General features: G+C 42.4%; 3 protein-coding genes across 9 annotated transcripts in view; 2 read left to right on the plus strand and 1 right to left on the minus strand.

Moving 5' to 3' along the window:
- Positions 1-16,123: 16,123 nt before the first annotated feature.
- On the minus strand, positions 16,124-29,270 carry LOC110534045 (proteasome subunit beta type-6). 3 transcript variants are annotated; one of them, XM_036990442.1, is made up of 6 exons: positions 29,232-29,270; positions 17,978-18,045; positions 17,665-17,796; positions 17,324-17,453; positions 17,094-17,238; positions 16,124-16,396 (listed from the first exon to the last, which is right to left on the minus strand). In XM_036990442.1, exons 1-6 carry the CDS (start codon positions 29,253-29,255, stop codon positions 16,269-16,271), a joined length of 627 nt encoding a protein of 208 aa, XP_036846337.1. In that variant the 5' UTR covers positions 29,256-29,270; the 3' UTR covers positions 16,124-16,268. The 3 variants fall into 3 exon arrangements, with proteins under 3 accessions (XP_036846337.1, XP_036846336.1, XP_036846338.1); XM_036990441.1 differs by lacking the exon at positions 29,232-29,270 and adding an exon at positions 18,516-18,670; XM_036990443.1 differs by lacking the exon at positions 29,232-29,270 and adding an exon at positions 18,472-18,587.
- LOC110534042 (voltage-gated potassium channel subunit beta-3) lies at positions 22,414-55,161 on the plus strand. Of its 3 annotated transcripts, none has more exons than XM_036990440.1 (14): positions 22,414-23,818; positions 44,207-44,250; positions 44,367-44,404; positions 49,023-49,102; positions 49,276-49,320; positions 49,622-49,666; positions 49,804-49,847; positions 49,953-50,039; positions 50,229-50,314; positions 50,424-50,544; positions 50,729-50,823; positions 50,991-51,111; positions 51,322-51,410; positions 51,666-55,161. In XM_036990440.1, exons 1-14 carry the CDS (start codon positions 23,538-23,540, stop codon positions 51,753-51,755), a joined length of 1,266 nt encoding a protein of 421 aa, XP_036846335.1. In that variant the 5' UTR covers positions 22,414-23,537; the 3' UTR covers positions 51,756-55,161. The 3 variants fall into 3 exon arrangements, with proteins under 3 accessions (XP_036846335.1, XP_036846333.1, XP_036846334.1); XM_036990438.1 differs by lacking the exon at positions 22,414-23,818 and adding an exon at positions 29,387-30,030 and having other exon boundaries at positions 50,985-51,111; XM_036990439.1 differs by lacking the exon at positions 22,414-23,818 and adding an exon at positions 29,789-30,030.
- Positions 55,162-66,613: 11,452 nt separating this feature from the next.
- LOC110534038 (chordin-like protein 2) overlaps positions 66,614-71,778 on the plus strand; it is a 7,474-nt gene continuing 2,309 nt past the window's right edge. Inside the window, exons 1-8 of one of the 3 annotated variants that reach the window (XM_021618674.2) lie at positions 66,614-66,808; positions 67,247-67,359; positions 67,623-67,716; positions 67,810-67,955; positions 68,219-68,312; positions 68,418-68,479; positions 68,785-68,953; positions 71,616-71,778. The exon at positions 71,616-71,778 is cut by the window's right edge and continues 26 nt beyond it. In XM_021618674.2, the coding sequence (XP_021474349.2) occupies positions 66,661-66,808; positions 67,247-67,359; positions 67,623-67,716; positions 67,810-67,955; positions 68,219-68,312; positions 68,418-68,479; positions 68,785-68,953; positions 71,616-71,778 (989 nt within the window). In that variant the 5' untranslated portion in view covers positions 66,614-66,660. The other 2 variants (XM_021618677.2, XM_021618676.2) reach the window with 2 other exon arrangements.

A 71,778-nucleotide genomic window follows, 5' to 3' on the forward strand; every position in this document is an offset into this window, starting at 1 on the left:
AAGTGTTGTCTTTAAGCATGAGATTGATTGTACACACAACTGGCCAAAAAAAACAGAGCTCCTTCTGAAACATATGGACTTTCATAAGTCTTTGTTTGTTGAAGGTGTAGAAAAGAACTAAGACTTGTCTTTTCTGCCTGTCGATTCTCCACCAGATTGAACCCAGTGAATTAGCTAAAGCTACAGAGAGCCCTTTTCTCCAGGTCTTTAGCAAACAAAGGTCACATGCACAACTGGACGCACTGCAGCATCTGCCCCGCGGTTAAAAATAGATGTGCGTTTTTGAACCTGGTCACTTGGAAGATGACAAGGAAAAGTACAGGTTCCATAATGATGCATGGCCTTGCTTCTTGCTTCTTGACCATCTGACCACTGGTCCGGAAGAGCCTTCTCAGATAAATGAAGATTGATAAAGACTGTCGGTCTCCACGTTGAAACCAATCTATAACAATCTATACCGCTGTGGTGGATGATGAGCAGCAAGAGCCAAGAAGCATGACGGAGCCAGGAATTAGTATCTGGGGGTGGTGGTAATACAGGGGACTAATTGTGTGGAACCAGAGTGGTGGAACCACCGTACTCATCTCCCCCTGACAGGACATAAGAGTCCTCTTCACACAACCTATCTTCCTAAATGGCCCGAGGGACCAAATACACCCACTGACCGGAGTGTTGCTCATCTGTGGGGCCTCTCACACGCAGGCTGAGGTGGACAGGTACATCACACGACATAGAGAACCTTTTGTTTTATACGGACTCAAATGCTTTGCTTCAACTAATGTGTGCTATGTGACGAGGCCGCGCTGTATTCCAGTAGACAAGGGTAGAGTTGAGCTCATTGTCCTGAGTTGTTCGATCTCAATTTTAGAGCGCTGACCGCACCACAACCTCTCGTTAACGGACATCTGACCACCAGTTTGTCAACCTTGTTTGAGTATTAAATGTTTCAATGTGTTTCCTGCTCTCTGAGTTTTGATGTCAGGTTGGAAAATGTAGTGAGTGATTGTGTCGATCACAGTTTCCAGACCCATTGCCCATGACTGGTTTTTGGCAAAGCAGTCTGTAATCACAAACTCATTCTAATGTCCCAACTCTTAACCATTGGGGAAACCGATTGTTTGGATTACGAAGCCATTGCAATGTACATGAGCAATTCTGAGCTTGAATTTTGCTCAATGTTTGGTCTCTGGGTCTGTATACGAGTGTCTATTTGTGGTAGTGCTTTCATCCTTAGACTTAGCCAGTCCCATTTCTAAGTTTAGCTTTTGTTCCTGTTTCAAATGTAGACTCGGGTAATTGCTGATTTGCTCATTTGCATGTATAATTAGCATCTTCTCAACAAAGGACCAGCTCCCTAATTAGCGCTGATCAATTATGAATGAAATCTCCATCACAACCAATCCCCCACTGGCTATCTGGGATTCTGTGTCTACAGTTTTTCTCCCAGGATGTGATGTGAATCTTTATTGGGGATCTTACCAGCATGCAGTTTACAGAAATAAACACACTCCCTGAAGTACTGGAGCTTAGACTCCCAGCATGTTGAAATCCATCAATTATTGCTGCTTCTGAGTTATTAGGATTTAGGGAGAGACTCAGATTTTGCGATATCAGAAAGGATACGAGTGTGGAGGGGAATATAGAAAAGATAGAGTCCTGGGTGGGAATACTGAAACCAAACAATCAGGCAATAGTTTGTAATGGCGGCGCATTTAATGTGACGAAATAGAAGCACCACAACTCAGATGAAGAGTAGGGAATGAGACGGAGACTGATAGATAGACGCTAAGTCTCTTTGAGTGTAAACAGGGTTGTGGTCTGTGGTCAGAGAGTCTTTGTGTTCCTCTCCTTGAACCGCATCCTGAGTAGAGCGAAAGGGAGGGGGACAAACAACAACACAACTGCTGCGCCTGTGGTTACGGTGATGAATCAACAAATCTGCACTGACCATAACAACACCTTCTCTTACAGCTAAACATTTCCTAATTTCAGCCTAATTTCTTTCACTCTCTCTCTCTCTCTCTCTCTCTCTCTCTCTCTCTCTCTTTCTCTCTCTGACAGAAGATTTCATTTCACAGCCTCCTCCCTGTTCTCTCAGGATTACTCTGTATTCCTGTCCTCCTGCCTTAAAGCAACAATAAGCCCAAGGCAGCGGGGAGCCTGAGAATTGGTTCAATAAAAAAACAAGCAGAAGCAGAGGAAGAGAGCATTATGGGATTGACGTGGCTCGGTCACAAAAATACAGTTGTAGAAGCCATGCTTTCATGCATTCATGCTTTGCAAATACACAGTTAGATACAAATCCAATATAAAGAGCACAACAGATCTCATTGGTTTCCTTTCCCATCATCTCTGTGGACTTCACTTTGCTTCATGAACATAGTGGAAACATTCCTCAGCGGAAATCTGACTTACAGCTGTAGAGACTAGCAAAGAACCTGGGAGGCAAGATATGGTATGACCTTCCTGACCCAAGTTTACAGTGCCCTCTGAAGTTTTCTTCAGACCTACAGATAGCCGGACATGAACCCATATTATGCTATAGCTATTGGTTGCAGTCTCAGAGAGGTTTTTCAGTGTGTGTGTGTGTGTGTGTGTGTGTGTGTGTGTGTGTGTGTGTGTGTGTGTGTTTGCGTGTGTCTTGTGGTTAGGGACTCTTCACCCTGTTTCATTGTATTCATTTCTGCTATGTTGCAGGGTATAAATAATACCTGTGTGTTCATCCTGGCAGTGTAAATGGTAGGAAAGGGTGATAACTAGTCAGTTGTACAACTGAATGCCTTCAACTGAAATGTTCTGCATTTAACCCAACCCCTCTGAATCAGAGCGGTGCAGGGGGCTGCCAATAAAATAACATCCACGTCTTAGGTGCCCAGGGAACAGTGGGTTAACTGCCTTTCTCGGGGGAAGAATGAAAGATTTTTACCTTGTCAGCTCAGGGATTCGATCCAGCAACCTTTCGGTTACTGAAGGAGCGGGGTCAGAGGAATCCATCTACAGATACAGTTGACGTCGGAAGTTTACATACACTTAGGTTGGAGTCATTAAAACTAGTTTTTCAACCACTCCACAAATTTCTTGTTAACAAACTGTAGTTTTGGCAAGTCGGTTAGGACATCTACTTTGTGCATGACACAAAGTCAATTGTTTACAGACAGATTATTTCACTTATAATTCACTGTATCACAATTCCAGTGTGTGAGAAGTTAACCTACACTAAGGTGACTGTGCCTTTAAACAGCTTGGAAAATTCCAGAAAATGATGTTATGGCTTTAGAAGCTTCTGATAGGCTAATTGACATCATTTGAGTCAATTGGAGGTGTACCTGTGGATGTATTTCAAGGCCTACCTTCAAACCTTGTGCCTCTTTGCTTGACATGATGGGAAAATCAAAAGAAATCAGCAAAGACCTAAAAAAAAAAAATGTGTAGACCTCCACAAGTCTGGTTCATCCTTGGGAGCAATTTCCAAACTCTTGAGGGTACCACGTCCATCTGTACAAACAATAGTACGCAAGCATAAACACCATGGGATGACACAGCCGTCATACCGCTCAGGAAGGAGACACGTTCTGTCTCCTAAAGATGAACGTACATTGGTGCTGTTGCGCAGCAACTCACTGCCTTCCTGAAGACAAACAATGTATATGAAATGCTTCAGTCGGGTTTTAGACCCCATCATAGCACTGAGACTGCACTTGTGAAGGTGGTAAATGACCTTTTAATGGCATCAGACCGAGGCTCTGCATCTGTCCTCGTGCTCCTACACCTTAGTGCTGCTTTTGATACCATCGATCACCACAATCTTTTGGAGAGATTGGAAACCCAAATTGGTTTACACAGACAAGTTCTGGCCTGGTTTAGATCTTATCTGTCGGAAAGATATCAGTTTATCGCTGTGAATGGTTTGTCCTCTTACAAATCAACTGTAAATTTTGGTGTTCCTCAAGGTTCCGTTTTAGGACCACTATTGTTTTCACTATATATTTTACCTCTTGGGGATGTCATTCGAAAACATAATGTTAACTTTCACTGCTATGCGGATGACACACAGCTGTACATTTCAATGAAACATGGTGAAGCCCCAAAATTGCCCTCGCTGGAAGCCTGTGTTTCAGACATAAGGAAGTGGATGGCTGCAATGTTTCTACTTTTAAACAGACAAAATAGAGATGTTTGTTCTAGGTCTCAAGAAACAAAGAGATCTTCTGTTGAATCTGACAATTAATCTTGATGGTTGTACAGTCGTCTCAAATAAAACTGTGAAGGACCTGATCTTCTGGAAACTGTTACTCTGGACCCTGATCTCTCTTTTGACGAACATATCAAGATTGTTTCAAGGGCATCTTTTTTCCATCTGTGTAACATTGCAAAGATCAGAAATGTTCTGTCCAAAATTGATGCAGAAAGATTTATCCATGCTTTTGTTACTTCTAGGTAAGATTACTGCAATGTTCTACTTTCTGGCTACCCGGATAAAGCACTAAATAAACTTCAGTTAGTGCTAAATACGGCTGCTAGAATCCTGACTAGAACCATAGAATTTGATCATATCACTCCAGTGCTAGCCTCCCTACACTGGCTTCCTGTTAAGGCAAGGGCTGATTTCAAGGTTTTACTGCTAAACTACAAAGCATTACATGGGCCTGCTCCTACCTATCTTTCCGATTTGGTCCTGCCGTACATACCTACACGTATGCTGCTGTCCCCAGTCCACCTGGCCGTGCTGCTGTTCCAGTTTCAACTGTACTGCCTGCGGCTATGGAATGCTGACCTGTTCACCGGACGTGTTACCTGTCCCAGACCTGCTGTTTTCAACTCTCTAGAGACAGTAGGAGCAGTAGAGATACTCTCAATGATCGGCTATGAAAAGCCAACTGACAATTACTCCTGAGGTGCTGACCTGTTGCACCCTAGACAACTACTGTGATTATTATTATTTGACCATGCGGTTAATTTATGAACATTTGAATATCTTGGCCATGTTCTGTTATAATCTCCACCCGGCACAGCCAGAAGAGGACTGACCACCCCTCATAGCCTGGTTCCTCTCTAGGTTTCTTCGTAGGTTTATGCCTTTCTAGGGAGTTTTTCCTAGCCACCGTGCTTCTACACCTGCATTGCTTGCTGTTTGGGGATTTAGGCTGGGTTTCTGTACAGCCGTTTGAGATGTCAGCTCATGTAAGAAAGGCTATACATTTAATTTGATTTGATTTTGATGAGAAAAGTGCAAATCAATCCCAGAACAACAGCAAAGGACCTTGTGAAGATGCTGGAGGAAACAGGTACAAAAGTATCTATATCCACAGTAAAACAAGTCCTATATTGACATAACCTGAAAGGCCGCTCAGCAAGGAAGAAGCCACTGCTCCAAAACCGCCATAAAAAATCCAGACTACGGTTTGCAACTGCACATGTGGACAAATATCGTACTTTTTGGAGAAATGTCCTCTGGTCTGATGAAACAAAAATAGAACTGTTTGGCCATAATGACCATTGTTATGTTTGGAGGAAAAAGGGGGAGGCTTGCAAGCTGAAGAACACCATCCCAACCGTGAAGCACGGGGGTGACATCATCATGTTGTGGGGGTGCTTTGCTGCAGGAGGGACTGGTCCACTTCACAAAAGAGTGGAAAATTGTTTGACCCAAGTTAAACAATTTAAAAGCAATGCCAATCAAATACTAATTGAGTGTATGTGAACTTCTGACCCACTGGGAATGTGATAGAAATAAAAGCTGAAATAATTCATTCTCTCTACTATCTGACATTTCACATTCTTAAAATAAAGTAGTGATCCTAACTGACCTTAGACAGGGCATTTTACTAGGATTAAATGTCAGGAATTGTGAAAAACTGAGTTTAAATGTATTTGGCTACGGTAAACTTCCAACTTCAACTGTATCTACCTTTGAACACTATCTAGGTCAGGGTGATCGCTCCGCCTGGAAACCATGGAAATACAAGACCAACACATTTTTGTCAGTGGGACCATCTCTCATTCACTCCATTCAATGCTCACCTTTCTAGTCTATATCTCTACCACCTCTGCTACCCATTTCCTCCCCCTACTGTACTTTTCCTGTAAGCAACTGGTTGCCTCTTGTAAACCCTCTCTTGGCAGGGCGTCCTATTGGATACATTTGGAAAGTCATTAGTGTTGCCTTAATTCTTAAGATTCTAAGCCATTGGGGAGTGTGTGTGTGTGTGGGGGGGGGGGGGGGGGGGGTCTAAGCTGACATATGGAATTGTTTTAAGATTATATATTTAAAAAAAAACATTTGATCAAGTTTCACATTTACTACTATAGCCCATAGGAATGCATTGAATAACATATTCATAAATGGCAAAAAGACAGTGAGAAAATCATAAGGAATAATGTTTTGAAGTGTCTGTCATATATCTAGGTTACATATGAAAGCACAAGAAATATAAATGTTGTACACATATTTAACTCCTTTATTTGGGTAGGCACAAAACTACCTCCATACTTCCATTCACGTTTTTACTGGGTACCGGTTACCCTCAGACGGGTCCCGGTTACCCTCAGACAGGTCCCGTGGTTCTTGTGGGGGTTGTAGAGCACAACCGAGAACACCATCTTGTTCTTGAGAATCTCCCCTTTCTACAGTGGGGCCAGCTTAGTTTGTAGCCCGGACGCTACAAACGGAAGCTGACACATCGACCGTACGGTTCAGACACGACAGATGTTTTTCGTGAGAAGACCGATTTTCGCTAGATATCTCTAGCTTAAACTGAATGATTATGACGGGGATTTTTGTATTATGTTAATCAGGTCTGTTTATGGAAACTTGACGGGAGAGGGCGTGGTGCTGCTTCATCCTGGAGTGGATTGTTATTAAGTGTCCAAGCTGACCCTACCACACAATAAAGGTCACAGCGCTCTGATACGGCCAGGGGAGAGGAAGAGGAGACTTTCCATTTTCACTGGCTGATCCTTTTGGCCACACTTCCTCACCTACATGAAGTGACTAAACAGTGTATTAATCAGACACATTACAGACATTATTACAGGCATTGTGACCGTAAACAACAACAGGATGCCCAACAGTAATGACGCTATGCTACTCCGACAGTCGATACCATGCCCTGTGCTAGGGGCTATAAACAGTGTGGTCTGTGGTATACCACTGAAATACAGATTACATGGGCCAGGTTTCTGTCCTTCTGGAACTTTGGTTTTACGAACCATCAAATGTGTTGTACGCTATTTATTAACAGACCTTGATGGACTGACTACATGTACTTCTCATTTCAAAAATTAGATATCCCCTTTTCTGAATATTCCATCATACATGATAGTCTGAGCTGTGTTAATAGCCTACTACAACACAGTTGCCTGCACCAAATGAATTATTTGTGTGTATAATAGCCTAGCTCATTAATTCCTAACCCTAACCCTAAATTATGTGTGTATAATAGCCTAGCTCATTGATTCCTAACCCTAAATTATGTGTGTATAATAGCCTAGCTCATTGATTCCTAACCCTAAATTATGTGTGTATAATAGCCTAGCTCATTGATTCCTAACCCTAACCCTAAATTATGTGTGTGTATAATAGCCTAGTTCATTGATTCCTAACCCTAATCCTAAATGATGTGTGTATAATAGCCTAGCTCATTGATTCCTAACCCTAACCCTAAATTATGTGTGTATAATAGCCTAGCTCATTGATTCCTAACTCTAATCCTAATCCTAAATTATGTGTGTGTATAATAGCCTAGCTCATTAATTCCTAACCCTAATCCTAACCCTAAATTATATGTGTGTATAATAGCCAAGCTCATTAATTCCTACTGGATAGCCTTAAAACAAAACTATAGTATAACTATTGAACAATAACATGAGAAAGTCGTCAATATGAAAAGCCCTCGTGCTAATTTAGAAGACTTTTGCCAATGAATTTTGCAGTCCAAAAAGCAATTTACAGACTAATGTGACATGTTTAACCTACTCAATTTATGTCTCCTGCCCAGTGGTGGAAAAAGTACCCAATTGTCATACTTGAGTAAAAGTAAAGAAACCTTAATAGAAAATGACTCAAGTAAAAGTGAAAGTCACCCAGTAAAATACTATTAAAAGTCTAAAAGTATTTGGTTTAAAATATACTTAAGTATCAAAAGTAAATGTAATTGCTAAAATATACTTAAGTATCAAAAGTAAAAGTATAAATCATTTCAAATGACTTATATTAAGCAAACCAGGCGAGATGGCACAATGCTTTATTTTTTTTGATAGCCTGGGGGACACTCCAACACTCAGACGTCATTCACAAACCAAGCATTTGTGTTTAGTGAGTCCGCCAGGTCAGTTGGCAGTAGGGTTGACCAGGTTTGTTTTCTTGATAAGTGCAGTGGATTGGACCATTTTCCTATCCTGCTAAGCATTCAAAATACTTTTGGGTGCCAGGGAAAATGTATGGAGTAAAAAGTACATTATTTTCTTTAGGGATGCAGTGAAGTAAAAGTAGTCAAAAAATATAAATAGGAAAGTAAAGTACAGATACCACAAAAAAACAACTTAAGTAGTACGTTAAAGTATTTTTACTTAAGTACTTTACACCACTGCTCCTGCCCCCACGCCTTCTACGCCTGGTCCTAGGCGGGTCGGGCTGAGGAACTGCGTTTTCTGGGCATTTTGATGATCGGTATTTCACGCTATGTCGATTAGGTGGTAGGTAGGTGATAGGTTAGGTAGGTAGGTAGGACTGGAGCCTGATTGGATATCTCAGAGCTTCTGCTCTTTTCTACCCATGCATGTCATCTCATGGGATGAGAAGAGGAGGCAATGAAGATATGGGGAAGGAGGAGGGCGTGGTTAACTCCAGGCTTGTGATTGCGTGGCTGGCACAGTTTTTATGGTTTCGCGCGAGTGACGTCATGAATAATTTACTTGACGAAATAATCCGTGCTTGACTTGGGCAGGAGCTCACCGGAGCTGAGTACCGGCACCTCAAATGTTCCAAAACCATTGACCACAATGTACCCGAGTCACTAATTAATTAACCACAAGAGGTCCCTGTTGGCTCATATACCAGTCTTCCAAGGGTTACAAACTGAGAAAGTCGAATTTAACAGAGGGAAATGTACAATGATTCTGTACACTGTAGTACTGTATAACATTTAGTTTGATTATTTAATATCTATATATTTTCAATCATGGAATTCAAACATCACATCAGTGTACCTTTCAATATTGAAGTAGGCTTCTGGTCAATTTTGTGATATTTGGTAACATTTCTGTACCTGGGATACTACCACATGAACGCTGAGAGGAAAATACTGTCTGCTTAATACTTGCAGACATTTTACATTGATAAGAGTTCATCAAATACGAGGTAACACAACGCAGCATGCTGGGTAATAGATACTGAGGGTATGGATTGTAGGGTTCTGGAGGGAAATGGTTTCGTGTTAGATCATCACTCAGTGCCAAGGAAAGTGGTGTGAGGCTTGAGGACGAGTCCAGCAGATTTCCTGGGAATGCAGAGTTCCAGAGTGGATCCTGGCTCCAGGTAATGGACACCTGTGGGAGAAACACCAGGAACATCGGCACTGGGTATAGTAGTGCAGTAATTGTGTTCCGTATTATAAGTCATTCATTTGAATGTCGTTTGCAACACACACTGGCTGGGGTGGGGAAGACTCACCGGCTGTGTAGCAGGTGTTTTGGGCCACAGTGATGTTGCTGGGCATGCTCTGTATGCACGTCATCAAGCTGGTCTCGATACCATGTAGACGCTTCTTCATCACATGACCCATAGTTCATGTGGTGTCTATACAGCACCTGAACACAAACAAAGCGATGGTATAGAGGGGATCTTGATATTCTCTCAGGAGATGACAATATGTCTATGTTTCAATAGGCTACCTGACTGTAGATGAACTAAGTCCCTTCAGTTACCACGGTGACCATTTCTCCAAAGACCTGCAGACCCTCACCTAGGCTTGGTCCTAAAGCCCATTTCACCAGAGACATGCAGCCCCTCCCCTAGACTCTGTCCTAAAGCCCATTTCACCAGAGACCTGCAGCCCCTCCCCTAGACTCTGTCCTAAAGCCCATTTCACCAGAGACCTGCAGCCCCTCCCCTAGACTCTGTCCTTAAGCCCATTCCACCAGAGACCTGCAGCCCCTCCCCTAGACTCTGTCCTAAAGACAATTTCACCAGAGTGTAATCATCTTCATCTGAGATAACAAACACAAACATGAAGTGTACGTGTGTGTTAGAGACAAAAGAATGTCGGAAAGTATTGTAGTCAGTGCCAACATACTGAGTGTGTGTGTGTGTGTGTGTTACAAGAGACTGACCAGTGCACCACTCCCTCCTTCCTCTAATTCCATCCCATTTGGAAGGTCTGTGAGAGTCAGATATCTGTACCAAATGCCAGATGTGATGTCAGATGTGAACCTCAGAGGAATCAGATGGTTCAGATATGTGGTGAACAATCAACTAGCCTAATTGTCATCCTTTTTTCCCAGACTTCAACTCCATTGAAAAGAGTGGAGGATAATAGGCCTTGTTTTTTTTAAGCATTAGGCTAATAATAAACATGTTGAATGATTTCTTAGTTCAAAATCAGAAATAGCCTAGTAAGTATAGCCTAAGAATATTTATTGACTTCTCAAAAACCCACTTTACAACTCAAGCATAGTTTTACAGTTGCATTTTATTTTTCCCATAGCCGATAACCTATGGAGTAGGCCTAAATGTATGCACTCACCTACCCCGCAGCACGAGATATCATCCGCAGATAATTTCTCTAGGCCCCCCGCACACCAAACTGGTCCACTGACGCAGCTCCCGCAGTTCGATCTGCATCTCCCTGATGCGGTTGGACTGCAGGACCATCATGCAGCCAAGAACACCGACACCGCGTACAGGAGATATGTGCCATGAACATTTACTGTACAACTGTTTGTCTTTACGTCACACAGGCGATCGCAACTGCTGCAGGGATGAGGGGTTGGCCGTCCCTTGTCAATGAAGGCTTTGTAAGGGCTGTAATGATCCTGTTATATGCTAGGCTACTTTCATTTTTTGAATGTCATCATGACAGAATGGGCTCGAGGAATTATTGATCCCATCATTTGGGAAACAATGACTCATGGATTCTATAATTACAAAATAACTTATATCAAGACTTGGAGGATGTGTGAAAAAAAAGTGATCGACTACAGTGGGCCTATAAAATGCCCTTAGGACAATCCTACATTGAAGTCTAAAGCAAAGTTTTATACCCATTTTTAAATGAAATGTGCATAATACAATTTGTTTTGAGAAAGACAGTGACCAAGACAGGCAAGTTGCTGATAAAAAAACTGATTTTAATAACTGAACACAGTTCAGTGGGTTTGCAGCTCTATACATTATAATAAATGGATTTATATGCTTGGCTTTCAAGGGAAATGGCTTACCGCACAGCATATTCCCCTTGAAAGCCAAACATAAATAAAGAAATAAATGTCTAGTCAGGTTGTCTGGGTTTGACAGAACAAGGTCAAAGTCCTTTAAGAGATGGACTCAGTTGAAGGCTGAGGCCGCTAGTCTCCCACTTGACTACCTCAAAAACTGCCTCGCCAGCCCTTCGAGAACTGAAAGCCTTCTCAAACAAGAGGAATGGTCTCGTTGTCAAAACAGCAGTGAAGTGAGCAGCCAAGGCAAATCATTTAGCGTTTGTTTTCTCTAATATATTTCCTCATATAAAGCTCCCCAGTTCAAGACCATACTAGTCACACTTGGAATGCAAATGAAAATGTTAAGTTTTCTGTATTTATTTCCTCATTGCCTGGCTACCCGATATAAAATGAACTGTCCAAGTGTTGTACATCGTTTTTAAGATGTAAAATCTGAACAAATGTAATGTAACAATAAAACATTTCCCTCAAACTCTTAATCTGATCAATACAAACTATTTCCCCTTTATACAATGTGAACTGCTTTGGATAAATATATTAAAAATACAATTACTACTCTGCAGTGTGCCCATTGCCCCAGAATTCATTATGGGACAGACAAGGGCCATGCCATCCCCCCTTGGCTTGTCGATCAGCAGTTGCCAGGAAAAATGACATCATCGTACTCCCGCCAGGAGCAAGATGGGATGCTTGTTCAAGTCCTCCAAAGAGACTCTGCAAAGACATCACAGTAGAATAAGGGATATTCACACTTGCTGATCAATAGAGCTCTGTCTCCTGCAGAGGTCCCCAATGTGCTGCAACGCTGCTGCCACTCTGGCTTGCACCACCTGGCTGCCCTTTTGCTGCTCCCCTGTCCTCCCCTTCTTCTTCCGGCCCATCAGTTCAGCTGGAGGGTAGTTTCCCAAGACCCAGCCGTCCTCCTTTTGTTACCTCCCTATCCTGCTGGAGGTGCTTCTGCCATGACCACGCCAACCTTCTGTGCACGCAATGAACACCAAACAAACTCTTTACCTCAATCATAGGAGGTTGTACCAATTAAACATAAGGCAGCCCCAGTGAAACGCATGTCTAGGCTACTAAGTCATAGGCTAATCGTCTGTGGTTTACTAACTAGGCCTTCAGGTTTGTTTTAGTACCTCGGCATCTGAAAAGGGCTGTCGGATGTGGCGGGCTCAGGAGACACTTCTTCATTAATGAAACAACAGATACAGACTATCAGTAAGAGTGCATTTGACTGGAGCATTTACAAACATTGATTGCATACTGTATGTGTTTATAATAGAGTGAGGTTGTTGGTGGTGAGTCATCTTGGCTGACATAGAATCCTGTGGCAGAAATCTTCTCTGCTCTGTGACAGGGAGCTAGACTGTGGGGGAGGAGGTCTGGGCTCAGTCTCAATCTCAGAACTCTGAAGCGGAACAACCTTGGACCTCCGGAGGGTGTGGAAAACACTTGAACATTGTCGAGCAACAACACAATGTAAGCTTCTTATTATCTGAAATAATGGCGTATCTTTTGAAATTATACATCCTGAGTTCTTGCAACTTAAGCAACTCACTTGGCAAGGGAGAGGAATCAATGACATGACATCAGTCCAGACTTACAGTGGGGCAAAAAAGTATTTAGTCAGCCACCAATTGTGCAAGTTCTCCCACTTAAAAAGATGAGGTCTGTAATTTTCATCATAGGTACACTTCAACTATGACAGACAAAATTATATATTTTTTTTCTCCAGAAAATCACATTGAGGATTTTTTATTAATTAATTTGCAAATTATGGTGGAAAATAAGTATTTGGTCACCTACAAACAAGCAAGATTTCTGGCTCTCACAGACTTGTAACTTCTTCTTTAAGAGGCTCCTCTGTCCTCCACTCGTTACCTGTATTAATGGCACCTGTTTGAACTTGTTATCAGTATAAAAGACACCTGTCCACAACCTCAAACAGTCACACTCCAAACTCCACTATGGCCAAGACCAAAGAGCTGTCAAAGGACACCAGAAACAAAATTGTAGACCTGCACCAGGCTAGGAAGACTGAATCTGCAATAGGTAAGCAGCTTGGTTTGAAGAAATCAACTGTGGGAGCAATTATTAGGAAATGGAAGACATACAAGACCACTGATAATCTCCCTCGATCTGGGGCTCCACGCAAGATCTCACCCCGTGGGGTCAAAATGATCACAAGAACGGTGAGCAAAAATCCCAGAACCACACGGGGGGACCTAGTGAATGACCTGCAGAGAGCTGGGACCAAAGTAACAAAGCCTACCATCAGTAACGCACTACGCCGCCAGGGACTCAAATCCTGCAGTGCCAGACGTGTCCCCCTGCTTAAGCCAGTACATGTCCAGGCCCGTCTGAAGTTTGCTAGAGAGCATTTGGATGATCCAGAAGAAGATTGGGAGAATGTCAGATGAAACCAAAATATAACTTTTTGGTAAAAACTCAACTCGTCATGTTTGGAGGACAAAGAATGCTGAGTTGCATCCAAAGAACACCATACCTACCGTGAAGCATGGGGGTGGAAACATCATGCTTTGGGGCTGTTTTTCTGCAAAGGGACCAGGACAACTGATCCGTGTAAAGGAAAGAATGAATGCGGCCATGTATCGTGAAATTGAGTGAAAACCTCCTTCCATCAGCAAGGGGATTGAAGATGAAACGTGGCTGGGTCTTTCAGCATGAAAATGATCCCAAACACACCGCCCGGGCAACGAAGGAGTGGCATCGTAAGAAGCATTTCAAGGTCCTGGAGTGCCCTAGCCAGTCTCCAGATCTCAACCCCATAGAAAATCTTTGGAGGGAGTTGAAAAGTCTGTGTTGCCCAGCAACAGCCCCAAAACATCACTGCTCTAGAGGAGATCTGCATGGAGGAATGGGCCAAAATACCAGAAACAGTGTGTGAAAACCTTGTGAAGACTTACAGAAAACGTTTGACCTCTGTCATTGCCAACAAAGGGTATATAACAAAGTATTGAGATAAACTTTTATTATTGACCAAATACTTATTTTCCACCATAATTTGCAAATAAATTCATTAAAAATCATACAATGTGATTTTCTGGATTTTTTTTCTAATTTTGTCTGTCATAGTTGAAGTGTACCTATGATGAAAATTACAGGCCTCTCATCTTTAAGTGGGAGAACTTGCACAATTGGTGGCTGACTAAATACTTTTTTGCCCCACTGTATGTCAGGCTTGGATTCAAAATGCCAAATGATTTTTCCCCAGGCGCATGAACAAAGAGGACATTTGAGAACACGAGAACCTATGGCAAAAGCTCAAGGCAGATTTGATGCAAACTAGTGCCTGCTAAACGTTGTTTGCTTCATTCATTTAATTTGTTTCATTTGATTTCCTTACACCTATGTTGTAATTATATCTGATCAATATATGTATTTTTAAAATCAATAACCACGTTTCCATCCACAGTTTTTATGCTTGTAAAGTCATACCGTATATATAAAAATAGCCGTGATGGAAACAGGTAGTTTCGGTACAATTTAATAAAATGCCGATAATTAGTTTGTTCGACATGGTGGGATCTTTTTGTGTCGGTAACGTTTATGCTATAAATGGTGGTGGAAATGCCTTTATTCTCAAATATTGATATAATAACCATCATATCGAAGTAAACTTTGGAGTCACGCTATGATATGGTGTGTGTTTCTCCCACTATAAATGATGATTCACGTGGTGGTGAAAGTGAAAGGTGATATTGATGCTCCTTTCCAATAAATAAAGATAATCTTTTTCTGGTGACATGATCGATGCTTGACAAATAAAATTATTATCGCCATTATCCTTAAATATGTAGACTAGCCTACCTCACTATCTGCGAGCTATTGGTTAGAGCGCAAGAGCCAAGACAAGAGTTTGCTATTTAATGCATCAATTTGTGGCAAAACTATCCGTAGAGTTGAAAATGCGATTTTTATTCAGTACCTGAAAATTAAAGCAGAAAAATATATTTTTTGCACTACGTAGGCTACGTCACGCACTGACTTTTAACCGCAAAAGTACGTTGAGGAAACACCACTGACGGGCAAATTAGCATATTTTCTTTACATATGTCTTTTAATATTTGCATGAAAATCTGTCACCAATTGGATGTAAACCTAGCTATGGACTCTGAAAGATGTCTTCAATGATCACACATGGAAATGTGCAATTTTTTTGTGTGCAAGTGTATGCCTAATGTGAACACAATGTAACCTTTCAGACATAGCTACCTTTCCTTTTATGTTTGTCTAATCTGCAATGTTCTTCTGACAAATTTTAGGTTAAATGACAAAACATCCCATATTTGGACTGAATAAACTAGTTCCATTCCAGATGAATGCCCTTGTAGTGTGCTGGGGCGTTCTCTCAAGTCTCTCTTTTTTTACTCTAACATGTACACACACACACACACACACTTGCCTCCAGTATATTACAGTCCTTACTCATTTACTGACTCACTCTTTCTCAAACATGCTCCAAGGTCAATTCTCAGTCTACTGATCCACTATCACCAAGAGAGTTCTCTGCCCAACTGTACTGTGTTAATCTGTACAGTCCGAGTTTTATCCCATATAAGAAACGTTTTTCCTGTTATCCTTCATAGCATATCGTGTGAAGTTCCACTTCATTTCCAGGAAATAATATCAAATAGGGAACAGACATGAGAACACAAATGTATTCACGTTTCAGTATTTATTTATTACAACCAGATTTTACTTTATAAAAACAACACTGGACTAGGTTTTAAAGGTTATGTGAATGGACTTGAAGGGGGGGGGGGGGGGGGGCATTGTCTGCACAGCAACTTCCCTCTGCTCCTTGTCTAGGTGTTGGAGAATTTGGGCAGCTGGTGTCCCAAAACAACCCGTCTCTCCAGGCCCTCCTCTGTGATGGCTGCCAGACGGGCCACTCCTCCACTAGAACCATCCCGCTCCATGGCAAGCGCCAGGGCTGTACGGAGAGGGATATTAACAACACAGCCTGTGTCCCGTCACGTCACATATTCAACTATTTAGTGTTTTTCCAATTCAGTGGTCATGATTCATGAGTGAAAAGAGATTAGAAAAGCAGTAGCTGAAGAGATTTGAAACAACCGAATGACATTGTGAAGAGCAGAGGTGGGTTACAGGGACTGGTGTGTGTGCAGGCATTTTTTCAAGCACAACTGACTCAAATGAATCAACTCGTCGTGTAATCAGGGTGTTCGATTTAAAACACCACTAGTAGGCATATTTCAATCAGCTTTGTTACTGCAGGGCTTGAACAAAAGCCTGCACACACTGCGGCTCTCCAGGACCAGAATTACCCCACACTATTGATCATTTTTAGCAGCTCCTCTTATCCAGAGACTTGCAGTAGTGAGTCATTTAGCAGCTCCACTTATCCAGAGGGACTTGCAGTAGTGAGTCATTTAGCAGCTCCACTTATCCAGAGCGACTTGCAGTAGTGAGTCATTTAGCAGCTCCACTTATCCAGAGCGACTTGCAGTAGTGAGTCATTTAGCAGCTCCACTTATCCAGAGCGATCTTGAGTGCATACTTTAATATTTTTTTTGTACTGGTTCCTCGCGGGAATCAAACCCACAACCCTGGCGCTGCATGCTCTACCAACTGAATACACGGGACTGTCAAACACTGGCCTTACTCACCCTGGGTACAGAAGTGAAGGCACTCTTCCTTGGTCATTCCAGGCTTGTAGTTAGAATCCATGAAGCCATAGATGTAGGAGCTACCAGAACCCCCTACTGACACTGGTTGCCTCACTATCATCCCTCCCATTGGGACTGTGTACACCTGGGGAAGAGTCACAACAATTCTTTGAGACAGTAGGGGAAAGTGGTTAGAGTATATGATCCAAATACAGATGCTGGGAATTCACCTGTCCACCCCTTCTTTTGTCCCAGCCAGCCACAATGATGCCAGCCATCAGCTCCTCTCTGTATCTGTAGCACATCTGCTGGAAGAGGTTTGCTGCCGTTTGCACAAGTGGAGGCTCATCCAGCTCAATACTACAGCAGGTCCAGAGAAGTTATATTTAATGGTGAATAAATGTAGAATCAGACACGCTTGAGACAATATTTTTGAGTGGTATCGAGAGACACACTATTGCTGTGCTCTGAGGAGTTATTTTAGTGTAGAGGTATTTGTCAATGTTGAAGTAACCAATTATTTTAAAGTTTTTTTTTTTTAAGTCATACAACCTAGGCCCTACGGTGTTACCTGTGAAAGCCCAGCTGGTAGGTGACTGCATCAGCAACAGCCTGTGTGTCAGCTGCAGACCCAGAGCGGCAGCAGAAGATGTGGTCGTGAATGGGAGTCAACTTGTCAGTAACTCGATTGGCAATGTAAGCGCTACAAACAGATGCAAAAGAGAAGGATTGTGACTTAGGCTGTACTGGCTGTAAGTGCACATTACGATTTTTTTGTGTGGAAAAGAGGCCAACTTATTAATCAGTCAGCTAGTATTGCTATTACCTAGATCAGGAAGCCAGCAAGAGACCAACATTTAGCTGCTTGATATAAAGTAACTCACCCTGTTGTTGTTCGGGAGTCAGCACCAATCACAACCCCTCCATCAAACTCCACTGCCATTATGGTTGTCTGCAAATAGACATGAAGAATCAGCACTCTATCGCTTTATTTGGGGGCAATAATCTCAGTGACATTAGCTATGTAGAAGAGAACAATGGCTAACTGGCTAGCAACTTCATGATCTAGCATTGCCTGGAAACCAGACGTTGAATTGACATGTAATTCTACTTTCCTGTGGATGCATTGTCTCACATTCCTACCACACCGACAACCGGCAAAGTACGTTAACATGCCATTGTATTCAACCTTCTGGCTTGTTGAGGTCGTGAGCGCAAACGCTAATTTCTTCCCGACAATGCAATTCAACGTCGGGTTTCCAGGCAAGATCTGTTAAATGCTGTGACTAGCTAACTAACTTTACATAGACGAGCGCTTCTGCGGTCTCATTGTTAGCTAAGCCACTAAACGGCCTGGCGTTCAGCTTGGGCAACTCACTTAAAGATATGTAAGATGAACGGTGCTATATTCAATTTCCTCACCCCAGTGCTAACTTCTTCTTGTGCCCATTCTGGTACAAAATCATGTGTACTAAAAGCATTTTCAGAACGGCCCGCTGACATGTACGCAGCCATCTTGAACAGTTAAATAATGCTCTTCTTTGCTGGTGGACAGGTTTAGTTTAACATATTCTGTTGTGCTGAATATCGCCACCTTCTGAATTGCATGAGTAACGTTACATAAACTCCAGGGGTGGGGGTTCTTGGTGATAGACACTGATAGATAATGATTGGACTATCTATGACAAGGTCAAATGCCAGACTTACTAGAAGTATTATTTTAGGCTTTAATAACATGATAAGAAGGGAATTGTCAAAACAATATTCTCAGTAAGAATATTTCAAACAGAAGCACTCTTTGGTATTGGATCTGCTTTAAGTTATTCCTTAGGGGGGAGGTTGAATTTTGCTCCAGTACTTTTGCTATTGATTGGGTTGGTGGTTAAAAACATGTAGTGTGATTCATGTGGGACCGGGGAAAAGCGTCCACACATTTGCAGATGTTATCGCATATATATATATATTCCAGACTCAGACATTGCTCATTCTGATATTTCTTTCTTTTTACTTTTCCAATTATCTGCATATTGTTTTGTATTGCTAGGTATTACTGCACTGTTGGCACTAGAAACACAAGCATTTCGCTGTATATACAGTACCAGTCAAAAGTTTGGACACACCTTTTCTTTATTTTTACTATTTATAAATTGCAGAATAATAGTGAAGACATCAAAACTATGAAATAACACATATGGAATAATGTTGTAAACAAAAAGGTGTTAAACAAATCTAAATATATTTTAGATTTGAAATTCTTCAAAGTAGCCACCCTTTGCCTTGATGACAGCTTTGCACACTCTTGGCATTCTCTCAACCAGCTTCACCTGGAATGATTTTCCAACAGTCTTGAAGGAGTTCCCACATATTCTGAGCACTTGTTGGCTGCCTTTCCTTCTCTCTGCAGTCATCCCAAACCATCTCAATTGGGTTGAGGTGGGTTGATTGTGGAGGCCAGGTCATCTTATGGCAGGACTCCATTACTCTCCTTCTTGGTCAAATAGCCCTTACACAGCCTGGAGATGTGTTGGGTCATTGTCCTTTTGAAAAACAAATGATAGTACCACTAAGCGCAACCAGATGGGATGGCATATCACTGCAGAATGCTGGTTAAGTGTGCCTTGAATTCTAAATTAATTACTGACAGTGTCACCAGCAAAGCACCCCCACACCATCACATTTCCTCATCCATGCTTCATGGTGGTAACCACACATTCGGAGATCATCCGTTCACCTACTCCATTCACCAACTCACAAAGACACGGCTGATGAGAAAAAATAAGGCAAAGGGTGGCTATTTGAAGAATATAAAATATAAAATATATTTTGATTTGTTTAACACTTTTTTGTCGACAACATCATTCCATATGTGTTATTTCATAGTTTTGATGTCTTCACTATTATTCTACAATGTAGAAAATAGTAAAAAAATAAGAATAACCATTGAATGAGTAGATGTGTCCAAACTTTTGACTGGTACTATATATATATATATATATATATATATATATATATATATATATATATATATATATATATATATATATATAATGGTGAGTATAGACAGTATATTAATAGAAAAAGTGTGTACAGCAGTAGTTATAAAGGATGAGCCAATAATAGAGACCAGTATATGCATATAAAAGAGGGCAAAACAGTATGTAAACATTTTTAAAGTGATCAGTGTTCAATGACTGTAGATAGGGAAAAGCAGTCTCGGTAAGGTGCAGGGTCGAGTACCGGGTGGTAGCCAGCTAGTAACAGTGACTAAGGTTCAGGGCAGGGTACTGGGCGGAGGTCGGCTAGTGGTAACTGTTTTACAGTCTGATGGCCTGGAGATAGAAGCTAAGTCTCTCGGTCCCAGCTGTGATGCACCTCTACTGTCTCCTCCTAGATGGTAGCGGGGTGAACAGGCCTTGGCTAGGGTGGCTGAGGTCCTTGATGATCTTCTTGGCCTTCCTGTGACACAGAGTTCTGTTGATGTCCTGGAGGGCAGGCAGTGTGCCCCCGATGATGCGATGGGCTGACCACACCACCCTCTGTAGAGCCCTGCGGTTGTGGGCGGTGCAATTGCCATACCAGGTGGTGATGCAGCCCGTCAGGATGCTCTCAATGGTGCACCTGTAGAAGTTTGTGAGGGTCTTAGGGGCCAAGCTGAATTTCTTCATCATCCTGAGGTTGTGTCTGTGTGAAGGGACCATTTCAGGTCGTCAGTGATGTGCACACGGAGGAACTTTAAGCTTTTCACCCTCTCTACTGTGACCCCGTCGATGTGGATGGGGGCTGCTTTCCCCGCTGTCTCCTGTAGTCCACGATCAGCTCCTACTTTTTGTTGAGTGAGCTTCAGTAGGGATAGTGTGTAGATGGGGAATACTATAATAGAACATCTGACTGCAGAAGATAAAGTGACCAATAGTGTCCTGACCATTTATTCTGACCATTCATTTAAAAAAAAAAATGTTTTGAATTCATTACTTTTACTTTTATCAGAAAAATAATAGTTGTGTTTGCAAAATAAAATGTGTCAGTTGTCCACACCGACTGACCTCTTCCTCTGTGTAAATGCCTTGAGGCATAGGTCAAGACAGAAAGACAGGCCCTGAATAAAATTATGTTTTAGGTCAAACTCATATGAAACATCACCTGAAATGTACTGAACTGCACTCCTGGAGGTACTGGAGGAGAATAAAGGCCACCCTAGTAATGTGTACACCCTGACTCTCCCGCACTCTTGGTAACCATGGTTGCCCAAACTATAAGGTGCCTAGATGTTGGAGAATCTTGGGGTCTGTCATTTTCAATCTCTTTCAAAGAGAGAGATTGGCCTTAGCCAACTGCCAGTGGGATTTTAGTCAATCAAAAGGAGTGCTTAGAGAAGATTAATCTCAGATAATCGCCACTCCTAGAAGACACTGCAGCATAAACAATGAGTAACACAGCATAAACCAGGAGTAACACAGCATAAACCAGGTGTAACACAGCATAGGCCAGGAGTAACACAGTATAAACCAGGAGTAACACAGCATAGACCAGGAGTAACACAGCATCGAAATAGTCCCTACTGCCGCCTCCACAAGACAAACTGATGAAAGTAGACCTACTGATAAATCCACTACAACAACTGAATGGGTTCTTGGAGAGTCAATGAGCTTTCAGGGAATCCATGAGTTTATCTGCACCGATGTCCGCTCATTCATTCATGCATCCAAAAGCTGTCATCAGTCAGACCCCCCGTTGTATTCAATCAGAGTTCCAGATTCCTTATGACCATGATTACTTCAAGATTCAACTTTGACAGTCAATTGCTGTGTCACCATATAGGTGGAGAATGGATTTTTCAAACCGCATGCACATTAGGAGTAAACATGTTTTCTTTAGTTTAGAATAGCAAAATATATAAAGTAAAAGTCAGGCTGTTTTGCTGTGGAAATTTGTTCTGTAAAACTTGAGCGTTCTACGAGGGCTCCGGACTAGGGATCCACAAATGTCTCCTAGGACAGTGGGCGGGGGGTTGTAGCCTTGACAGGCTGATTGAGATGAGTCATCATTTTCTGTCATTACTTACAGTCTGGTTTCTCAGAAACAAATTTGGTTAAGGCCCCATTCTTCGAGACCTAGCGGTCCTACTGTGTGTTGCTCTGAATGTTCATGAGTTGCACACATTTTTCTCTTTCTACTTCTTTACATATGTCTCTTACTTTTATCCTCTTCCTCTTTTCTCTCACTCCTTCCCAAATAGTCTCTGGGAGATGGACAGACAGAGGAGCCCACTTCATACTGTCCTACTTAAGCAGTGAGAGATGGAGTGGCAGCCCATAAGAGGCTTTTCTCCAATGAGGAGAGGAGATGTTCTCTCATAGAGCTCTCCTAAAGGGATCGTGTGAAAAACCAGAGCGGGCTGGGGCTCAGCCAGAACACTAGCCCAGCAGCTGCCAATAACACTCACCGCTGGTCAGACGCCTGTGCCAGCTGCTGGCTGGAAGCCACCCTTTCGCTCTAGAAGCCAATGGAAGCCGGAGAGCATGAACCTCGGTTGTTATAACACATCTGCTATTCACGAGGTGGATAATATCTGAAATGATTTTGGAATCAATTGACTGTTTTTTTTACACTAGTGAAAGAGTCTGAGGTTGTCAATGCCCCAGGAAAAGGTCAGAGAACAGATCTCTAGACTCCTTGGCTGAGCTGCTATTGACATGGCTGTAATCTCCAGAGCTGGAGATAAAGATTTGACCTCAAAATGGGACTACAGCTGATTGATGTGTAAGTAGAGGGGTTTGGTCTCCCTGTCTCCCGGTCCTCTCTTATTTTGCTTCATCTGGGTCTCCTGCTAATCTGGGCAACTGTAAACTGGTGGGTCTTCAACATAAATCCCCCTCTGTCCCTCATCTGAGAGGGAGATAAAGATTCAGATGGCTGTTTCTGTCCATCTTCAGCAAAATAAGCAATGCTCATCAGTCCATCTCTCTTGGATCTGTTTTCCCAGTGTTTGGATGTTGTTGTCCCTTTAGGATTCATTTAGCTGGATTCTGGATTGTTACGTACGCCTCTTGGAGGAGGGAACGCAACACCCTGCTACATCTCAACTCCCCGTGGAGCGAAAGACATCTGAAAAAAGAAGTCAAGACTTGTTGACGTTTCACAGGTGTTTTGAATAAGCGGGACCAGTGAATACTTTAAAAAAATATATATTCTGTCTTCAATCATATCCTACTTGTCTAAACCTTGCATGTGAAGGATCAGATCTGTAACAGTGACACTGGTTTACGTACAAACTTTTTGTTGTTATTCTTTTGCATTAATAACACATCTGTATCATCAAGGATTCAGTCTCCAGTCTACTTTTTGGTCACATGAATGCAAAAGAAAGAGGACTTGCAAGGCAACAAGTAAGAAAGTCAGATTTGCTAAGTCAATTTCACCTCAGTCAAAATACTTTTATCAGTCATGTTTGCTGGAGGCAGGGGTGGCGGTGGCAAGGGTGGGAAGTTTTCGGTGGAGGACCTGTATGGCATCAGCAAGAAGCCCAAATCTTCGTCATCCGCTGGGGGCACAACAGCCAAGAGAGGGTCCAGGAGAGCCCAGCAGAGGAGTGAGTCAGAGATGGCCACCCAGATCCTGGAGGCCGCCCACAGGCTGGTGGAGAAACGCAGACTGGAACTGTACCTCAGAGAATGTGCAATCTCCCTGACTGACTGTGAGGCTGAACGCAGTGCCATGATATACAGGTGAGTGAGAGGGAGGGAGAGAGAGAGAGAGAGAGAGAGAGAGAGAGAGAGAGAGAGAGAGAGAGAGAGAGAGAGAGAGTTAAAGAAAGAAAGAAAGAAAGAAAGAAAGAAAGAAAGAAAGAAAGAAAGAAAGAAAGAAAGAAAGAAAGAAAGAAAGAAAGAAAGAAAGAAAGAAAGAACGAAAGAAAGAAAGAGTGTAGCCCCACTCTCACTGCATTGAGTGATACATAGTCAAATGTTTAATGGTACAAAACATAGTCATATCCTTTTAACACCTTGTATGTCCTGTCCTGATTTAGGAGTGCACTTTCTCAGATTCAATCACTCCGTTAACTATGAGAATAGATTTCTTTAGAAATGTGTTTTAAATCTGATTTCCTAGTGTAGTGGAAGCTTTCTGATTTCACACACACATAATCAAATGAATTCTGAGAAAGATGGGATGGGATTATGTTCTTATAAGAGAGAGGAGGGCATAGGGTGTAGGTTGAGACAAATCAAAACATCAGGCTTTGGGAGAGAGACAGAGAGGGGCACAGTCTGACCTCATTACTCCTGCCATCTGTGAATAATCCACTGGCTGTTTTAAAATGAAATTTTGGGCATGGAGTTGTCACTTTGAATGGCCTATTGTTGGTGTGTGTGTTGTTTTTCTATTCCAGAACCCAGGTGTTTATCATCACTAGGAGAGTATTTGTATGACCTAAAAGATGGTGACAGATGAGCTGCTTTTGAGAAATTGTCACCTTGCAGTTACACATTTCCCCCACTAGAGACCAACAGAATGCCGGCATGTCCTGCACAACAGGATTTTACACACAGATGGTGTAAAATATGGTTGTATGCAGAATATTTCTGGCTGTAAAATTGTATGTTTGTGCATGACAGTCTAATCATGTTACTGTTAGTAGGATGAGAGCCGCCTGTCACATTTTCTGTCATCCTCTTTTTAGCCAACAACTACCAATTTCTAGCCTATTATACCCTCAGCTTGACAGGGTCCATTGAAAACTGCGTGATTTTACAGGCATTCAAATGTATTGTAATGAAAGAAGCAGGGAGCAGGTCTCGAACCCTTACTTTGAAAGAGCGCGTCCTCGCGCTATCTTGCGACTCTACGTTTTACAGGAACGGGCTCACCGGACAAGCACACGCACTGTTGTGGATGCAAGGTCCGATCACTTCTGACACCGATGTAATGAAACAGGCAGGGAGCAGGTCTCGACATTGTTAATTCACGTTTAGAAAAAAATGACAGCAGTAAGGTGACTGGTAGACGGTTTCCACTAGTTACCACAGCCACAAAGTTGATGGCTAAACTCGAGTCACACCGCATTATTTCTGCCTCATGCACAAATTCATGTTGTTACTCCTATGACCAGAGAAAGTGAAATATTCATCGATTTAAAAAAGACACAGCCGCTAATAATAACAATGCAAGCCTATCGATGCACAATTTTCAGTTTTGGTTGTAGGCCTACAGTAACCGGAAAAGTTTGGGAACCACTGATTAGGGGTGGAAAAAATACCAAATTGTCATACTTGAGTAAAAGTTAAAATACCTTAAGAGAAAATGACTCAAATAATAGTGAAAGTCACCCAGTAAATAACTACTTTAGTAAAAGTCTAAAAGTATATATTTGAAATATTCTTAAGTATCAAAAGTAAATGTAATTACTTAAATATACTTAAGTGTTAGAAGTAAAATTCTAAACCATTTTACATTCCTTATATTAAGCAAACCAGATGGCACCATTTTCTTGTTTTTTTTTTAATTGGATAGCTGGGGCACACCAACTCTCACACATAATTTAAAAACGAAGCATGTGTTTAGTGAGTCCGACAGATCAGAGGCAGTAGGGATGACCAGGGATGTTCTCTTGATAAGTGTGTGAATTAGACCCCTTTCATGTCCTGCAAAGTATTCAAAGTGTAACGAGTACTTCTGGGTGTCATGGAAAATGTAGGGAGTAAAAAGTACATACATGTAAAAAATATAAATAGTCAAGTAAAGTGCAGATACCCCCAACAACTATTAAAGTAGAATTTTCAAGTATTTTTACTTAAGTACTTTACACAACTGAATACACTTTGCTACTCATTCAAAAAAGTGTTGAATAAAAAGTGTTGACAGTGCTGACAAGAACTCACTCATAAAAACTGCAGCTTTTTGTTGTTTTCGTTGACAGTCTCTCTCTATTCGTAGTTTTAGACGTTTTGAAATAACAGTATCAATTTAGGCTACTTTTCTGTGCGCTCTGGTTTTTACTAGTTAACTCGGACACAAAGTCAAACAAAGTTTAATTTAAGTTTACGGTTAGGCATGAGGTTAGCAGTGTGGTTATGTTTAGGTTTAAAATCACTTGAAGAGAAATTGTAGAAATTTGGCCATGCGGGCTTTATGGCTGTGGTAACTAGTGACGACCGGTAGGTAGCCAGGGCAGTCCTGATTTAGATTGAACTGCATTTCCCCCTAGCGGTCGCAGAAGAATATCTGAATTGTGAATTCACTTCGTTTTATGTTTTTGATGTTTTTATTTTTAAAAAAAAGATAACGTTTTTTAAAATATATATAAAAAAAAAACATTTGGCTATGGTGCTGAATTGAGTACAGTTATGCTCTCCCAGTGTAACCCTCACATAATCACTGGTCCTGAAAACCCAATAGGCTAAATCAAACACTCTGCAGCACACCAAAAAAAGATATTGGAAAAAAGCTGACATTTACTTATTCCTTTACCTTTACGAACTCTCCAATGCATATTTCTTCTTTATTTTGTTCTTGTTATTGTTATTATTTGTAATTATTCGCCTACCTCCTCGTGCCTTTTGCACACAATGTATATAGACTCTTTATTGTTTTTCCTACTGTGTTATTGACCTGTTTATTGTTTACTCCATGTGTAACTCTGTGTTGTTGTCTGTTCACACTGCTATGCTTTATCTTGGCAAGGTCGCAGTTGTAAATGAGAACTTGTTCTCAACTAGCCTACCTGGTTAAATAAAGGTGAAATAAATCAAATAAAAATAAACAATTAATTTCCATTCTATAGTTACACATCATCATCCCAACTCTCCTGCTTAAAGATTCCACAATATGATGTAAAATGTCATTGTGCAGCTATGAAAGGCTGTGCGATTCAGTTTCTTGGAGCTGAGATAGCTCTCTAGTATATTAGCAGGCTACATTCATGCATCTGGTTACTTTGGACTTCACCCTCGTCTCTGAGCAATGAACAGATTATCTCCTCTCACTGCACATATGCACTGCTCATTGATTGGCTCGCTGAACCGAGCTATCACTGTGTGATTGGTTGGCGCTGGTCAGTGGGAACCCGTAGACAGTCGCCTGGTGTTATCAATAGAACACGGGTTCATCCCTGTAGTTTGGGGACACTTGCTCATTTGCAAGCAATGCCAGAAGGCCACGGTCATGCACTCCCATATACAACAGCTTTACAATTATGTTATTATACACGATTCTGCAAACACAATTGAGCAGTGAAGAAGAAGCATGTATTTCACACAACTGTATATTAAATGTTGTTTCTTATGGGATATTGTGATGGCACATTTTATTTCATGAACTAAATGTGAGTAAATCTCACAGGTAAATGCAAGAGCTTTTGGTTTTCTTGTCACGCCCTGATCTTTTATACCTGTCCTTATGCTTGTCTCCACCCCCCTCCAGGTGTCGCTCATCTTTCCCATTATCCCCTGTGTATTTATACCTGTGTTCTCTGTTTTTCTGTTGCCAATTTGTCTTGTTTGTCAAGTCAACCAGCATGTTGTCTCAGCTCCTGCTTTTCCTCAGTCTCTCTTTTTCTCACCCTCCTGGTTTTGACTCTTTCCTGTCCTGACTCTGAGCCCACCTGCCTGACCTGATCCTGAGCCTGCCTGCCATCCTGTACCCTTGCCCCACTACTCTGGATTATCGACCTCTGCCTGTCTTGACCTGTCGTTTGCCTGCCCCTGTTGCTGTAATAAACATTGTTACTTCAACACCGCCTGCATTTGAGTCTTACCTGAAATGTGATATTGCTTTTAGAATCATTGATTTGTTTTGATCTCCCAGAGCATGCCAGCCAGCCATCTCGCCCATATACCCGGTGACTTATGTCATGATTCCTTCAAAAGCCAATTAGGCAGAATGAGAGCTGTCACCACCATTCACTTATTGCACTGTATATCCCCATCCCCACATTCACTCATATCTGCCAAAAGTATTAGGCTGCACAATATACAGTACCACTTACTCATAAACTGTGAAAGTAATTAAGAGATCCTTCGACTGCATGCCTGTGTTTCAGTATGGAGAAGGGACAAGCAGGAGATAGGGTGACAGACAGAGATACCATGACGAATGGGGGGAGGGGGGATCCTCAGTCAATATACTTGAGTGTGAGTAGGGTTTATATAATAAACGGGGTGGCTTAACAGACCTGCATGTGCGTGTTTCTTGAGTATCGAATTTAAGGCTGCCATGCAGTTCAGGTTTATCGATGTGTATGCGTATGCACCAGTGAAAGGGATTTTAGATGTTTTTCATGCGACCCCCCCCCCCCCCCCCCCCCTGAATTGTGCTATAGATTCATGCAGAATAGTGTATGTTATATGCATGTGTTAGAAAGCACCCATTCTGTTTAATGCGTGAACTATACACACACACACACACACACACACACACACACACAGAGAGAGAGAGAGAGAGAGAGAGAGAGAGAGAGAGGCGCCTCTCCCAATAATCGATTTTACGTGTCGTGATTAACACTTTGGGAGCCTCTGCAATGAGAACCAGGGATTGGAATTATAATCCTGAAGACAATTAGCCATCATCATCATCAACAGCTCAAATGAGACAGCTGGACACAATAACATAGTAGCGTCGTTTTATGCATTTGATTAGATAGTCTCAATGCTGCCCACCAATTATGCTGTGAAATGGTAACCTAATGCCATGGGGATCCTGTTTTGATGAGGAAAATGAATAGCCTGACGGATATCCGACAGAGATTATAGCAGTTATGAAATTGACAATATTCAAAGTGGATGAAATTAGCACGCCATTTGGCGGTGCTGATGTTGCCTTTTCTGCACCAGTTCGATGTCGTTGCGTGAGGCCGGGCACTATGTTAGATATAGGAAAGACATTGGATGTGTGCATGCGAAGACCATGGTGTTTTAGCGCGTGTTGAATTCTGTGAGCCTGTGGGATGTAGCACATCCCCGGTTTTTATTCGTTGTGTTTGCGTCGAAACATGCAATGCGACCCGAGGTGTGAGAAAAATGCCTGTAGCTCATGTCGTTGTTGCGCCGCACCCCGGGTCTCTAGCTGGGCTCGACAACGATAGACTAACCTCAGTTTGTAGCTGAAGAGGAGACAAGCAAGTTGATGAATGCTTTACCACCCTACCTTTTTAATTTGTAGCAAAAACATATAGCAAGCATCTTCCTCGCCTCCAGGATCTTTCCGGATGTCTCTGCAAGACTAGGCAAATCAGCCGGTTTGTTTTAAGTGAGGAATCTGTTGCGCTCCTGTGCCGTGGAGAGCGCGGTTGGAGAGGTAGCCTACCCCAGCCCGTGGAACTGCTTGATCAGCCTCCGACTACGAGCCTAGGACCACACTGTATACCAGCTCCCCGCTGATGATGGGAGGAATGTTCTCACTAGAAACCTCTTGAGACTGAGCAACACCAGACAGGAGAGGAGAGACGGAGACAGACCAGACGCTGACTCTGCGTGCCAGGTTAGGGCCTGGATTCTTGCCGGCGCCTGTGGATCTGGCTCAAAAATACAAAACTTCCCTGTTTGGGCATTTGTCTGGACAGGGACATCCTCACTGTACAAGCAGCTTGACTTTGTAGCAGCAATTTTGCAGACATTAGTATTTTGCAGTCAGACCCTAAGCAGCATCCCAAAGAGACTCTCCAGGGGCCAATTTAGTGAACCAGAGACTAGGCAGTGGTCACTATGCAGGTTTCTTTCGCCTGCACTGAGCACAACCTGAAGAGCCGCAGTGAGGACCGACTATGTGGCCTTCGCACCGCGCCACCCCCTGGGGGAGGTGGTGGAGGGAGCAACCAAGGGGGTAATGGCAACTACAACACCCATGGCTCAGCCAAGCCCAGGGAGCAGTTGGGGTCCCGCCCGGTTCCCCAGGGCCATGCCCACATGAAGGAAGCCATAGGGCGCCACAGCAGTATGAAATACAGGTGAGCATGGGGGAGGGAGGGGTACGGGGAGGGTTGCTGAATATTTGGGGTGGAAAGTGAAAGGGCATGCCAACAGAGGTGGCACAGACAGATTGGGAGGGTATCTGATTCAATGAGTGAATGAGAGTTTTCATGTTGTGTCTGAAGAGCGATGAAGTCTCATTGACCTCCACTTAAATGATGGATCATTATCATGAAGGACTCAGACACAGCCCTCTCTCTGGAACATGACGGCAACTCAGGTTACCCCACTTTCACTTACCATGAAGGGCCTCTCAGACAGCCGGCTATTGCATTTCAATTAACACCTGAGTTGTAGTGGACGGGGAACAACTATGTTAGGATTACATCATTTACGTGGCTGGGAGTTTTTGTTCTTAGTGTTTCTCATGTCTATTTTTACATGTGTGTGTAAGCTACTGTGTGAAATCACAACAGCCTCACCATATATATAAGCATAGAATTCATCCAGCTGTGAGCGTTATAGTGGAAATTCAGTAATATGTATTCATTTGATAGGATTAGCGTCACCAGATAAGAACAACAATGGGACTGTTTCAAATGTCACATATTGTGATATTGAAATACAACAGACAGATCTGTATTCCTTTTTAGCCTGTTCCAGAATAAGATGGAGCGTGATAGAAGTGAGTAGTCCTTAAACAGATTGACAGCTGCCTACGTCAGAGGAAAGAATCATTCCCGATCCACAGTCCCACCGTGTTATTCTGGATAGGCAATGAAAATGCCCCTTAGCTCAATCGTGACACCATTCTCTTCACGCAATTAGGTTTTCATTTAAGAGGCCATTTAAATAGGGAATGAGGCAGAAGAGGAAATGGGATGCCAGGACGTGGTGTTTTATGTCATTTGTGCATACTGTATATTGATATAATTGGATAGGGAATAACAACCTGATTAGTGGGTTTCTGTCATTGGGTTGGTTTTGAAATGAGCACGCAGCCCATAAAGCCATGGCATTGTGACTAGTGCCTAGTGCCCACAGTGTTAGTTTCAATGCTGCAGACATCCCTGGTCCTTACCAGACTCCCTCTGCCGGAGAACTCACCCCCAAATTCACCCTGCTGCCACCACCACCGCCTCCAGGCAACAGTGTCACTAAGCCCCACGTGCAACGATTACTTATCAGAGAGAACTTGTTTTTTTGTTTTTTTTAACGTTTTCTTTATTACTCGTCTGAAACATTCATTTGACACACAACACGCTAAAATGTTATGCACGAGAATCAGTTTGAAAATGAACTTTTAGAATAGGAAGTCCCTTTCCCTCGCTAACTACAATGGACAGCGAAGACTATGCCAGTCTGGCCCAAAACAAGCTTAATCAACATCAGTGTCACTGTCCCACCATCACAACATGACGTTACCGCACACAAATATCTGCTAGGCTCATTTCAGTTCTCGTAGGGAAAACAGCAGACAGTGATGATAGTGATTGGAGTGAGCTCCCCTGTGTTGACTGTGTGAGCTTTCTCGTTCCGCATGTCGTCATCCACTCTGAGGGAAACAGCTGAGAAAGGGGAGTGGAGGTGGAGGTTGGAGAACTCACTTCCTCCCTCCTCCCGCCGTCTCCCTTTTCTCTGCATGTTCCCTAATTGCATATTCTAACTCATTAGCCAGATCATTCATCAGAGCTGAGAGGGACTCCTCTTTGGCAGGTCGCAAAATAACACTGACCACCACTCCCATTAACTCTGTCGGTCTGTCTGTCTTTTTCTTTCTCTCTATAATGTTGTCTCTCACTCTCTCTCTCACTCTTACTCTCACTCCTGTCTTCCTGTCTCCTCTCTAATTCTCTCGTCCTCTCTCTCCACCATTCTACCCCTCCCGTGATCTGTCTCCCCTCTCTCTTTTTCCTCTCGTACACTCCCTTCAGCTCCTCTTCTTAGTCAACACTTGCGGTGCATTGCAGCATTCTCTGCACAGGAGCTGGGAGAAGCTGTTATGTGTAGCCTAGCGGTTAAGAGCGTGGGGCCAGTAACCGAAAGGTCCCTGGTTCTAATCCCAAGCCGACTAGGTGAAAAATCGGTCGATGTTCCCTGGAGCAAGGCCCTTAACCCTAGTTGCTCCTGTAAGTCGCTCTGGATAAGAGCGTCTGCTAAATGACTCATAAGAGCATCTGCTAAATGACTCAAATGTATGTGTGTGTATGTTTAATGTTGGCTTTCAAATATAATGTCAGTTGTAAAAGACTATGCATGCCTTAGTATGTATGGGCATGTTTCTTTGGTGTTGGGTGATGCACTTTCATGCGTTAAAGCGTTCCTTTGGGTGCTGCTTAAGTGATACGGTATGTACAAATATCACATGGATGTCGTTCCAGTTTGAGATGAAACGCCTCTGTCTAGTTGTATGTTCCAGTTGTGTGAGTGTGCTGATCTGAGTTGGAGCAGATCCATCACTGATTGTTCATCAAAACAGCCATCTCATATATAAGAGATTCCAGGATTAGAAGAGCCACTGATGGAAGAGTGACAGGGGAACAGGGTTATTGATGACGTTAAGGTTGTTAGTAGAAGTTGGTTGGGAGTAGAGTAGAGGGTGTATTTGTGGTAGGAGGGCAGAGGGCGTGTGCCTGTGAGCATGCATACTAGTGCCTGTGTGTGTGTGTGTGTGTGTGTGTGTGTGTGTGTGTGTGTGTTATTGTCATCGTTGGTGTGTATGTGCGTGTGCGTATGCGTGTGGGTGATGTGCCCCAGTGAACTGCACGCTCAGTGTGTGTCTGTATTGTGACAGTTTGTCACAGCTGTATTTGGAAGAAGCCATCGCCCGAGGAGCTGTGCACTTGCACCGAATCCACATTAAAAATATATACTACAGTTTACTATAGAATACTAAAGTCCTTACTATAAATTCTGCAAACTGTAGTATACTGTAGAATACTATACTACATACTGTAGTATCCCTCGATCATGTGTAGTACTTACTATAGAATGTTGTAGTATACTGTAGAATACTATAGTAAATACCACAGTATTATCATAAAAAAAGGCACTAGTACAGTTTACATACCCTTAGGTTGGAGTCATTAAAACTTGTTCTTCGACCACTTCACAAATTTCTTGTTAACAAACTATAGTTTTGGCAAGTCGGTTGGGACAAAACATAGAACGCAAGTATGAACACCATGGGACCACGCAGACATCATACCGCTCAGGAAGGAGACGCGTTCTGTCTCCTAGAAATGAACGTACTTTGGTGTGATTGGGAACAAATACCATGCTTTTGTTTGAGAAGAGCGATCAACAACAAAAAACATTTTCCTCCACGACAGTTTTTACACATTCACATCTGAAGGTAAAATTATGACTTACATTCTGATATCTTGCTCTTATTTCTCTTCCTGAGGGTCCCATTGATCAAATGAAGTGCCGTTTTCTTTGATAAAATCCATTTTTATAGCCTAAATCGAAACATTTTGTAAACTGTTTGTGCCGTGAATTCCATTTCTATCAACATTTTACGGAGCATTCGACGTAATTACACACAGTAAACAATCGTTTATCTAGTCGTGGTTGGTTTCAGTGCAATCCGCTGGATGTTTGCAACACAGCCAAACTTGATTGTTTTTTTTGCGGGGAGTATTGACCAAAGTGAGCTGATTTGAAGACAACGAGCAATGACTTCATTGCGCACCAATAATTTTAGCGAAGCTTCGTTGATTGACTGTATTTCTGCCCAATGACCACTGATCTTCTTGAAATCTAGCTGGGTAGATAACCAATGAGCTGAGGTAAACGCCAGTATGTGATGGATATGGGTTGGACCACCGTTCCTTGTTTGTAAACGCACGCGTAACGAACTCCATTCTCGCCTTGACCATCAGAGTAGTTGCAGTCAAGCTTGTTACGTACAGCAATGTTTTGGAAATTAGTATTTTGAAAAGTGTTTTTTCAACGATTTCATTGAAGACATCATGGCGAATAAATCAGGAAAAGCGAAGTCCAAGTCTAAGTATATAGATTTGCACCAGATTATAGAAGAGATTGATTGGGAAAGTTAGACAGATTTTTTGTTTGAGGAATCTTTGAGTTTTATGATTCAAACAGGAGCTGAGGAGCTGTTTCTGCAAGGACAGGACATACTTCTGGACGGGTAAGTGCTAATGCCGTTTTATGAAATATAAATATATATATATATATATATATATATTTTTTTTTTTAAATGTTGCAATTTGCAATGAAATGTGTGATGAAATGTGTAAAGTACACATTGGCTAGTGTGTGTGTATGTATGTGTACGACCCATAACCTGTGTGTGTTGTTTGTTGGTTTGTTTGGTTGTGTGTGTGTGTGTGTGTGTGTGTGTGTGTGTGTGTGTGTGTGTGTGTGTGTGTGTGTGTGTGTGTGTGTGTGTGTGTGTGTGTGTGTGTGTGTGTGTTGGTTTGTTTGGGTGTGTGTGTGTGTATATGTATGTGTATGTATGTATATATATATATATATATATATATATATATATATATATATATATATATATATTTTTATTCAAATGGAATGGAGTAGAACAGCAAACACACACATGGCCAATGCGCCTGCTACTCCTCTCCATTTCCATATGAAATAGCCATTGGGTGCTGTTCGGTGGAGGGCAGGCCCACAACAATGGCCGGAGTTGAATGGAACAGCACTTCACCTTAGTGCCTGTTCCCTCTGCTCTATACAATACATATCTGTTTATTTTATGTGATGATAAAAGGCTCATACAATACAAATATTTGTTTTCATGTTTTCTTTCACAGTGATAGCGACTCCGACTGAGATCCCCCGGTGGCAAGCTGCCCGCTCTACCTCTGCCCCCTCTACTCCTGCCTCCAGTGGTGTTCATATGCCACAGTTCATTACTGCAGGCATGACTGTGCCTCAGGGCCAAAAGGGCACAGCATAGAGGCGTCGTTGTGTTCTGTGTCGCATGACCTGCACCACTTGTTCAGTTTGCCTCTGCTTTACATCAGAAAGAGACTGCTATGTGACATGGCACAGGCAGCAAAATATTGTGTAGAGGACTTCCAAAGGGTCTACTGTTTTAAACAAATATTTTTTAAAACATTTTTATATATTTTTTTGTGTGTTAGAATTGCTTTTTGATATGTTGTATATAGTTATTTGTACTGTTGTATATAGTTATAGGTCATTTCACCAATTCGGCCACTTGGGTACATTTGGGCAACTTGTGTGGGACACCTGGATGACTTCATGCTAAATGTCATGTAGCTCACCCATTCCTGAAGTTATCAGTCTGAAACTTTGCACACCTACGGTTGCCCTCTTGTGTTATCCATCAAAAGTATCTCCAGCATCCTATCTGACTGTGTGGCTATTCTAGTACATGTGGAAGATGATGCTACAACAATAAAAAACAGAAAACGTGTGTGTGTGTCTTTCTTTCTCTATTCTTCCACCAGATCTACTGTGTTATATTCTCCTACATTCAATTAACATTTCCACAAACTTCAGAATGTTTCCATTCAAATGATACCAAGAATATGCATATCATTGCCTCTGGGGCTGAGCTACAGGCAGTTAGATTAGGGTATGTCTTCAGGCGGAAATTGAGAACAAGGGATGCAGCCATAAGAGGTTACTAGAAAAGGCCAGCCAACCCTGGTATACAAAGTGCAGTGGTGCGTAAGGGTTTTGCAGTTTAAAATACATCTCAAAGTGCCATGGTAAAGGGTGTCAATTGATCTCAAACATTGAGAGGAAGCAGTCATATATAAAATATCCCCATAGTCTAAAGGCATAAATATAGCTGATGCTAGCCTCCTTCTGGCTTCACAAGAAAAACAGGCCTAATTCCTAAAAGAAAATCCCAATTTCAGCTTCAATTTTTTTGTAAGTTGTTGAATATGAAATTTAAAAGAGAGGCCGTCATCAATTAAAATTTCAAGATATTTATATGAGGTTACAGTCTCAATCTCAATGCCCTGACAGGTAATAATAGGTGAAAAGTTCAGAGGTCTATTTCTTGCTTTAGAAAACACCATTAGTTTAGTTTTGTCAGTATTGAGGATAAGCTTCAATTGACACAAGGTATGTTGAACAGTATAAAAAGCATTTAGCAAGTTCTGGATTGCTTTTGTAAGAGACAAGGCACAACAGTAAATAACAGTATCATCAGCATAAAAATGAAGTTGCGCATTTTGGACATTTTTGTCTAAATTATTTATATACACAGTGAATAAGAGAGGACCAAGTACAGAGCCTTGGGGCACACCATTACAGACAGACAATTTAACAGACATGAGCCCATCAAATTGAGTGCACTGAGTTCTATCAGACAGATAGTTAGCAAACCATGCAATTGCATGTTCCGAAAGACCTACACTCGACAATCTCTGCCTTAGTATAGCATGATCAACTGTATCAAAAGCCTTAGAGAGATCAATAAAAAGTGAGACACAATGCTGTTTTTTGGCAAGGGCTTCAGTGATATCATTTAGACCATAGTACTATAGTATTTATACCGTAGTACCATAGTATTTTTTCATGTGGGAACCATCTGTACTGTATATCTCTCTCTTCTGCTTGTCTCAGGTGAAACCTAACTGTAGGCGTCAGCAAAGACTATAATGCTGTAACAGATCAACCTGTGTGCTTCCGGTGTGCTTGTGTAATGATGTAAAGAATGTCCAGACCCCTAAAATCACCTAGCATGGCTCCGTGAGTTATGGCAGGAGAGAAAATAGATGAGAACTTAGTGTAGGAACAGAAAGCATCTGTGCCTCTGTGTGTGTTCACTCTGTATGAGTGCAGGCGTACATGACTGTTCAGTATGTAGATTTGTGTGCATCTGCTCATCAAGTGTGAATATTCATATGAGCACACAGACCAGCAACCAGCCAGCTCATATGTAAGTAGGCTATGTGAGTTTATGTTTGTGTACTGTGTTTCTTTTATATGTCTTCATATAGTCCCCCACAGACTGACAGACAGCAGCTCTGCAGATTGCAGCACTGCGGAGGGGGGGGGGGGGGGGGGGGGGGGGGGGGGGGGGGGGGGGGCAGTTGTCAAACATATTGACAGTGACACTCTATCATAATCGATGCATGATTTATGCTAAAGGCTTAGCCTCCGTTTGTGTTCTCCAAATATATTAGAGGATATAATTAGGCAAGCATATTGAGCTATAAGACATAAGCTAATACGCCCACATGAAAAAATACTATAGCTTACTACAGTATTTACTATAGAACTCTGTAGTAAACTGTAGTGTAGTACTACACACCAGTATCCCTCAATCACGTGTAGTACTTCCTATAGCATTTTGTAGTAAACTATAGAATACTATACCATACGCTGTGTACTACTTACTACTTTTGTAGTAAACTGGAGAGGTCCACGGAGGTACTGCAGGAGGTCAGCGAATATATATATACACAGTTGAGGTCTGAGGTTTACATACACTTAGGTTTGAGTGCTTAAAACTCGTTTTTCAACCACTCCACAAATGTCTTGTTAACAAACTATATTTTTGGCAAGTCAGTTAGGACATCTACTTTGTGCATGACACAAGTCATTTTTCCAACGATTGTTTACAGACAGATTATTTCACTTATAATTCACTGTATCACAATTCCAGTGGGTCAGAAGTTTACATACACTAAGTTGACTGTGCCTTGAAACAGCTTGGAAAATTCCAGAAAATGATGTCATGGCTTTAGAAGCTTCTGATAGGCTAATTGACATAATTTGAGTCAATTGGAGGTGTATCTGTGGATGTATTTCAAGGCCTACCTTCGAACTCTTTTCCTCTTTGACATGATGGGAAAATCTAAATAAATAAGCCAAGACATCAGAAAATAATTGTAGACCTCCACAAGTCTGGTTCATCCCTGGGAGTTATTTCCAAATGCCTGAAGGTACCACGTTCATCTGTACAAACAATAGTACGCAAGTATAAACACCATGGGACAACGCAGCCGTCATACTGCTCAGGAAGGAGACACGTTCTGTCTCCTAGAGATGAACGTACTTTGGTGCAAAAAGTGCAAATCAATCCCAGAACAACAGCAAAGGACCATGTGAAGATGCTGGAGGAAACAGGAACAAAAGTATCTATATCCACAGTAAAACAAGTCCTAAATCGATATAACCCGATAGGCCGCTCATCAAGGAAGAAGCCACTGCTCCAAAACCGCCATAAAAAAAGCCAGACTTACGGTTTGCAACTGCACATGGGGACAAAGATCGTACTTTTTGGAGAAATGTCCTCTGGTCTGATAAAACAAAAATATAACTGTTTGGCCATAATGACCATAGTTATGTTTGGAGAAAAAAGGGGGAGGCTTGCAAGCTGAAGAACAGCATCCCAACCGTGAAGCACAGGGGTGGCAGCATCATGTTGTGGGGGTGCTTTGCTGACTGGTCCACTTCACAAAATAGATGGCATCATGAGGTAGGAACATTTTGTGGATATGTTGAAGCAACATCTCAAGAAATCAAAGTTAAAGCTTAAAGTTAAAGCTTGGTCGCAAATGGGTCTTCCAAATGGACAATGACCCCAAGCATACTTCCAAAGTTGTGGCAAAATGGCTTAAGGACAACAAAGTCAATGTATTGGAGTGGCCATCACAAAGCCCTGACCTCAATCCCATAGACAATTTGTGGGCAGAGCTGAAAAAGTGTGTGCGAGCAAGGAGGCCTACAAACATGACTCAGTTACACCAGCTCTGTCAGGGGAAATGGGCCAAAATTCACCCAACTTATTGTGGAAAGCTTGTGGAAGGCTACCCGAAACGTTTGACACAAGTTAAACAATTTCAAGGCCATGCTACCAAATACTAATTGTCACACTCTGACCATTATTTGCATTGTTTGTTTCTATGTTTTGTTTGGTCAGGGTGTGATATGAGTGGGCATTCTATGTTGCATGTCTAGTTAGTCTGTTTCTATGTGTTTTGGCCTGATATGGTTCTTAATCAGTGGCAGGTGTTTGTCGTTGTCTCTGATTGGGAACCATATTTAAGTAGCCTGTATTGTATTGTGGTTCGTGGGTTATTGTCTATGTGATGTTGCATGTTAGCACAGTGTTTCATTAGCAGTCACGTTCGTCTTATTATTTTGTATAGCTTGTTCAGTTTTGTGTTTTTCGTCTATCATTAAAACATGCATTCACACAACGCTGCGCTTTGGTCTCCCCTTTATGACAATCATGACAGAATAACCCTCCAACAATGGACCAAGCAGCATGGCAACGGCCAGCAGCAGCAGTGGCAAAGAACGCAGGACTCATGGACTTGGGAGGAGATTCTGGACGGCGAAGGACCCTTGGGCACAGCCTGGGGAATATTGCCGCCCCAAAGCAGAGCTGGAGGCAGCGAAAGCAGAGAGGCGCCGGTATGAGGAGGCAGCACGGCAGCGTGGCTGGAAGCCCGAGAGGCAGCCCCCAAAATGTATTGGGGGGACACACAGGGAGTGTGGCGAAGCCAGGTAGGAGACCTGCGCCAACTTCCTGTGCTTACCGGAGAGAGAGAGGAACCGGGCAGGCACCGTGTTATGCGGTGGAGCGCACTGTGTTTCCGGTGCGTGTGCATAGCCCGGTTCAGTACATTCCAGCTCCTCGTATCGGCCGGGCTAGAGTGGGCATTGAGCCAGGTGCCATGAAGCCGGCTCTACGCATCTGGTCTCCAGTGCGTCTCCTCGGGCCGGCATACATGGCACCAGCCTTACGCATGGTGTCCCCGGTTCGCCAGCACAGCTCAGTGCGGGCTATTCCACCTCGCCGCACTGGCCTGGCTACGGGGAGCATTCAACCAGGTAAGGTTGGGCAGGCTCGGTGCTCAAGATCTCCAGTGCGCCTTCACAGTCCGGTCTATCCGATTCCACCTCCATGCACCAGCCCTCCGGTGGCAGCCCCCTGCACCAGGCTGTCTCTCTGTCTCATCCCTACAGGTGCTCCCGCCTGTCCAGCGCTGCCAGAGCCTTCCTCCGTCCCAGTGCTGCTAGAGTCTCCCGTCTGTCCTGAGCTGCTAGTCTCCCGTCTGTCCTGAGCTGCTAGAGTCTCCCGTCTGTCCTGAGCTGCTAGTCTCCCATCTGTCCTGAGCTGTCAGAGCCGCCAGTCTGTCCTGAGCTGTCAGAGCCGCCAGTCTGTCCTGAGACGTCAGAGCCGCCAGTCTGTCCTGAGCCGTCAGTCAGCCAGGACCTGCCAGAGCCGTCAGTCAGCCAGGACCTGCCAGAGCCGTCAGTCAGCCAGGACCTGCCAGAGCCGTCAGCCAGCCAGGAGCAGCCAGAGCCGCCAGTCAGCCAGGAGCCGCCAGTCAGCCAGGAGCCGTCAGCCAGCCAGGAGCCGCCAGAGCCGTCAGCCAGCCAGGAGCCGCCAGAGCCGTCAGCCAGCCAGGAGCCGCCAGAGCCGTCTGCCAGCCAGGGTCCGCCAGAGCCGTCAGCCAGCCAGGAGCTGCCAGAGCCGCCAATCAGTCCGGAGCTGCCCGTCTATCATTAAATCATGCATTCACACCACGCTGCGCTTTGGTCTCCCCTTTACGGCGATCGTGGCACTAAATGAGTGTATGTAAACTTCTGACCCACTGGGAATGTGATGAAAGAAATAAAAGCTGAAATAAATAATTCTCTCTACTATTATTCTGACATTTCACATTCTTAGAATAAAGTGGTGATCCTAACTGACCTAAGACAGGGAATTTTTACTAGGATTAAATGCCAGGAATTGTGAAAACTTAGTTTATATATATATGGTACCATTCAAAAGTTTGGACGCACCTACTCTTTCAAGGGTTTTTATTTATTTGTTACTATTTTCGACATTGTAGAATACAATTGAAAACGTCAAAACTACGAAATAGCACATATGGCATCATGTAGTAACCAAAAAAGTGTTAAAAAAAATCCAAATATATTTTATATTTGAAATTCTTGAAAGTAGACTCACTTTGCCTTGATAACAGCTTTGCACACTCTTGGCATTATCTCAACCAGCTTCATGAGGGATGCTTTCTAACAGTCTTGAAGGAGTTCCCACATATGCTGAGCAATTTTTGGCTGCTTTTCCTTCTCTCTGTGGTCAAAGTCATCCCAAACCATCTCAATTGGGTTGAGTTCAGGTGATTGTGGAGGCCAGGTCATCTAATGCAAAGACATAGCGATTGGAGCCAAAAGTCGCAAATTTGGACTCATCAGACCAAAGGACAGATTTCCACCGGTTTAAAGTCCATTGCTTGTGTTTCTTGGCGTAAGCAGGTCTCTTCTTATTATTGGTGTCCTTTAGGACAACAAAGGAGAACAAAGTCAAGTGTGTTTCTTTGCAGCAATTCAACCATGAACGCCTGATTCACGTAGTCTTCTCTGAACAGATTTTGAGGTGTGTGTTACTTGAATTGGGAAGCATTTCTTTGGGCTGCAATCTGAGGTGCAGTTAACTAACTTATTCTCTGCAGCAGAGGTAACTGCTGAGCTAACGTCTTCCTTTCCTGTGGTGTCCTCATGAGAGCCAGTTTCATCATAGCGCTTGAGGGTTTTTGCGACTGCACTTGAAGAAACTTTCAAAGTTTTTGAAATATTCTGGATTGACTGACCTTCATGTCTTAAAGTAATGATTGACTGTCATTTTTCTTTGCTTATTTGAGCTGTTCTTGCCATAATACGGACTCAGTCTTTTACCAAATAGTGCTATGTTCTGTATACCACCCCTACCTTGTCAAAACACAACTGATTGGCTCAAACGCATTAAGAAGGAAATAAATTCCACAAATTAGCTTTTAACAAGGCACACCTGTTAATTGAAATGCATTCCAGGCGACTACCTCATGAAGCTGGTTGAGAGAATGCCAAGAGTGTGCAAAGATGTCAAGGCAAAGGGTGGCTACTTTGAAGAGTCTCAAATATAAAATATATTTTGATTTGTTTAACATATTTTTGGCTAATACATGATCTCATATGTGTTATTTCGTAGTTTTGATGTCTTCACTATTATTCTACAATGTATAAAATAGTACAAATAAAGAAATGCTGTTGTGAATGAGTAGGTGTGTCCAAACTTTTGACTCTTACTGTATATATTGAAAGTTGAATTCATTTATTTTTTAACTCTGAATATTGAGCAAATTACACTCATTGTAGCCAATTACACTCACTGGAGTTTCTGACGTAGGCTTTGAAAAAGCATCCATGAATAGGCTACCAGTGGGGCAATTGCGTCTGACTGCTGGTAAGCTTTCTTGACATGGACTTAATTTTCTGCCAACACACGGCTGACCTTTGTTTAACCAGCAAAAAAAACTGCTCACTGAGAAAATGTGTTTGGAGTTACCTGTTAAGAGTTCACACTTCCTCTTCCAATTATAATATCAGGAGGTCAAAATAATGAAAAACACTATCTACTAAATCTATTCACTTTAAAATGTTGATTACTTCTCTTCGTCATTATCAGTCACCTGGTGATAAGACAAGACGTGGGGAAAACTATGTTTCGTTAGAGTATGATGGGTGTCCCTGGGTCGCCAGTTTTCCTGGTAAGGAGTCCCTGGGCAACAAAAGGTTGAAGACCCCTGCTGTAGAATACTATACTACACACTGTAGTATCCCTTGATCATGTGTAGTACTTACTATAGAATGATGTAGTAAACTGAAGTAAACAGCAGTATACTGTAGAATACAGGTTATTGAAAATGTGCTCCTTTATCATTTTTCCAGTAGGTTTCCTCAAGGAGAAAGTCCACACTTCTATGTCAAAGATAATACAACAAAAACACTACAGTAAATACTACAGTATACTACAGGCCGCAAAAAACACCACAGTACATACTACAGTATAGTTTTTTAAATAATATCTGCAAAAAACACTATAGTAAATGCTACAGTATACCACAGTAATATCTGCAAAAAGAAAAACAACTATAGTAAATACTACAGCAATGTCCGCTAAAACACTACACTACAAAAACACTATAGTAATACTACAGTATTCTATAGTAAACTATAGTATTTTTTTTTTGTAGTAGTTATCAGCTAAAGTGTCATATCTGTGTTGATATGGTCAGTATGCTGTGATTTGAGTCCCTGTCAGTAGTGAAAGTGAGAGTTAGTGTGTTTTGCCCAGAGGCTAGTTTGTGGGGGATAAAGAATGACTCATGCAATGTATTATAAAGTGCTCCATCCTCCCTCTCCCTTCACATACAGGATCATGCACAATTCTTTGAGTACATGTGACTGACACAGAAACACACACAACACGTATGTATGTGTTGTATTCACGCACACAATGGCACACAAACGCACACATATGCATACGTCTAAAAATAGCTGCCAGGGCAAATAATAAAAGAGCAGGGAAAATAAAGCAGTGCCCGGGATGCCCGGATCTAAACGCTCTGACAGTCTGTCTCTTTCCATCAGGCTATTTGTGGCGAACGCAGGCAGGCAGACAGGCAGAGGGGCGAGGCGCTGGAGATAAAAAGATGGCGAGCAGCAATGAGTTCCACTGCAGTTCTGCTGCCTTTCCAGCCGGCTTATTAGAGTGGAAGAGAGCATGCGTGGAGGAGAGGAGGAGGGCGAGGACGAAACCCACAGAATTTCCAGTGGCACACACTTGCATGACCAGAACTCACTGCAGCTCTCTGATCCCACTTATATCCTGCCCTTCAAACACTCAGCTGTCTGGATAATCAGATGTGGCAGGCCCAGCACTGGGCTCTAGAACCATATAAACCATTTCAATCAGCCCCATGTTATTACTTATATGCTGAGTATATACAGCTTCATCTGGAGTAGGATTGAACCCACCCAGTGCCCTCCCAGTGTTAAAGCCTATGCACTATATTACACTGAACTGTTGATGTGAGAAGGGTAAAGGTCAACATTGGCCGTCTGGGCACTCAGGCAATGGCGATCATTTTATCACAGCCAGAAATACACTCACTTATCCAGATTTCCAAGCAGAAACAAAATAAATGTATTGACCTTACCCAAAGTTATTTAGAATTTGTATCTGCAGATTGTGTTGAAAAATCTAGTGGAGAGGTGTATGCATTGACCCTCGTAATTGAGGAAACTGAACTACACTCTGTGAATGTACCTACTGTGCTGGAAGCACTAGAAGTGCTAATGTAGGTAGCTTTTGAGGTGACGGTATACAGTACATCTTTCCCTAACAAATGTTCATACCTCTTATTTTCTCTTCCCGACCCATGTCTTTCTTTGTCTCAGGAACCTGGGGAAGTCTGGTCTGCGTGTGTCCTGCTTGGGGCTGGGTTAGTACAAAACAAATGGACCAGAACAATATGCATTATAGACTCCCTGAGGAATGTAACAGAACTGATTCTCTCTGTCTCTCTCCGTATGTCTGTCTCTGTCTGTCTGACGGTAGGCACCTGGGTGACATTTGGATCGCAGATCTCTGACGAGGTGAGTTTTGTATTACGTAACAATTATTTGGGACACCATGTTTAACCCAGTCTGAGGGTGCTTATGGTCTGGAGACTCTCTCTCTCTAGATATAGTGTGATAACGTGCGTCTCGGTAAGAGGTGTAGGAGTCAGGCGCAGGAGAGCAGGGATGTCTGAGAAGAGTGTTTAATCATATAGTCCACCAATACAAAAATGGCACAGACGAAAATCCAAAAACTACGCTCTCGATACTCAGAAACTCGTGACACTTTACATACACGTGCGTAATCGTGAAAACAACCAACATCAAATATAATCGAGCACAATACACACAAATCTAATCCCGCACGAACTAAGGCAGGCAACAGGTACCCTATATACACACAGAAATAAACGCCAATGAAACCAGGTGTGAAAAGAATCACAGACAAAACAAACAGAAAAGGAAAAAGGGATCGTGGCGGCTAGTAAACCGGCGACGCCGAGCGCCGCCCGAACAGGGAGAGGAGTTACCTTCTGTAGAAGTCGTGACATATAGGTTGTATTTACAATGGTGTTTGTGCTCCACTGGTTGCTTTTGTAACGACAGATCGCGGATCTTGCTGCTGTGGTGGCACACTATGGTATTTCACCTAATAGATATGGGAGTTTATCAACTTCTTTGTAATCTGAGGGAAATATGTGTCTCTGATATGGTCATACAGTTGGCAGGGGGTTAGGAGGTGCAGCTTGGTTTCCACCTGTCTTCTCTTGAGAGCCACGTCTGCCAAAGGCGGCCTCTCTCAATAGCAAGGCGATGCTCACTGAGTCTGTACATAGTCAATGATTTTCTTAATTTTGGGTCAGTCACAGTGGTCCCTCTGCTACTGTGTACTCTCTGTTTAGGGCCAAATAACATTCCTGTTTGCTCAGTTTTTTTGTTGGTTCTTTCCAACGTGTCAAGGAATTATCTTTTTGTTTTGTCATGATTTGGTTGTGTCTAATTGTGTTGCTGTCCTGGGGCTCTGTTTATGTTTATGTTTGTGAGCAGAGTCCCCGTACTAGCTGGCAGAGGGGACTCTTCTCCAGGTTCACCTCTCTGTAGGTGAGGGCTTTGTTATGGAAGCTTTGAGAATCACTTATTTTTAGGTGGTTGTAGAATTGAATACATTTTTTTCTGGATTTTGATCATTAGCGGGAATCGTCCTAATTCTGCTCTGTATGCATTGTTTGGTGTTTTTCGTTGTACACTGAGGATATTTTTGCAGAATTCTGCATGTAGAGTCTCAATTTGGTGTTTGTCCCATTTTGTGAATTGTTGGTTAGTGAATGGGACCCCAGACCTCACAGCCATGAAGGGCAATGGGTTCTATATCTGATTCAAATATTTATAAGTCAGATCCTAATTGGGATGTCAAATTTTATGTTTGATGGTGTAGAAGGCCCTTCTTGCCTTGTCTCTCAGATCATTCACAGCTTTGTGGAAGTTACCTGTGGTGCTGATGTTTAGGCAGAGGTAGGTATAGTTTTTTGTGTGCTCTAGGGCAACAGTGTCTAGGTGGAATTTGTATTTATGATCTTACTGAAATTAACTGTCAGGGCCCAAGTTTGACAGAATCTGTGCAGAAGATATTGGTGCTGCTGTAGGCCCTCCTTGGTTGGGGACAGAAGCACCAGATCTTCTGCAAACAGTAAACATTGACTTCAGAATCTAGTAGGGTGAGGCCGAGTGCTGTCGACTGTTCTAGTGGGCTCACCAATTCATTGATATATATGTTGAAGAGGGTGGAGCTCAAGCTGCATCCCTGTCTCACCCTGAGGAAAGAAATCAATGTGTGTTTTTTGCCAATTTTAACCGCACACTGTTGTTTGTGTACATGGATTTCATAATGTTGTATGTTTTCCCCCCAACACCGCTTTTCTTCAATTATACAACAAATCAACAAAGCATGAGAAGACTTTGCTTTTGTTTTGGTTTGTTTGTTTGTCAATTAGGGTGTACAGGGTGAATACGTGGTCTGTCATATGGTAATTTGGTAAAAAGCCAATTTGACATTTGGTCAGGACATTGTTTTCATTGAGGAAATGTAGGAGTCTGCTGCTAATGATAATGCAGAATATTTTCCAAAGGTTGCTGTCGATGAATATACCACGATAGTTATTGGGGTTGAATCTGTCTTCACTTTTGTGGATTGGGGTGATCAGTCCTTGGTTCCAAGTATTGGGTAAGATGCCAGAGCTGAGGAGGATGTTAGAGAGTTTAAGTATAGCCAATTTAAATGTATGTTCTGTATATTTTATCATTTCATTTAGGATACCATGTATATGTTTTTGCTGTTTGTTATTTGTTATAGAGCCAAAAAGATTGGAGAAGAGGTTTATCCACACATCTCCATTTTGGGTAGACAGCTCTTCATGTTGTTGTTTGTTTAGTGTGTTCCAATTTTCCCAGAAGTGGTTAGATTCTATGGATTCTTCAATTAAATTGAGCTGATTTCTGACGTGACGTTTCTTGTTTTTATGTACTGCTTCACCATGGTGAAACCGTAGGCTCAGGGTTTCTGGGTCTCTGTGTTTTTGGTTGGATAGGTTCCTCAATTCCTTTCTTAGGTTTTTGCGTTCTTCATCAAACCATTTGTCATTGTTGTTCATTTCCTTAGATTGTCTGGTTGAAATGTTTAGATTTGATAGGGAAGCTGAGAGGTCAAATGTATTGTTTAGGCTTTGTACTGGCAAGTTTACACCTTCACTATATCAGTGAAACGTTTTGTCCAGGAAGTTGTCTAAAAGAGATTGAATTTGTTGTTGGCTAATTGTTTTCTGGTAGGTTTCCACACTACTTTCCTTCCATCTATTGCGTGTCTTAATACTATTCAGTATGTTTGGCTTTCATGTCTCATGATTGAGTATTGCCCTGTTAAAGTAGACTGTGACTTTGCTGTGATCTGAGAGACTCTGGGTTGAGGTCGGTAGTAGTCTACAGTACTGTGACCAAGAGATGAGCTGTAGGTGTACTTACTGTAGGAGTCCCCTAGAAAGCCCAACATTGTCTATGTACAGACCCAGCGTGCGACAGAGCTGCAGGAGTTATGACCTGTTTCGTTGTTGGTTGTTTTGTCACAGCGGTGTATAGCAGGGCATATTGGGTAGGAAATGTTGTCACCTCCAGGTAGGTGTTTGTCCCCCTATGTGCTGAGGGTGTCAGGTTCTTGTCCAGTTCTGGCGTTTAGGTCATCAAGGACTAGTACATGTCCCTGGGTCTGGAACAGTGGCGCTCGGTGCTGTTTAAGAATAGGGAAGACGATTTTTACTTTTCATGAGCATATCCTTATTTCTATTACAGCATATTGGATGACTCTCATTCATATTCCATTCACCCAGTTCACTGTAACAGTGATGGGTTTAGGCTACAACATGATTCAAACATTTTCTCTATAGCCATCATGAGGTTGCTACAACCTAGCCTATGAATGAAAGATTACCACGTAGGTGCACACAGGTCGAGAGAAAATGTTGAGGTGACAGAGAGTGATACACTCAGAGTGTAATCATTAGTCCAACAGTTGCAAATGAGAGTTTCTATTGGACAAATGAATGTATTTTTATCCCCGTTTCTTTCAGTTTGCTTACGTTTAAGAAACGTTGTTCTACAGAATCCTCGGAATGAATACACCCCTGATCATGCGTAAACACAATGCACTTTCATAGCAGCCACATTGTATTCCTTCTCTCATCTATGCGCTCTCCTCCTCTCACCTTTTCCCTTCGCTTGTGGACTTTAATGCACAACACATCAGCTGTATGTGACCAGGCAAAAAAAACTTTCCAAGCCAAACCATATCATAACCACTACACACAGCTTACATCATTGTCACCATATTAGCTAAAGTAACGTCACAGTCAACATAGCTAATAGAACTAATGCGTTAGTAAACCCTGTTACAATCATGCAGTAACGTGACAGTGTACAGTCAGTAAGTAATTTAGTACTTACACCGGCGTGCCCCCGTGACAATCAATTAGTTAAACCAAAAGCTTACCTTGACTTGGAAGAGTTTCAGTGTTGTGTTGGATTGTCATAGCCAGCTAGCTAACATATACTTTTTATGAAACTCACTGAGTAGGATAGTCCTCCCCTTCCTCCTCTGAGGAGTCTCCCCTGGTCTGGAAATGATTGATCTGCCCCTTTATGATGGAGAAGCTGTCTTCATTAAAGTATGGAGATTCTAGTGGGGGGATATAGGTAGCACACAGGATAACGTTTAGTTTCTGTGGAGATCTTTTTCTTATACATTTCTAGTCAGATGTCAAATGTTCCTGTTTTTATGAATTCAATAGGGTAGGTTAGGCCTGCTCTATAAGAAATTAGCATACCCCCTGAGACACTTCCTTGTTTCACACCTGGTAGTTTGGTGGCTGGGACTACCATATCTCTGTAACCTAGAGGGCAACCAGTGGGTATGTCTCCTCTACACCATGTTTCTTGAATGATGACAATGTCTGTTTTTCACAATTTCTTTGGTGAAGTCTGGTAAAGTGTCTCTCCCTCTCTCTATCTCTCTCTCATTCTCAGTCCCAGTCTCTATCTCTCAGTCTCTATCTCTCTGTCTGTCCCTAATGTTCTCTGTCTCAGTCTCTCTCTCTCTTTGTCCCCTCAGATGGCTGAGAACCTGATGACCATTGCCTATGAGGCCGGGGTGAACCTCTTTGACACAGCAGAGGTGTATGCCTCCGGCAGGTCGGCTTTGTACACCATCCTCCACTGCTCTCTTCTGTTCTTTCTCTTTGTCTCTATACACTCTGCCTGCCTCTATCTATCACTCCCTCTATTTCTGTACATCTTTCAGTCTCCCCACTCTTTATTGCCGTTTGTTCATATTGTCATTCCATCACGTCTTCTCCTCTCCACAGGGCTGAAATCACCCTAGGGAACATCATCAAGAAGAAAGGATGGAGGTGATATTAACCGTATTTCTAATGTGACTCATCTGCATATGAGTAGCTGCCTGTCTAATTATATTACATCATAAATATTTTTCTGTGAACTTTGCTTTTCAAATTTCATAAGAACAGACAGACATAGTTTTAAAAAAAAACATAGATCGTTTAAAAAAAAAAATAGAAGCTTTATCACCGCCGGATCTTTTTTCAAGTGCTTTTGGCTTCTCCGTGGTTGACATCGTGTCACTGTGTCGGGAAAGGATACATTCTATTTCATTATTGTGCTCTCTAACCTCTCCTCCCATTTCACTGGCAGGCGTTCTAGTTATGTCGTGACAACCAAGATCTACTGGGGAGGGCAGTAAGTATCCTCGGGGGGGGGGGGGGGGGGGGGGGGGGGCAGATAGAACAGTCATTATTTCTCCATTGCTCTGGCAAAGTGACTCTGTATTGTTGCTATTCATCCCCTGACTATACTGGAACTCCATCACTCTACAGGGCGGAGACAGAAAGGGGACTCTCCAGAAAGCACATCATTGAAGGTACAGTCAAATGAAGGATACACAGTGACGATGATGATGACGTTGACGACGGTGGTGAGAATGACAATAAGGGCGATGATGACGATGATGCCCATTACGTTGCAGGTTTGAGAGGATCCTTGTCCAGACTCCAGTTGGATTATGTGGACATGGTCTTTGCCAACCGTAATGATGTCAACAGCCCTATGGAAGGTCAGTCACAGTCACACCAGTCCCTCTACTCCATTCTCATGTGTTCATTGCTCTGCCCCCCAACCCTTTATGGTGTGTAATATGCACTCTGAAAAGTGTCTTGAGGTTTGCATTCTAAGCATGTAATATCTGTGTTGTTACAGTATGTTTATTACCAGCGTGTAACAAGTTGGTTCATGTCATTTGCAGAGATAGTCCGGGCCATGACCTTTGTAATAAATCAGGGCATGGCAATGTACTGGGGCACCTCTCGCTGGAGTCCCATGGAGATCATGGTGAGTCCCCTGTTATCTCTCCCTGTTATCTCATACATTCCAGTCAACACCTGCTCCTGTTCGTCAATGGCTCTGTGGTGATGGTGTTACTCTGTTTCCCTGCCACCAGGAGGCGTACTCAGTGGCGCGTCAGTTTAACCTGATCCCACCAGTATGTGAGCAGGCTGAGTATCACTACTTCAAGAGGGACAAGGTGGAGGTGCAGCTCCCTGAGCTCTACCACAAGATAGGTCAGTCGTCCACAGTCCAGCGAACAACACCAGATGTCCTCAAAATGCTGCTTGCAGGGAACTCTTAAAACATTGTCATTTCTCTCTCTCGCTCGCTCTCTTTCTCTCTCTTTCTCTCTCTCTCGCTCTCTTTCTCTCTCGCTCTCTTTCTCTCTCTTTCTCTCTCTCTCCCTCTCTTGTCTAGGTGTAGGGGCAATGACCTGGTCTCCCCTTGCATGTGGACTGATCACAGGGAAGTACAATGAGGGTGTACCTGACATCTCCAGGGCTAACATAAAAGTGAGTTCTCCAGACAAAATACAATTCATTCAATAGTGGATATTCTCCTGTGTTTTCTACTTGATTGGATTTATTTAGTTCCTATACCACTTTTTGCCCATTAGGCCTACAACTGTGGATGACACAATTAAATATTTCTTTGTTTGTTCTGTCTAATATTGGTGCAGGGTTACCAGTGGCTGAAGGAGCGGGTCAACAGCGAGGAGGGACGCAAGCAGCTGGCCAAGATCAAAGAGCTCCGCCTAATGGCTGACAGACTAGGCTGTACCTCCGCACAGCTGGCCATCGGTATGGACGACGTGTGTGTGTCTGTGTCTGTACATGCGTCTCTGTTTTTTTTTGTCCATCTCTGTTATCTAATGTCTCTGTCTGACACCCTAACATACTGTTTCGAATTGAAACGCAGACTTAAATAGAAAGCGTCAATCTGCCACATCAACTCAGCCTCCATCTCTGATCCCTCTCGGTGTTCTCTCCTTGTTCTCTGTCCTCCTGTAGCCTGGTGTCTGCGCAGTGAGGGAGTGAGCTCAGTGCTGCTCGGTGTCTCCAATACTGACCAGCTGATGGAAAACCTGGGTGCCCTTAGGGTAACCACCCTCCCCTCAACGTCATACCACTCTGATTTTACACTTTTCACTGAACACTCAATCAGAGCTCTTCAAAACGAATGTCATTGTCATAAGCATGAAATGTAACAAATAATTATATAATACAAAAAATATCTGTATTTTTAGGCATCCTTAATGTCACTTAAGATTCCATTTTAGATTAAGCAAACAAGCAAGCAATCACCAAATGATTTTGGGCTAGTCCTAAACTGACGTTCCATGTTGTGCCTGCAGCTTATTTCACAGATGACTCCTCAGACCGTGGCTGAGATTGACTCACTCTTGGGAAACAAGCCCCACTCCAAGAAAGAGTCACGAGCATGAAGAGGAACCGATGGAGTAAAGGACAGAGTCAGAGAAAGATGACGGAAAGGTGATGGCGTCGAGGAACATCGCTCTTTCACCCTCCAGTATAATCAACAACCTGCATGTCCTCAACAACATTGTGCTTCCAGTATTTGCGCATATCCATTCGGCGCATTGCATTGTATCATGTATGAGAAAAAAAATCTATATTTTAATGTGCAAAATGATTAGATCAGATATATTTACAGATCCCTCACTGACTGATAATGTCCACAAACAGAAGGTGAGGCAGGTAGCCTAGCGGAGTGTTGGGCCAGTAACCGGAAGGTCGCTGGTTTGAATCCCTGAACCGACTAGGTGAAAATCAGTTCGATATGCCCTTGAGCAAGGCACTTAACCCTGTAAGTCACTCTGCATAAAAGTCTCTGCTAAATGACGTAAATGTGAGGCCAAATCATGGAGCGTTTGGTTTCTTCCAGAAAGACCAATGAGGGTAAAGTTGGTGATAGGTAGTTAAATGGGGGCCCTCAGTATCGTCAAGCAAACTGCACTCTACTTTATCAACAATGAGATGAGAACTTTTTGATGCCATGAAGCAACTTGAGACACAGCTCTGCACTCTCCCACTGACTTTGTGACCAGTGCTGTCACAAGACACTCTTTCTCCACAGTTAGTGAGTCGCTATGACGTTTAGTACCCAGCAGAGAGCCAAAGGTTAGCAGCACATAGGTGTCTGGCTTGTCATCTCCTTATGTGACTGGCCCGTCACTCTGTGTCCTTTAACAGCAGTGTCTTCCTAGGTGTCTTCTCTGTGTATAAACTGTGTGCATGTCCCTTTAAGAGAGACCAGCCCAAGCAGGGTGTAAATGTGGCATGGCTTTTGTGGTTTGTGTAGGTTTGCAGTGCCCCTCTAAGCAGTCTTTTTGCACTAGCAGGTGGGACGGGCTGATCTAGGCTCTGCACTGGCGGGCACATTGTGGAGCTTTACTTTAATTACTCTCTGCAAGCCCGCTGACAGGGTCTGTGTCTGTGTGACGTGTGTATTGTCCTCCACGTCAAAACTATTTCTGCGTCAATAACAATGACAACTAAGGCTTTTCCTGCTTGTTTTGGAAGAGCCTATTTACTCATCTACTAAAGACTGTGGAGAGTGGACCCCGTAATGAAAGGTACTGTAGGTCATTCTTCCTCAGCCTTAGACAGCGGGTACAACCCACTGTGGGAAACTAGCAGTCGTTCAATGTGTTTTTGCTGCTTTGTTTTAACATTTTAAATGAGCCCACATAACATGCAAATCATGACCTTTACATGAAGAATTCTTCAAAGTGCAACGTTCGCCCCGTAATGTTCTGTGTGTTCTATCTCACTGGGAATGAGTCAGACCGAGAGAGGTAGCCGAGTGAACTCAAGTGTGTCTGAATTGAGAAATGATTGGCACCCTTGATAAAGATGAGCATAGAAGACTGTATAAAATAGTAAGACAAATACTGAGCTGTATTGTACGCAAAAGAAATGGGGAAATTATATAATTTCATACAAATACAATTTCTCATAAAATAGATTTTGTTTAACAAGTAATCATTTTGTAAAAAATATGGGTGTCAAAATTATTGTAATCTGTTTTCGATACTCCTGCAACCTCCCCTTCCAGGGATAACAGCATTGAGCCTTTTTCTAAAATGTTTTATGAGATTGGAGAAAACATTGGGAGGGATCTTAGACCATACCTCCGTACAGAATCTTTCCGGATCCTGATATCCTATGTCTGTGTTTATGGACTGCCCTCTTCAATTCAAACCACACGTTTTCAATGGGGTTCGACTCCAGAGACAGAGATGGCTATAAACTGTCTGGACTTGAACCTCATTGTATTGCAAAATGTTGACTTTGTGGTCAATTAACCATTTCTTTGTTTATTTTTATGTGTGCTTGGGGTTATTGTCTTGCTGGAAGATCCCCTTGTGGTCAAGTTTCAACCTCCTGGCAAAGGCAACCAGGTTTTGGCTACAATATCCTGGTACTAATTAAAGTTCATGATGCCGTTGACCTTAACAAGGGCTCCAGGACCAGTGGAAGCAAAATAGCCCCATAACATCAAAGATCCACCACCATATTTTACAGTAGGTATGAGGTACTTTTCACATGTGCATCTTTCTTTCAACACCAAACCCACCACTGGTGTGTGTGGCCGAAGAGCTAAATTTTCATGTAATCTGACCATAGCACTCCAGGCGTTTACATTTGTTGGATGATGTGAAAATAGAGGTATTTGGCCACGAGAGTATTGAAAACAGGGATGCCCCTATCTTTTTCATGTTTTTTTTTTTTTACTTGATAGACAATCTCCTCTGGCCAATTGTATTAGTATAAAATAACGATTTTTGAGTATACAATATACATGTAGTTCAGTAGTTTTAAAGTCTTTTTTGCTCATCTTAATCAAGGATGCCAATAATTCTGGGGGTGACTGTAAATAATCATTTGGACTTTGATTAAATGCAATGTGCTTTTTTGCACTTGTGTTGTGTTGGAAGCAGATTATGTTGGGTGTTTCATTGGGCAGCCTGAACCCAGCTGCTTGGCCTATTTCTGTAGTTCATTGTAGTTTTTCCTTACCAAATGTTATAATTCTTTCCCAATTGTATTATAACTTTCAGTCAATTTTTGTCTCTATTTAACTTCTGTTAATTACATGTAGATATTACTCCTAGTAGCAGGACGTACTCCTGCTATGTGAACCTCTCATGTTTGTGAACCTTGGATTGTGGTCAGGCTCAGGAAACGCTCCAGGGCACTAGTGAATTTGGAATGAGAGAGATTTGTCCCACACTTGTTATCCCCCTGTCATTACTGATGAGTGTTCTCTGTGCTTTTTGATACTGGTTTGTTTGTGTTCTAATCAATGGTGTATGTAAATACTAGAATATGGAATATTGGAATATGACAAAATGTTTGATTCTGAAGTGAGCAAACGACAAATCTAACCAGATTGACATGTTGTTTTGTTCTGTGTTTATGTATTTTATTAGCAGGCTCTAAGTTGAACTGAAAAGCATCCACCTAATGTACATAAATGCCTAGATCGCTCCTTAAGACTAGCTTTGCCTGCATAACTTATATTTTACTGTCTTGAAACAAAAACCTGAAAAAAGAGAGAAAGAAGCCTTGAATGTATTACTGTATGCTTGCCCTTAAAATATCAGAAGAAAATTATACCTCATATGTCATTTGGTGGTCATGCAACCAGATCTACCGGCAGCTTGGCAGGGCCACACACACACACACGCACACACAGTAGTTATCGTGGTCTGCCTGCCTTTTGGCAAAGCTGAAAAATCAAGTAAAGATTTTGCATTGATTTAAAATCATATCAAGCTTCTGTATATCCATGTTCCCCCAAGAACCATTAAATGGCTAAAAAAAGTGTTTGGTAATATTGCGCAGTATTTCATTGGCATGCTACGAGCAGGTTAGAGAAAATCTTCCAGTGGTTTTCTATTGAATGCATCTCTTATATGCATTGTTTGATGTTAATTACTTGCTCATCTCACACAGTCACTCGTTAAGGTCATCCTTTTTTTGTGTAGGCAGAGAAAAAAATACAAGATGGTTTGCATGTTGCTGACAACCTTGGGTGAAGGGAACCTCAAGAGAATCATTACCATGGCAGCAACGGACAGGGATATTTTGGAGATGACCAGACATTCATCATTGCCACCTTGTGCCAGTGTGATTTAGATGGACTGGTCACCACCTGCTCACCACTAACACTCATCACCACCTCCATGCCCCTGGACATTGTCAAGACCACAGTACATTATCCAGGCGCCTGTCACCCCCTTGTTCTATGCCTTCCTTCTTTTTCTATCTCTCTTCCCTCTTTGCAAGTCTCAGTTAATTCAGCCTGTGGTTTCTGTTGAAACCATAGCACCAATTTTCTTATTGAATTTCTGCCCGCTGCAGTTTGAAATGTATTGGGATGAATCTTGTCCTGGAGGCAAAGGCTGAGCGGTTTCCACTAGATGAGCCACCCACAAAGTCAAAATAATCTACAACGTTGAAAATCATCATGAAAACAAAAATGTGCTTTATGGTCTTATTTCAATGTTAGGGTTAGCCTCCCAATCCACATATTTAAAGAGTAGTCGTTTTTTTTTGTTCAAATGTAAAAAGCCACACCTTCATGGACCCACACCCTTTCCCAATGCATTTACAGGCTCTTCTCGACCTTATGGAATTGATTGTTTTCCACAGGACGCAAGACACAATGTGAGTGACTACCTGCCAGCAATAGTACAGATGTGGCCTGGTGAATCTGCCTGCTCGCTCACTGCACGTCACATCACCTCTATGCGCTCTGTCTATTTCCCCATCTTCCCCTTTCAGTCTGTTCTCTGTCACCAGTCTGTCAACCCTACTCCTCTCTGCTGTCTCTTTTTCTGCTCAGTTCCTCTGTGTTGAAGTAAACACTCTGAGACAGCTGGATGTCTGACCTTTGCAGAGTAAAAGTGAGAAGTGGGGAGGGAGAGACATCAAGGTAACAGACCAGTAGGCTCTGTTGTGTTTCAGATGATGACAGCTTTTTGTGTTAAGTATCTGAAAAACATGCACTGCACAGACTGGAAAACCAGAATTTCTGTCTGTTTCCATCGTCCAAGCACCTTCAAGTTCCACCAGGTCTTTTTTTAGACAGAACAGACTGATCTAAACTGACAGATCAGATCTGTGTCTGTGCTCCCAGACAAGGGGCTTGTCCAGCTCTTCTCCTGCTGCTCCTTCCATTTGCTTGACAGAGAAATCACATTGACTGATACAATGTCAACAAAGTTCAATAAAGCATCCGTATACACACTGCATGGTATACTAGACTTCTGGCCTCCACAACTGTTTACAGATTTCCTCTTTTCATACGTAGTTTAACCTGTACTGTAGGACATCATCCTCCCTTCAACTGATCAATCGCTTAGTTTATTTATTCATGAAAAGTAAAGGGATAGTAATTAATTAATTCACGTTTGAATATTTATTTCATGAAAAAAAAAACATGTTCTCATTGATACAAGCTATTCAACATGAATATTGCCATTTATTGTCTGGTTTTTTGTGTGTGTAGATTGACCATCAGATAACAGCAAAAAGGCACAGTAAATCAACTCCAGAAACAAACCAAAAAAGATGATTCAACATATAGTATTTCAGTACATTCACTACCAACAATTTGTCCAGACATAGAAGGCTATAGTAAATAGCCTGTTATGTTGATTATTGTAAGAAAGAATTGGCTAGCTCTTAGATAATTTTTCAGTATCTTTTTTTGTTTTCTTGTTGTGTTATTTCTTTCATTATTTGCTTAGAACGTTTCTTGTATTATTACCTACAGCCGGACACATTTACATATGTATATATATATGTACATATGTATATATACTGTATTTACATTCAGGTCTCTGACATTGCTGGTCCTAATATTTCTTCATTTCTATTTATTTTCTGGATTAAGTGTGTATAATTTATTTTATTTTTGCTATGTATTAGCTACTGCACTGTTGGAGCTAGAAACACAAGCATTTCGCTGCACCTGCGAAAGCATCTTCAAATCTGTATACATGACCAATAAAAATAGATTTTATTTCAATATTCTTTCTGTTGATATGCGCATGCGTATTACCCCCCACGAATGTTTTCAAACAACGTGCTTCTGGTAGTGATCATCCAGTCCAAGATGGCGGACCTCTTAGGCTTAATCTTAAAATCAATGGAAAACCCTCCAACAGTGGGCGACAAAGAGAGCTAACGAAGGGACCGAGGTATCAGCAATATCAATATATAGTCCTTTTTCCTCAATTCGTTTGTAACTAGTTGATTGTAATGAAAAGTTACAGGATCCCTTACGGGGTATTCCCAACCTCTTTATAATCTGTACATAAAGGTATCCAGTCACATACGAGTATTTGCACTTGTGGTGAATTGCATCTTTGTTCAATAAAATGTCTCTGATTGGTAAAAAAAAATATATATATTTTATTGCACTCATTGGCTAAAATGATCCTTCATTCAAGTGCTGCGTGGGAAGCTGTTTGTCCATGCAAAGCAGCTCCGCCTCTTTTACAGTCTGCGTTAGTTGATAATAATGAATATTATATGATACAGTTCATATGTAAATCACATGCAGGCTATACTAGTAGTCCCTAATCGGGAAATTATATCAAATCAAATCAAATGTATTTATATAGCCCTTCGTACATCAGCTGATATCTCAAAGTGCTGTACAGAAACCCAGCCTAAAACCCCAAACAGCAAGCAATGCAGGTGTAGAAGCACGGTGGCAAGGAAAAACTCCCTAGAAAGGCCAAAACCTAGGAAGAAACCTAGAGAGGAACCAGGCTATGTGGGGTGGCCAGTCCTCTTCTGGCTGTGCCGGGTGGAGATTATAACAGAACATGGCCAAGATGTTCAAATGTTAATAAATGACCAGCATGGTCGAATAATAATAAGGCAGAACAGTTGAAACTGGAGCAGTAGCACGGCCAGGTGGACTGGGGACAGCAAGGAGTCATCATGTCAGGTAGTCCTGGGGCATAGTCCTAGGGCTCATGTCCTCCGAGAGAGAGAAAGAAAGAGAGAAAGAGAGAATTAGAGAAAGCACACTTAAAATGCACACAGGACACCGAATAGGACAGGAGAAGTACTCCAGATATAACAAACTGACCCTAGCCCCCCGAAACTACTGCAGCATAAATACTGGAGGCTGAGACAGGAGGGGTCAGGAGACACTGTGGCCCCATCTGAGGACACCCCCGGACAGGGCCAAACAGGAAGGATATATATGTGAATTACACCTAAACAAATATAGCATATGATCCTTTTATTTACTCAACCATACTAAATCCAAAGCCATATCATATCAACCTAATCAAAATGATATTTAGTCAATAAAAGTCAGTGGTATAGGAGATATATTCATATATATTCCACTCGTATGAACGTTAAAATAGGCCTACATTTTCAGTATGAAAACAATTGAATCATATAACCTTGTTTTCTATCCCTCAACAGACCAGGCAGCAAGAATGAAGAAGATGCAGCAGGATGAGAAGGAAAAAGAACGCCGAGTTCAGGAGAAGGGTGAGAGGCTCTGCCTGCAGGCGGAGGATTATGTTCTGTCTGCGGGGTTATTTTCTGCTCACCCAGATCAATGTCCAGTCAGTAACTTGGACAACCCAGCTCCAAACCCCTACTTTGTTTCCAATTCTTCAATGGTTGTGGTCTTTTGTGGGTAAAGATCAACCTAGCTTACCGCCAGCTCTTTTTTCAGATGGAGAAAGAGGTTCCCGAATTCATTCAAGCCAGTAGGCAACCGAAGAGGAAGTTCAATTCCATGGGAAAGATTGAAAGGAGCATATTGTAAGTGACGACAGAGCATGATCTATGCAATAAAACATAATATGGCACAGTTGCACATCTTTCTTTACATGTAAACTTTTACTGACGTCCTATCTTGTTAGAGGCATGATGTTGCAGAGGACGCTGGTCTAACATCGTTTTCTCTCGGAGAGGATTAGGAGAGCAGATACATCATTTTTTAGAACGTCAGTCCTCTTTGGGTATTCTTTATGTTCAAGTTTCAAGTGTCACTAGATTTACAGTGCATTCGGAAAGTATTCTGGCAAATTGACATTTTGCACATTTTGTTACGTTACAGCATTATTCTAAAATTGATAACATTGTGTGTTTTCTCTCATAAATCTACACACAATACCCCAAAAATACATTGCAAAAGCGTGTTTTTCTAAAAAAAATAAAAAATGAAATATGACATTTGCATACAGTAAGTATTCAAAACCTTTACTCATTACTTTGTTGAAGCACCTTTGGCAGAAATTACAGTGTTGACTCTTCTTTGGTATGACGCTACAAGCTGGGCACACTTGTATTTGGGGAGTTTCTCCCATTCCTCTCCACAGATCCTCTCAAGCATTGTCAGGTTGGATGGGGAGCGTCGCTGCACAGCTATTTTCAGATCTCTCCAGAGATGTTCGATCGGGTTCAAGTCTGGGCTCTGGCTGCGCCATTCAAGGACATTCAGACTTGTCCCGAAGCCACTCCTGCATTGTCTTGGCTGTGTGCTTAGGATCGTTGTCTCGTTAGAAGTTGAATCTTCGCCCCAGTCTGAGGTCCTGAGCGTTCTGGAGCAGGTTTTCATCAGAGTCTCTCTGTACTTTTCTCCGTTCTTCTTTCTCTCAATTCTGATTAGTCTCCCAGACCCTGCCACTGAAAAACATCCCCACAGCATGATGCAGCCACCACCATGCTTCACAGTAGGTATGGTGCCAGGTTTCCTCCAGACATGACGCTTGGCATTCAGGCCAAAGAGTTCTATCTTGGTTTCATCAGACCAGAGAATCTTGTTTCTCATGGTCTGAGAGTCCTTTCGGTGCCTTTTGGCAAACTCCAAGCGGGCTGTCATGTGCCTTTTACTGAGGAGTGGCTTCTGTCTGGCCACTCTAACATAAAAGCCTGATTGGTGGAGTGCTGCAGAGATGGTTGTCCTTCTGGAAGGTTCTCCCTTCTCCACAGAGGAACTCTGGAGCTCTGTCACAGTGACCATCAGGTTCTTGGTCACCTCCCTAACCAAGGCCCTTCTCCCCCGATTGACCGGGTGGCCAGTTCTAGGAAGAGTCTTGGTGATTCCAATTGTCTTCCATTTAAGAATGATGGAGGACACTGTTCTTGGGGACCTTCAATGCTGCAGAAATGTCTTGGTACCCTTCCCCAGATCTGTGCCTCGATACAATCCTGTTTCGGAGCTCTACGGACAATTCCTTCGACCTCATGGCTTGGTTTTTGCTCTGACATGCACTGTCAACTGTGGGACCTTATACAGTGGGGGGGGGGGGAGTATTTGATACAGTGCTGATTTTGCAGGTTTTTCTACTTACAAAGCACGTAGAGGTCTGTAATTCTTATCATAGGTACACTTAAACTGTGAGAGACAAAATCTAAAACAAAAATCCAGAAAATCACATTGTATGATTTTAAAGTAATTCATTTGCATATGCATTAAATGCGTCTTGTCACCAAAAACACTCACAAACTTTTATAGATGCACAATCGAGGGCATGCTGTCAGGCAGTATCACCGCCTGGTACGGCAACTGCTCCGCCCACAACCGTAAGGCTCTCTAGAGGGTAGTGAGGTCTGCACAACGCATCACCGGGGGCAAACTACCTGCCCTCCAGGCCCTACACCACCCGATGTCACAGGAAGGCCAAAAAGATCATCAAGAACAACAACCACCCGAGCCACTGCCTGTTCACCCCGCTATCATCCAGAAGGCGAGGTCAGTACAGGAGCTTCAAAGCGGGGACCGAGAGACTGAAAAACAGCTTCTATCTCATGGCCATCAGACTGTTAAACAGCTCTCACTAACATTGAGTGGCTGCTGCCAACATACTGACTCATCTCTCGCCACTTTAATAATGAAAAATTGATGTAATAAATGTATCACTAGCCACTTTAAACAATGCCACTTTATATAATGTTTACATACCCTACATTACTCATCTCATGTGTATATACTGTACTCTATACCATCTACTGCATCTTGCCTATGCCGCTCGTTCATCGCTCATTCATATTTTATGTACATATTCTTATTAATTCCTTTACACTTGTGTGTATAAGGTAGTTGTTGTGAAATTGTTAGGTTAGATTGCTTGTTAGATATTACTATATGGTCAGAACTAGAAGCACAAGCATTTCGCTACACTTGCATTAACATCTGCTAACCATGTGTATGTGACAAAAAAAAATTGATTTGATTTGTGTGTCTTTCCAAATCATGTCCAATCAATTGAATTTACCACAGCTGAACTCCAATCAAGTTGTAGAAAAATCTCTAGAATGATCGATGGAAACAGGGTGCACCTGAGCTCTATTTAGAGTCTCATAGCAGAGGGTCTAAATACTTATGTAAATAAGATATTTCTGTTTTTTACTTTTAGTACATTTGCAAAATTTCTAAAAAACCTGTTTTCACTTCATCATGATGGATTATTGTGTGTAGATGTATGACGAATAAGGCTGTAACTTAACAAAAATGTGGAAAAAGTAAAGGGGTCTAAATCATTTCCGAATGCCCCGTACATGCCCTTCCCTTCAGTTGTGCTGTGCATTTTATCGTTCTACCAGAAGCATAACTGAGTAGATGTATTCAAAATGAAAATAAACTGAATTTATCCTATGTATCTGGCAGGAGTTTGCTCCATCAGCCGATGAGCTGGAGGCTTACCAGAATGGAATGGAGCGGGACCCCCAGAAAGACGATGAGCTGGAGGCTTACCAGAATGGAATGGAGCGGGACCCCCAGAAAGACGATGAGCTGGAGGCTTACCAGAATGGAATGGAGCGGGACCCCCAGAAAGACGATGAGCTGGAGGCTTACCAGAATGGAATGGAGCGGGACCCCCAGAAAGACGATGAGCTGGAGGCTTACCAGAATGGAATGGAGCAGGACCCCCAGAAAGACGATGAGCTGGAGGCTTACCAGAATGGAATGGAGCGGGACCCCCAGAAAGCTGTTGACAGGCGCAGACTTAAAGTAAGACTGGAGACAAACACAGTCGCTCACATTCACTGAGGAACAAAACTGAAGAGCAGCACAGGACACTCTGCTTCCCACAATTGAGTCTTGCTCCACCTTAGATACAGTGTAGACTCACTCTTAACAGTACTCATTTGAGGTTGGGTTCAGAGCTGTTGCTTTAAGAAAGTTTTGGATTGTGGAACCTTCAGCACTTCAGGAACCAGCTGCGTTGGAAGAGGAGACAGACAAACATACACAGAAGAGGGCAGTTTCTCCCAGCTCCAATTACCGTGACATCTACAGCCATCTGATCAGCACCTCTGCTGCTAAGGATACAGCACATACAGTCTTATACTCAGCTGGACCCTCCCCAGATTTTGTGTTAAATGCTCTACAACAAAGCTTTCTCTACCCTTAACCTTGTTCTGAACACCTCCAAAACAAAGGTCATATGGTTTGGTAAGAAGAATGCCCCTCTCCCCACAGGTGTGATTACTACCTCTGAGGGTTTCGAGCTTGAGGTAGTCACCTCATACAAGTACTTGGGAGTATGGCTAGACGGTGCACTGTCCTTCTCTCAGCACATCAAAGCTGCAGGCTAAAGTTAAATCTAGACTTGGTTTCCTCTATCATAATCACTCCTCTTTCACCGCAGCTGCCAAACTAACCTTGATTCAGATGACCATCCTACCCATGCTAGATTACGGAGACATCATTTATAGATTGGCAGGTAAGGGTTCTCTCGAACGGATAAATGATCTTTACCATTCGGCAATCAGATTTGCCACCAATGCTCCTTATAGGACACTCTATACTCCTCTGTAAACTAGTCATCTCTGTAAACCCGTCGCAAGACCCACTGGTTGATGCTTATTTATAAAACCCTCTTAGGCCTCACTACCCCTATCTGAGATATATAGTGCAGCCCTCATCCTCCACATACAACACCCGTTCTGCCAGTCACATTCTCTTAAAGGTCCCCAAAGCACGCTCAGTTCGCTGCAACTAGCGACTGGAACGAGCTGCAACAAACACTCAAACTGGACCGTTTTATCTCAATCTCTTCATTAAAAGACTCAATCATGGACACTCTTACTGACAGTTGTGGCTGCTTTGTGTGATGTAATATTGTCTCTACCTTCTTGCCTTTTGTGCTGTTGTCTGTGTCCAATAATGTTTGTGCCATGTTTTGTGCTGCTACCATGTTGTGTTGCTACCTTGTTGTTGTCATGTTGTGTTGCTACCATGCTGTGTTGTTGTCTTAGGTCTCTCTTTATGTAGCGTTGTCTCTCTTGTCGTGATGTGTGTTTTGTTCTATATTATTTATTTATTTATTTATTTATTTTAAATCCCAGCCCCCGTCCCCGTAGGAGGCCTTTTGCCTTTTAGTAGGACGTCATTGTAAATAAGAGTTTGGTCTTAACTGACTGGCCTAGTTAAATAAAGGTTCAATAAAAAAATAACAAAATAGATAAACATACGCCAGAGGCCGACCAGACATGGTTGAGTGTGAAGAGGCTCAGTATTGATTTGTATTCCTTAGTGCATCACATCTCCTCATGATCTGTGCTCTGTTCTTCGCATAACAACATGTATTTGTCTCTCCTCCCTCAGTACCAGTGGCCAACAAAAGGATTGGCCATGAATGAGATCCGGGCCAAGAAACGTCAGAAGACAGGCGCGGAAGACACAGGGGCAGGCAGCAGTACCATCTCCTGAGAGGGTGTGTGTGTGTGTGTGTGTGTGTGTGGGTGTGTGTGTGTGTGTCACACCCTGACCATAGTTTGCTTTGTATGTTTCTATGTTTTGGTTGGTCAGGGTGTGAGCTGGGTGGGCATTCTATGTTACATGTCTAGTTTGTCTAGTTCTATGTTTGGCCTGATATGGTTCGCAATCAGAGGCAGGTGTTTGTCATTGTCTCTGATTGGGAACCATATTTAGGTAGCCTGTTTTGTGTTGGGTTTTGTGGGTGATTGTCCTTAGTGTCCTTTTTCTGTCGTGTGTATGGGCACCAGTATTAGACTGTTTCGGTTTTCGTGTTACGTTTGTTGTTTTGTATTTTGATTCGTGTTTACTTTGTTTGATTAAACATGGATCGCAATAGCCACGCCGCATTTTGGTCTGACTCTCTTTCCCATACAGAAAACCGTGACAGTGTGTGCGTGTGCGTGTGCGTGACTGAGTGTAAAAGAGAATTTAGAGAAAATGTGTGAGGAGCACAGAGGGAATACCTCAAATCTGTTCTTATGCAGTATTAACCTACAGTTGGCCTACTGCTTTATATTGAAAGACCCTACGTGTTTTCCAGGACATATATAATAGGTGAAACTCGTGGGTATGGATGGAAGGTTCTTGAATTATGTATGTGTAACGGATGTGAAACGGCTTGCTAGTCAGCGGTGGTGCGCGCTAAATAGCGTCTCAATCGGTGACATCACTTGCTCTGAGACCTTGAAGTAGTGGTTCCCCTTGCTCTGCAAGGGCCGTGGCTTTTGTGGAGTGATGGGTAACAATGCTTCATGGGTGACTGTTGTTGATGTGTGCAGAAGGTCCCTGGTTCGCGCCCGGGTATGGGCGAGGGGACTGTCTAAAGTTATACTGTTACATATGTCCTCTGTCCTAGACTGGTTGACATTTTCATATTCCATGTTCCAACCAAATTGGTAACTTGAAAGTCTAAAAATTTAGAGAATTTTCTCTATTGGCATTCTTTCTGTCTACACCAGTGTCCTGTCATTTCTCCCACGCAAATGAGTCCCTTTCCCAGTGAAAGTATAGAGGATCGGAGCACAGCCATGAGGGCCAACAGTTGGTTGCTGAGAGTTTAGCCTTTGTCTGTTTTTGCTCTTTACAAGGAAAATAATTAGTTTTGCGACGTCTAGTAGCAGTAAGGAATTACTGCATATTTTGTTATTGGAACGTTTTTGTGTTGTTTTTTTAGTGTTGTTTTTTTTATGTATGTAACCTTTATTTAACTAGGCAAGTCAGTTAAGAACAAATCCTTATTTACAATGACGGCCTACCGGGGAACAGTGGGTTAACTGCCTTTTTCAGGGGCAGAACGACAGATTTTTTACCTTGTCAGCTCAGGGATTCGATCCAGCTACATCATGTCTTTGTTATAATTTCATTGTTGGTGTCATATTCATGCCGAACTGTCTCATTTAAAGACGCAAAACACTGTTTGGCATCGGACTACCTATAAACCACTGTTGTGTAATCTCGTCTGGTCAAACTGAATCAGTGAGTCACACTTAAATGAGGATTGGAATGAGTTTCCTTTGCTATGTGGACATTGCTGTGCTGTCATTGTTTTATTCGGTGTTTTCCCCCATGCCCAGTCTGTAAAGATTTCAGCATGAAGGCATCTAGCAGTTTGAAAGTAATCGTTTTAATCCCTGAATGTTTAAATAAATGCTGGAGTAATGTTGAATAATAGTCTTTCCTCTCGTGTCCCATAACATTGCAGTGTGTTGGTAGCCCTACTAGGTGCGTTCGCCTTTTAGGAGGGAGGGTAGATGTCTTGAAACAAAAATACATTAAGGCCTAAAAGTATCTTTACATATGTTTTACTGCTTTGAGACCTAAAAATTACACACTCATTTCTAATTGGGCAATTCTCCAACACGATTTACTGTGCATCGGCCCTTCGGTCTTCATCTCACATCTGCAAATTATCTTCGCAGCGGAAGTGAGCTTAATCTTTTTCACTGCCATTTCAATTCCTCAACCATTGGACCCAGTTGACAGTTGCCGTGGCCTCTCTCGCTGAGCCTCAGACTTTGTGTCCCTCCACCGCCGCCCGAACGCTGGTCGTTCCGTTGAGCAAACAGCGCCACTAGCGCACAGGTTCCATTGTGATCCAGTAGGAGCTTCGGTTCTCCCTATCAAAAGATCTTATCTCCCTTTGAATCTTTAACAAATAAGCAGCGGACTTTTGACCTCAAGGTCATGTAATTTCCATTATGACATCATAGGCTCCCATCCCATTTTTATTATGACATCACAGGTACCCATCACAGAACATTAGGATGTCATTGAAATGTCTAGTTAGGGCTACTGTGCATTTTAGAGACAAAGTAAGTCTGCTTTATGTCTCCAATTAATTATTTGACAACATATGGTTTATTCCTACTGTAGGCCTACTTGACAACCAACACCCATAAGATAATTTAATATACTTTAACATCCTCTATCTGTGAAAGCATATGATTTCAACGTCCTGACGACCTGAACTTTGACAGCATCACGTCATTAATTTCACCCCAGTTTATAAATTGGCGTATTCTTCCTGTAGGAGGCGCCTTCGTGAAAACCAATGATAAATTCATGATTTTATGGGGAGTTTCACACGGTCCTGGGGTTTGCTGTCGCAGTTGCTGCTATTTCATTTCATATTGACAAGCAACATGAAGCATATTTTCTTATTAATTTGCATACGTGTGTTCGTTGGTTGTGGCGGTGATGTTATAAGAACAAGGAAAGGTAGGACGGACGGCCTGCAAATCTAAAGTTAAATCGTTACCTGCAACTGATGAAATGCGTCTATGATGTAGTTGAAAACAACATTTAACATTCTGCGTTTTACTATATGAATACACAACAACCGCTACTTGCGATGATCAATTTTGCGTTGTTTTTAATCTTCTGACTTTCATCATTGCAACTTTTTTTTCTATATTTGGCAAGTGTACACAGTGCGTGTATTTCTGTCATATCTATAAGGTTCGTGTAGTATTCATACAGTAACTTGTTTCAGAACTTTGTTTAACTATCTTTATTCCCGAAGGCGTTATATTTTGATGAGATCAGTCTCTTTCATTTTCTGTTTATGAAAACTCCTGCTTTGCTTCATATGGTAAACGCTTCAGCTGCTCAAATGACTTCTTTACCTTCCATCCTTCCCTTTTTTTTTGCACCCAGTGTCTTCAGTTTTCTGTACTTTCAAAGAGAAAACGTACAGTCCAGGAGACAGCTGGCATCCTTATCTGGAACCCTTTGGATTCATGTTTTGTATGCGCTGTTCCTGCACTAAGGTATTTTACCCATATAGTTAGAATACGCCATTAGTCCGTTTAGTCTCATCTGTAGGTTAGCTTAATACAGTATGAAACCACAACACTGTCATATAGACTCCTGTATCAAACTGTCTGAATCTGAGTGATATTGGATCGTAGGCTACTGCATGCCGAGGATTTAGGCTACACGCTATCTATAATACTGGCAGTCGCTTTAAAGGATTTTGGTGGGTGGGATTTCAAGGTATGCCTGTAAAACATATACCGTTTCCCTCTCTTAGACAGGCCATGTGAAATGTAACACAATTAAGTGTCCTACTCTGCAGTGTGAGAACTCAGTGACTGACTCTGAGCAGTGCTGCCCTCGCTGTACAGGTAGGATCAGACATTGCCATACAATACAGCAAGAACAACATCCTGCTTTGGCACTCGTGTAAAAAAATGTTGTGCTTGCCATTATCTCCTCAGATGAGCCTAGGATTCCAGCTGGCCTGAGAGCCCCGGTGAAGTCCTGCAAGTATAATGGAACTATCTACCAACCAGGGGACACCTTTGCCAACCACGACCTCTTCCCATCTCGCCAAACCAGCCAGTGTGTCATGTGTACATGTTCTGTAAGTCACACTCTCTCTCTTCCTGTAGTTTACGGTGTTGATCTTTTACAATGGAGGCTTTGACGTTACAGCTCGTTATTCTGAGAATGTAACTGGGAGTTTTTCCTCGTGTGTCATATCTGACGACTTAGATATGACCTAGCCATAATACTGGAGCTGTTAATGTAGCTACAATGCCCGGTGGTAACCAATGCCACCCTATTCTGCAACGTCTGAAATCCCTTCTGTCTCTCCTTCACCTTTTTGTCCACTGTTGTTTTTAGAATGGAAATATCTTCTGTGCTCTGAAAACTTGCCAGCCACTGACCTGCTCCTCGCCATTCTCAGTCCCAGATACCTGCTGTCTAGTGTGTAAAGGTGCTAACATTTTATTTCTTGCAACATCAGATTTGCATCATACTTTCTGTTAAAGTAAATATCAAAGTCAACAAGTATGTCTCCTGTTAATTTCTCTGTGTTTAGATGGCGGCATTAATGGGTACACATCAGTGGAGCATAGAGGCCAACAGCTGAACCGAGGCGTGGTATGTATTTTTATGTTGATTCATTAATGACTTTAGTCTTCTAGATTTGTAAAACCGTCATATCAACAAACAAAAAAACGACAACTAATGTTTCATCTTCATTTGTGAGACATGCAAATCAACTTTGATGAAACCGTGTGCGCAGGGGATTTTGATTTGAGGGGAGGTATCTGTACTGTCCATATGTCCATGTTCATATCTACCTGTGTTACTGTATTTTAGAAGGGGGGGGTTCAACTCATTGGCATTGTAACTGCACGTGAATCGAAAATAACTGTGTCTATTTGTGTCCGTGAATATACAAGAGGCATTCATTGGACCAGTGTGCTGGAGAGCAGCTCCAAGGGCGCTCTGTCCGTTCTACTCCATCCACAGTCAGGGGTACTCCCAGAGGCCTGAGCCTGTCCAAACTCCACTTCAAAGGTGCTGCAGAGACCACTGTGAATTTCCTGCTGCAGAAAAACCACCAGAAGGGTGAGAATTTAATGACAGCCCTACATTGATAATAGACTTATTGATAATTCTCCGATTTTCAATGCCTACAATCGGCGACCGGTTCTCTGGTCATTGAGCAGTCCATGTAGTACAGTTTTCCACAAGTGTTTCCACACGCTTGCCGAATCTTTGGACAATTTTCCCCAAACTCTCGACACAAAACACAACTATGAATATCCCATCAATCAGTAGGTTTATGCCTTTTGCATTTTCAGTGTTACACTGTAGCTGGTTGTAAAAGGTTGTTACAGTAATGTATACCTACTCAAATATACAATATTAAACACACACACATGCAATACCGTAACAAAAACATTGTCATTTATTTCCAACAATTGTGTTTTGTATATAACACTTTCCAAACCCAAAAGGAGAAAACCAGGAAGAAAATTCAGTAAGATAAAGGGTTTTCTGTACAAAAATAAAAAAAAAAGGAAAGTGGCTCATTCTTTCAAAACACAAAAAGACAAAAACATGTGCAAAATGTAAGGAATAAGACAGTAGGCTGCATCCTGCCTCCTGCCTTAATTGGCAGCATGCCAGGGCGGATTGCAGAGGTCTTGAAAAAGAAGGGTCAACACTGCAAATATTGACTCTTTGCATTAACTTCATGTAATTGTCAATAAAAGCCTTTGACACTTATGAAATGCTTGTAATTATACTTCAGTATTCCATAGTAACATCTGACAAAAATATCTAAAGACACTGAAGCAGCAAACTTTGTGGAAATTCATATTTGTGTAATTCTCAACTTTTGGCCACGACTGTACATCACAAGCCATGTTCTCCCTGGCTAAACGGCAGGGAAAGAATCTTCTGGAGTGACGGATCCAGCCGCCGAAAGGCCCCACATCAACTTCACCACATGCATCCTCCATTGCCTGGAGAAGAGGCATGCATGTGAGGGGATGGCGTTCATACACCTTCCATCGCCAAAAAAACTCTTCAATTGGATTTAGGAATGGGGAATATGGTGGGAGGTATAAAACAAATTGTGGGTGGTCGATGAACCAGTTGCGGACCAGAGCAGCCCGGTGGAAACTCACGTTGTCCCAAGAGACAACATAACTGGACTGCTCTGGTCCACCCCTCTGCTCGGCTGGAATGAGGATGCCATGTAGTGTGTCCAGGAATGTGATGAGAAGGGCGGTGTTGGAGGGACCAAGGTTGGCATGGTGATGGAGGATGCCTTGCTGGCTAACGGCTGCGCACATGGTGATATTCCCTCCACCCTGTCCAGGGACATTCACAATGGCACAGTGGCCAATAATGTTCCGTCCCCTTCTTTTGGCTAGGTTGAAGCCAGCCTCATCAATGTAAATGTAAACGTGCAGAATTGCAGCGGCATCCAGCTCCAAGACTCTCTGAAACAGACAACGAGACAATATGTGACATAGACCTAGAGTGGTCAATGTGGTGAGGCACAATACACTGGATTACAGTACTTTAATGTGTCTATACAGTGCTGATATGACAGTAAAATCACAGTATATAGTACTTGCACATATTCATAGCGCTGTTCTTTAACCCTCTCTGAGTTTCGCTCAAATGGCACCCTGTAGACCCGTTTCATCCGGATTCGGCTGCGTTGTAATACACGGTCCAATGTTGACAAGCCCACCTGGTGAATGTTTATTGTATATTGTGTTGTCTGCAATTATGTGGTTCTGGATTTCTCCTAGTCTAATGGTGTTGTTTGCCACCACCATGTTCACAATAGCCAGTCTCCTGTTCTGGTGTGAACTGTGTCTTCCACCATGACCTGGCCGTCTCTCAGTTCACAAATATGATATGATTGGTTACAGTAAGCTAAAATAATCTATTTTCTTTCAATATGAAATGACATTACTGTAACATTGGCCAACAATCACTGAGTAACAAAGGCCTGATATGTTGGACTGCAGTATACTACAGTATCCATACATAAAGAGCATAGTGTAGATGGTAGGTAACTTATCGGTTCTCATTTCTGAATGTACGGATGATAGATGCAACTGTGTAGCGGCTCAGGTTGAGCTGAACTCTCTGCCCCGCCTCCCTCATACTCAATCCATGGTTGAGCACATGGTCAACCAATGTCGCCCTGATCTCATCTGAGACAACTGTCCTTCCTCGTCCTCCTCTTCTTCCTCTTACTCTCACTCCTTCACCTCTAGCTCTTGCTTCACCATTGACTTCCATTTTCCTCCCAAACAGGAGAGCTCATCTGTGGCCTTTTATAGTGCTATAGCTCTGATTTCTAAGTGAACAATTCAGCAACTAGTGTTTACTCCTGTGAGGAGTGGGTGTTGCCAATTGGTGTATAGAGCCTGGCATTGTGATTGGTGTTGCTTTCCAAAGGGACTAAAGAGATTTTCATTTTGAATGTTGTGCCTAATGTTGAGAACTGTGTAGTGTTTTGCAAAAAGTGTGATATATAATTGAAAACTGAGTCTACAGCAGGAATTGTGCTTGCAATTTTGCAGACTTGGTTATTAAGGGATTTGGTACATGAGTTTCAGGTTTCTATGTTTTGCGTTCTCAAGTTCCAATTGTAGTGTGTAAACAATTGGGGAAAAAACTATATAACCCTTACAGCTTTTTGATTTGTAATAATATTTAATACAAGAATATATGTTTTTTCATTTCATTTTTCTCTCAGCATGCCAATACAGCGGCAAGACCTACTCTCATGGTGATGTGTGGCACCCAGTCCTGGGGAAGGTCCTGGAGTGCATCCTGTGTACCTGTAAGGATGGCATGCAGGACTGCAAACGCCTCACATGTCCCAGCCAGTATCCATGCCAACATCCCATGAAAACCGA

The sequence above is a fragment of the Oncorhynchus mykiss genome, chromosome 10 (genome assembly GCF_013265735.2).
Source record: "Oncorhynchus mykiss isolate Arlee chromosome 10, USDA_OmykA_1.1, whole genome shotgun sequence".
Taxonomy (NCBI): domain Eukaryota; kingdom Metazoa; phylum Chordata; class Actinopteri; order Salmoniformes; family Salmonidae; genus Oncorhynchus; species Oncorhynchus mykiss.

Bases quoted from the DNA above. Each gene is read 5' to 3' on its own strand.
- LOC110534045 (XM_036990441.1), bottom strand. From the start codon at position 18,608: ATGGCTGCGTACATGTCAGCGGGCCGTTCTGAAAATGCTTTTAGTACA. The intron at 17,454-17,664 runs GTAACACCGTAG...GACCTGCTGTAG, and splicing joins TACCAGCTGGGCTTTCACAG to TATTGAGCTGGATGAGCCTC. The intron at 17,239-17,323 runs GTGAATTCCCAG...ACTCTTCCCCAG, and splicing joins ACAAAAGAAGGGGTGGACAG to GTGTACACAGTCCCAATGGG.
- LOC110534042 (XM_036990440.1), top strand. From the start codon at position 23,538: ATGTTTGCTGGAGGCAGGGGTGGCGGTGGCAAGGGTGGGAAGTTTTCG. The intron at 44,251-44,366 runs GTTAGTACAAAA...GTCTGACGGTAG, and splicing joins TGTGTCCTGCTTGGGGCTGG to GCACCTGGGTGACATTTGGA. The intron at 51,411-51,665 runs GTAACCACCCTC...TTGTGCCTGCAG, and splicing joins AAAACCTGGGTGCCCTTAGG to CTTATTTCACAGATGACTCC.